Genomic DNA, 71,511 nt, shown 5'->3' on the forward strand with positions numbered 1-71,511 from the left:
TTATGCATAAACCCAAAGTCATCATTCTCACAGAAACATGGCTAACCCCTAAAACTCTCAATGCAAATATCACCATTCAGGGATACTCCATTTCTAGGAAAGATAGGTTAAAGAGAGGAGGAGGGGTGTTATTTTATATTGCAGACACCTTACAATTTACGCTGTTAAATTGCCCCCCAAACCCACCCTTTTTTGAAATCCTAGTTGGCAAAACCTATCTCCCCTTTTTTAAGCCCGTCCTAATTGCTGGCAACTACTGCCCCCCTAAGACCCCTCTACAGTCCCTGACTGATATAACCCAGTTTCTTGGCTCCATTTCCTCTCTGAATGAGAAGAGTGAGCTGCTAGTTCTTGGAGATTTCAACTACAATTGGCTCAACCCTAAAAACAACACAATCCAGATTCAACTCAAGTCACTTAACCTAACTCAACTCATTTCCCAACCCACACAGACAAACCTGAAATCTCACAACCGTTCCTTGCTAGACTGGATTCTCTCTTCTAATCCCAGCAGAATCAAATCCTCTGGCATCCTTCCTTATATTTTCATTGACCATGCAATAGTGTACTGTGTAAGGAAAATGAAACCACCCCAATCAAGCCCTAACGTTCTCCTCATTAGAACATTTAGAAACTTTAACCCACAACAGTTTTTGGCTGACGTTACCAGCTGCCCTTGGTACAGACTGATAATTGACTGGTAATTGACTTAATTCCTGGCCCTGATTCTGCACTCGCCTATTTCCAATCCGAGTTCTTAAAACTCTGTGATACTCATGCTCCACTACGCGGAATAATATACGGAGGGCCCACATTCTGTGGGTTACAACTGACCTTATAGCGCTCTACCATTTCAGGGATGCCTTGTGGAAAAGCTACAAAGTAACTGGCACTACCAAGGATCTTAATAATTACAGATGCCTGCGGAATATGTGCACAAGGCAACTAAGACATGCAAAAGCACAATATTACTCTGACAATCTTCGCCAGAATACATAAAACCCAGCTAACTTCTGGAAGGTTATCAACGATATATTCCAGTCTTCTAGCTTTCAATAACCAAGTAATATTACTAAAGAGGATATTACTCTGACAAATCCCACTGACATTGCAAATGCATTCAATGAATACTTTTTGGGGTGTGCTATTGACCTATAAGCGAAACGCAACCCAAACCACAAACATGAACCACATTCTGAGAGTACCCCTATAGCCCCACCCTCTCCCAACACTGCCCACAATTTTCAATTTGTCCTAGTATCTGACGAGGAGATTACACAAGTGCTCCTCAAATTAAAACTAAGCAACAATGTGGACCTGATTTACTGCAATCTAAGTTCCTAAGACTTGATGCCCCAGCCATTGCCAAACCGATCCCAACATGTGTCCATCTCAGGCTCTAACTCCAAGCCCTTGGATATCACCTGCGGTGTCCTGAAAGGCTCTGTTCTGGGGCCCCTACTCTTCTCAGTGTTAATAAATGATCAACCTGTGTCTTGTAAGGGAGCTTCAATACACATGTATGCAGATGACACAATCTAATATGCACACAGCCATAGCCTCTCCGACCTTGAACACATACTTCAATCTGACGTTTTGAAAATTGAAAATTGGATTTCCCAAAACAAACTATTTTTAAACACTGACAAGACTGTAATAATGGTATTTAGGACCAAGGACAAATATCTAAAGCTTCCAATGACTGAGCTCCAGATCAAAACCAACGCTAATACCATCTTAGCCTTTGTTACTAGTTTTAAATACTTGGGCATATGGTTTGACTCCCATTTAACATTTGGGATGCACATTGATACCCTAACATCCAAAACCTATGCCAAACTAGGTGTACTTTATAGGAACCAATCCTCCCTAAGTCTGCTGGTCAGAAAGCGTATCTTACAGCAGATGCTAATGCCAAGTATAGACTATGGGGACATAGTATACGGCTCATCACCCTGAACCCACCATAGCAAACTTGATACCCTCTACAATTCAATATGCTGTTTTGTACTCCGATGCAACTACAACACACCACTATGACATGCTCAAAGAACTAGATTGGCCATCACTTGAGTCTAGGCGCAAAGTTAATCTTTCCTGTCTTGCCTTCACATACTTTCTGGGCAAGTTACCCGTCTACCTGAACAAGCTCCTCACCCCTACCACATGCAGCATTTATCATCTGATATCTGACTCCAAAAGACTGTTCATGCTCCCAAGGCTCAACAAAGTATCCGGCCGCTCCTCTTTCTCTTACCGTGCACCCCAAAACTGGAACATAAGTGAGGGAGAGAAGAGAGGGGACCACAGTAAGGGACCAATACAGTGATTTTACACAGCTCTTCGTTTGATTGGGGAGGGAGGGAGGGGGGGGAGTAGGGATGTTGGGGGATCAATAGAGATTGAACGATACTGCTACATAAAGGAGACACACTTACATCAAAAATATCTAATATCTTGAATTCTTCTACTCTTCTCCTTATATAGCTGCGTGTTGTTGAGGGTGAGGAAGAACCTTCTGGTATCCTCCTTAGCAAAAAATAAAGGGAAAAAATAGTGCAATACAGTTTATTAACAATGGAAAAAAAAGAGATTGAACACTTACAAGCGGCCGATAATTTCAGGCATAGAGAGGAGATGCTGCCAGACTCCACAACGGATCCCTTCCTGGGTTGGGCTGCTTTGTCCTGGCTGTTTCCCTGTTGGCAGATGGTTGCTGTGTTGATCTTCACTTCGGGTGGCTGGGATTGAGAGTTTCCAAAAGCCCGTGCACAGGCTATGTCCTCCTCAAAAACGGCCTGTCCCTCAGCATACACAGCATACAGATTTCAGCTCCCTGCTCCGGTGCGCATGCGCATGCGCAGACGGCGGGATCGCCGAGCCAGATAGTACAGGGGAGTCAAGTCCTCACTACGGTGGCTTGTAATGGCCAAAAAACGTCAAACGCGTTTCGCCAATGCTTCCTCAGTGACGTGTATAGGCAAAGGGTAGCAGCAGTCTTATATACACTGTAGAATCGTCAGTTTAACTCCAAGGGTGCTGGTTTGACTCATAACATAGGTGTAGGTCCTTAAACTCAATTGCTCTTACTTTGTTGACTTAGTGTCGTGATACAATTTATACATGGTGATTAAATAATTAAATACAGCATGATTAAGAACAAATGGCATGCCTAAAAAACTTTAATGGTGGCAAGCCTTTTGTGTGGATACTATTTAATTAAAAACAAGGTAGATAAGATGGATAATTAGGAAGGGGAGATAGTTTACTTATTGGCTAGATATTCTTAAATTGTAATTAAAATATAAGTTAATGTTGCTTTAAAATATTTGGATAAAACCTAAATTTGGCATTTAAAAAGATGTTGATCTAAAATATGGGTATTACCAATGAATCCAATGCTATGACTCATGGAGAAGAAAGAGATCTTAGAGATGCCATTTGTTTATCAGGAACATAGATTTTCAGCAGTTTTCAGTCCTAAAATAGGGATACTTGTAATCTTAAGTTTTTCTATTGAGGTGAATATTAACTTAGTTGTTAAAAAACGGTAATAGATTAAGTAGGTCACTTGATGTTATGGTAGAAAGGCTGTAACCTCCATGTCTATATTTAACCCCTTAGGTGCCAGTGTTTGGAGGGTGAAAATCCAAAAGGATTCTCTTTTATTAATTTTCTTTATGTAATCTCCTCCCCTCCAATCGGGTTTTACTAGTTCAATTCCAAAGAATTTCAAACAAGAAGGATTCTGATCGTGTTTAATTTTATAATGGTTTGAGACGCTATGAGTCTCTAAACCATTACATATATTTCTTATGTGTTCTCCCACTCTTGTTTTCAATTTTCGAATTGTCCTACCTACATACTGCAGGTTGCAACTACACTGTAGTACATAGATCACACCTTTGCTATCACAAGTAATGTGTGACTTGATAACATAATCTAGGTTAGATATAGTGCAATTGAAGGAAGTTGTTCTAATATCTGGTATTCTATTGTTTCCACATGCCTTGCAGTTTACACATCTTTTAAAACCCTTTGTTAATTGGTCTAGCCAGCAGCTCTTAGTTTTTGGGGGTAAAAAGCTCGGTACGAGTTTTTGTTTAATGTTTGGAGCTTTGGAATAAATAACCGCTGGTTTATTTCCGATTATTTCTTTTAAAAGGTCGTCTTGTTTTAAAATGTGCCAATGCTTGTTTAAAACACCTTCTATTTGCTTAAAATTTGTGCTATACGGTGTAATAAAAGGAATAAAAGCTTCGTCTCTATTTTTAGGCTTCGTTTCTTTATAGACTAACATGTCCTGTCTGTCTACCTCTCCTACCTTTTTGAGTGCTTTGTCGATTATATGTATGTTATATTTTTTCTCCAGAAATTTATTCTTCATTGGTATTATTTGTTGTTCAAAGTCACTATGTTGCGTACAATTTCGCTTTAAACGTCTAAACTCGCCGTAGGGGATATTTTCTAGCCAGTTCTTCTTATGGCAGCTATTGGCTTTGATAAAATTGTTGCAATTCACTGTTTTAAAATGTGTCTTAGTGTTAATAATACCTTTATCAATAAAAACCTCCAAATCTAGAAATATCACCTCAGTCAAACTCACACTATAGGTAAAAATTAAATTCAAATTGTTAATATTGATTGTGGTAAAAAAATTATGTAGAGATTCAGGGTCGCCTTTCCATATGATGATGATATCATCTATATAGCGCCTGTAGAGTACCAGGTTTGCCTCCCACATCTTATTTGGCCAAATTGTTTGATCCTCCCACCATCCAAGGAAGAGGTTGGCATAGCTGGGGGCAAACCTGGTACCCATTGCGGTCCCTCTTTTTTGCAGGAAGTAGTTGCCCTCGAACCAAAAGGTATTGTGATTCAAGATAAAACCAATTCCATCAATTAAAAACTTTTTCTGTGTTTCTTCTAAGTTCAAATACTTTTCCAGACAATACAATGTAGCCTCACAACCCTGGGCATGGTCTATACATGTGTACAGGGATGTGATGTCACATGTAGCAAGTATATAATCTGATTGCCATTCTATCCTGTCCAGTGATTGTATCACTTGGGTTGTGTCTTTTAGGTAGGAAGGCAACTTCTTAACCGCAGGTTGGAGTAAGGTATCAATGTAAGCTGAAAAGTTTTGGGTTAGTGAGCCAATCCCAGATATTATGGGTCTTCCGGGGGGGTTAATTAAAGATTTATGTAATTTTGGCAGATAATAGAAGACCGGTATTCTAGGATTCTTCGTTGCAATAAATTCATACTCTTTTTTGAGGAGAATACCTTTCTCCAGGCCTTCATCTAACAATTTTGTTAGTTCTTTGGTGTAGAGTGCAATTGGGTTGGATTTTAACTTTACATAAGTAGTAGTATCCCCCAATAGGCGTTCTGCCTCTTTTATGTAATCTTCAGTGTTTAAAATTACTACTCCACCTCCCTTGTCTGCTGGTTTAATTACCAACTCTTTGTTCTCTGACAATTCATCCAGAACTGCTCTTTCCTTTTTTGTGAAATTGGGTCTTATTTTAGATTTTTTATCCCCTATTGTTTTCAAATCTTCTTCCACTAGTTTCTGGAAGGTCTCTAAATAGGGACCCTTACAGAAACTTGGGTAGAAGGATGAAGGGTTTTTTAAGGACGTGTGTGTATAGGGATTGGATGTATTTTCTATATTTGTTGGGACTTTGTCTCTATAATCATTTTTAGTTTTTTCAAAGTACCTTTTTAAGGTTAATCTCCGTATGTATTTCTGAGCATCCATAAATGTTTGGAATGCAGATGCCCTATTTGTGGGAGCAAAGTTGAGGCCTCTATTTAGTATGCCTTCTTCTTCTTTGCTTAAAACATGCTTGCTGAGATTAAATATTCCTGACTTAATAATTGGTTTGTCTATTTTTATTAGTCTCTTCTTCCCCCCTCTACAGCCTCTCTTCTTCCTCCGTCTCTTCCTTCCCTGGATGTTATCCCCGAGTTTGCTCTCCACATCCGTGGGTAATAACCCTCTGGTTCTCTGTCTCGCTCCCATCCTCTCCTTTGTTCTAGAAAAGGGGGTTCCCTCTTTTGGTATTGGTTGCCATTCCTCCATGGTGATCTATATCTCTCACCATCCCTTCTCTCATTCCGCATGTCCCCCTCATAATCTCTATCTTTCCTATAGTGATTTTCTTTTGGGGTTGTGTCCCTTTTTTCCCTAGGGGGGTATTCTTTTTCTTTATAATTCTTAGAATTTCCTCCATATCTTTTATTGTTGTTGGATAATTTCCAATCTGTGTATCTACTATGTTTTCTGTTCTCCCTAAAATGGTCTTTGTTATCCTTACGGTTATTTGTTTCTATATATCTATGTCTATCTCTCCCTTTCTCCCGTTCTTTATCTATATGGTAAGGTTTCTGTTTTCTTACTGATTTGCTTCTCTCTCTTTTTTCTCTTGTTTCTGGTGTTCTTGAGTGGCTTCTTTCTTTGTGTTGTGCTGCTACCCTGTTGCTCTTATCTTTGGTCTTATAATCTCTGTATTTATTTTCTGTGTAATCTTGCTTATCCCTTAAAAATTTGGCCCTCTTATTATCTTTCGTTGTTTCTTCTATCTTATCTAATCTATCTTTAATTTCTATCTCACAATGATTGAATTCTTCATGGTGATCATATATCTCCAAATTTCTTTGGGTCTCAATAATTTCTTTGTCAATCCTTTTTAGTGTCTCCCCCCTAGTTATTGTGATGAACCGCATCAGTTCAAATGAACAATTATCTAGTATCCTGTTCCACTCTGTGATGAATGTGGGGTTATCTTGTTCTAATGTAGGATTTTTGTATAAACGTAACCCCCTGGGTATCCTGGCTTTCGCTATATATTTTTCTATTGCGGCCAGTTCCCAGCATACTTTTATTTCTTCTGTCAGAAGTTTTTCTAGGTGCTGGAATTCAAAGAACATTTTATCCTCATCTATGCCAGGACTATCTAGAATTTCGTCAGTTGTAATCATCTCCTCTCCCTGTGAGGTATCAAATACATCTTCCAGGATGGAAACTCTATGTGACCTGGTATAGAATAATGATGCTTTCTCCATATTGTAGGATATTTGAGGCTGCAAACTTAAATGAATACACAGATAATGATAAAAAGAGAGAAAAGTTGCGCCAAAAAAGAATTAGCCTACTGTTCAATATATGGCTCCTGTCCTTGGCACAAAGCAGTTCCGCAGCCTGAGTCTCTCAGAGGTGATTCACCAACCTCTGTGTGGATACTGGTAGAAAAAAGGGGGGTCCTCCGGCGCGTTGCTCTGCTTGTGGCTCCACGGCGTTTAAGGCATATAAGTGAGGGAGAGAAGAGAGGGGACCACAGTAAGGGACCAAAACTGCTGAAAATCTATGTTCCTGATAAACAAATGGCATCTCTAAGATCTCTTTCTTCTCCATGAGTCATAGCATTGGATTCATTGGTAATACCCATATTTTAGATCAACATCTTTTTAAATGCCAAATTTAGGTTTTATCCAAATATTTTAAAGCAACATTAACTTATATTTTAATTACAATTTAAGAATATCTAGCCAATAAGTAAACTATCTCCCCTTCCTAATTATCCATCTTATCTACCTTGTTTTTAATTAAATAGAATCCACACAAAAGGCTTGCCACCATTAAAGTTTTTTAGGCATGCCATTTGTTCTTAATCATGCTGTATTTAATTATTTAATCACCATGTATAAATTGTATCACGACACTAAGTCAACAAAGTAAGAGCAATTGAGTTTAAGGACCTACACCTATGTTATGAGTCAAACCAGCACCCTTGGAGTTAAACTGACGATTCTACAGTGTATATAAGACTGCTGCTACCCTTTGCCTATACACGTCACTGAGGAAGCATTGGCGAAACGCGTTTGACGTTTTTTGGCCATTACAAGCCACCGTAGTGAGGACTTGACTCCCCTGTACTATCTGGCTCGGCGATCCCGCCGTCTGCGCATGCGCATGCGCACCGGAGCAGGGAGCTGAAATCTGTATGCTGTGTATGCTGAGGGACAGGCCGTTTTTGAGGAGGACATAGCCTGTGCACGGGCTTTTGGAAACTCTCAATCCCAGCCACCCGAAGTGAAGATCAACACAGCAACCATCTGCCAACAGGGAAACAGCCAGGACAAAGCAGCCCAACCCAGGAAGGGATCCGTTGTGGAGTCTGGCAGCATCTCCTCTCTATGCCTGAAATTATCGGCCGCTTGTAAGTGTTCAATCTCTTTTTTTCCATTGTTAATAAACTGTATTGCACTATTTTTTCCCTTTATTTTTTGCTAAGGAGGATACCAGAAGGTTTTTCCTCACCCTCAACAACACGCAGCTATATAAGGAGAAGAGTAGAAGAATTCAAGATATTAGATATTTTTGATGTAAGTGTGTCTCCTTTATGTAGCAGTATCGTTCAATCTCTATTGATCCCCCAACATCCCTACTCCCCCCCCTCCCTCCCTCCCCAATCAAACGAAGAGCTGTGTAAAATCACTGTATTGGTCCCTTACTGTGGTCCCCTCTCTTCTCTCCCTCACTTATATGCCTTAAACGCCGTGGAGCCACAAGCAGAGCAACGCGCCGGAGGACCCCCCTTTTTTCTACCAGTATCCACACAGAGGTTGGTGAATCACCTCTGAGAGACTCAGGCTGCGGAACTGCTTTGTGCCAAGGACAGGAGCCATATATTGAACAGTAGGCTAATTCTTTTTTGGCGCAACTTTTCTCTCTTTTTACCAAAACTGGAACAGCCTACCGGAGACTCTCACATCCACCACCAGTTTAAGTTCTTTCAAAACTAAGGCTGTCTCACATTTTACTGAGAAACAAGGAAAGAATCCCACAAGATGCACTCACTGGGGGTAGAGCACAAAATAAATAAATTTTATTAATGATAACAAGAAAAACAATCTAATTAAAACCTGGTATCTGAGCGCATGTTAGGCACAGCGGAGTATGGCATGCTTAATGTAAGTCTATGCCTGGGTATAAACACTATGGGGCCTATGCAGAGAGCAGCGATTTTTAAAATTGGAGAGGGGAATAAAAAGGAGGTTAAATGGAGAGTTTTATTCTCCATATGCAGAAATGGGCGAAATCCGCTATTTTTAGCATTACTGCATGTGGAGAATTGTAAAGGAGGAGATGCGCGCAGCTGAAAGGGGAAAAAAAAAAATCGCGCATTTTTTTTTCCCTATAGCCGGCGAGCTCCTGCTTCTTGCCAACTTTAGTTGGCGGAGAAAATTGACGAAAATCGCGCCAAAAACAGCCGCTAGATGGCGAGCGCGCCTTTCTGAATTCGGATATTTTTCAGACTGGCGAGATGTAGTTTCTCGCCAGCCGCGCGGCGAAATTTTGAAATAGAAAAAAAAAATTCCCTAGCTCGCCATTTTCAGCTGTTTTTAGCGCGATTTTCTCCGGAAAATGGCGAGATTTCAAATAGCGCTGCTCTCTGCATGAGGCCCTATATGAGTGATCCAGGATAAGGACTAATGGCTAGTTCATAGCCTGGTGGTGTTAATGATAATATAGAAGGTGACCAGTTGGTGATATATATAACTCCAACAATAGTCACAGTAACATAAGGTCAGATATGGGGTAAAAGTTCCAGGCACAATGTTTATGTACTGCTATCCCTAATTACCCTGCAGTGTTGGTGTACAAATAGTAATGGATGCTAAACAAACTGTAGTGATCGCTTAGGCAGCCTTCTGGAGTCAGAGGCAGTGATTCATTTACTCCCCATAGCTCTGGAGAGCGTTTAGCTAATAATGATGTGGGCCAGTTGTGGATCCCACTAGCTAGGACTGCTTTCATGTTAATTTGACTAGAAATCCCTGCACTTGGCGATTCAGGTACTCCTCCGACATACATTCTGCAGCCTGGGGGCTGAATGATTTACAGCCTCTGACTTGGGAAAGCTGCTAAACAATCACTACTGCCTGTCTGGTATCTATGGCCAAGTAGGTTAACTGTTTAAACCCCTGGCACTATTTGATACACACTCTGGGCTATGGGGAGTAAATGAATCACTGCCTCTGACTCCAGAAGGCTGCCTAAGGCTAAGGCCCCGGTATCTCCGCTGCAACACGTGCCTGCGAGATTGGCGGCGCGTGCAGCTGATTACCTGGTCTGCAGCTCACTGCAGGAAGAGAGACCGGGGGAAGGGGGCGTGGCGGGGGAGTGACGGGGCGCGGCCATGACGTCACCCGGCAGGTTCGCCCTCATTGGCTGAACCGCCAGGGGGCGTGCCGTATCGCTCGACGCGAGTCCTGCTCTCAATTCTATTGAGAGCAGGAGCAGCTCTCGCCCCAGCGCTGCGGCCCCCCCTCGCAGTGGGCCCGGCGCCATTGAGGGGAGGGCTCTCGTCCGTGCAGCGTCCGCCACAGCGGACGCTGCAATAGGCAGCAGGGTCAAGGCCTAAGCGATCATTAGTTTGTTTAGCATCCATTATTTAGTGGGACACTCGATTAACCCCTTGTATACCCACATGCAGCAGAGCACAAAGCCGTTTCATGAGCAAACACTTGTCATTACCTGTATAGCAACACCATAACTACAGTGTAATCAGGGATAATAATATATGAACATTGTGCTTGGTGTTTGATATTAATGGTCAAATGGGACAGTTGTTTAACCCTTGGCACTATTTGTTATGCACCCTGAGTTATGGGGAGTGAATGACTCACTACCTGACTTTGAAAGGTTGCTAAACGACTATTACTGTTTGTTTAAACATTTATGACCAACTGGGACAATCGTTTAGCCCGTCTATGCCCACATGCAGCAGAGCAGAATACCCTTCTATGAGCAGACACTTGGTACTATTTGTACACCAACACTGCAGGGTAATTAGGGATAGCAGTACATTAACATTGTGCCTGGTACATTTACTCCATATATGACCTTATGTTACTGTGACTATTGTTGGAGGTTTATATATTACCAACTGGTCACCTTCTATATTATCATTAACACCACCAGGCTATGAACTAGCCATTAGTCCTTATCCTGAATCACTCATATAGTGTTTATACCCAGGCATAGGGCATAAACTTACATTAAGCATTCCATACTCCGCTGTGCCTAACATGCGCTCAGATACCAGGTTTTAATTAGATTGTTTTTCTTGTTATCATTAATAAAATGTATTTATTTTGAGCTCTACCCCCAGTGAGTGCATCTTGTGGGATTCTTTCCTTGTTTCTCAGTACATATCTTTATCCCTGATAGCACCCTTTCCAGTCTCTACCCTCATATCCCAGTGGCTGAGCGGGGTTACTCCACATCTTCCCCCCCCCCCCTCCCTTATTACTGTCTCACATTTTAATCTGGTCTGTAACTGTTACATATGCCTATAATATATATTATCGCTAACTGTGCATGCAATGTCTTGTATGTAATGTATATACCCTGTTCACTTATGTAACTATGTATTTGTTACCATGTATTATTTGTCATCATAACTCTATGCCCAGGACATACTTGAAAATGAGAGGTAACTCTCAATGTATTACTTCCTGGTAAAACATTTTTATAAATAAATAAATAAATGTAAGTGAATAGTTTTTAACAATCAGCAATGTTATTGTACTGACAAGTAAATCAGTATTTTACAGTTATGAAGCAGTAGTGTGTTACTTTGTTTCATGTATACAATTATTATGCACACAACAGACACACACAGTGGTGTCTTTGTAGGAAAAAGGGATCCATCAGCAATAAAAAAGTTAATTTGTACATAAAGTTACAATAATTAAATCATCTTCCAATAACAAATCCGATCGAAAAATACTGTATCTCCTGTACCACAAACTGGTATTGCAGCAGAATTTCAAATAATTCCTAATGTTATGTTTACTATATCATATGGAGTTTCTTGTTCATCTGTAAAAATAAGATCTCAAGTTTAATTTGTTTAACACGCCATTGATTTAGATGTATGCCCGTTAACGTTTTTTTAATTCACGTTCTTTCTGAAAAGAAAGCTTTACTTGTTCCTCACTGCACTTTGGAAGGGCCCATGTGAGCTTTTTTTTCCTTTTACAATAGACTAACTGCTAAACCTTCATATTAGCCGCTTTTCATTGTAATTTGTATTTTGCCCTCTGTGGTAGTAATCTGATTAAAACTGTCACACGGCTGCAGACACGCTGAAGTTGTATTGTATGAGAGCACACCATTCATGTACTCATTTAAACCACATTACAATACTGTATTGCACCACAGTCCCCACGTAGCTGCACCCCTTGTCACTGACAGCAGCAAGACTGGACTGCCATTTTATTTCAGTCATTGTCCGCGTCATGTCTGTCACATCCCACAGATACAGCTGTAATAGGGAGAGGTTTTTTTTATTTTCCCGCCACAAAATGTCGCAGCCAAGTGACGGGCGGGCCTCTCGCCTTCTTCCACGCGCCACCCCTGCGCACGTGTGGCGCCCCTCCCTCTCGGCCTTTGGGAAGGGGTCGCGTGCCGCGGCCAGGACTGCGCGTGCCCGCGAGGCGTGCTAGTCAACGGTCGCAAGAGGTGACCGGGGTTTTTTTTCCCGCCAGGACAGCGAGAGAGGCGGGTCCGGGATTCCGGGTCTGCAGGTGACGTGGACGCAATGTAGTTATGTTTTCGCCACTTCCCCCGGCCTGTCCCTGAGTTGGCAGTGCTCTGCTTGGAGGTGTACACTGAAGGTGTTGAATGGCTGAGCGCTCAGCGCTCATTGGGCCTGTCCGGGCTCTGCCTCTCATTGGCAGACTCACTAATCACGGGCAGATGCAGACAGTAGTTTGTCATTGTCACTAGGAGGCGCTCTCACTAGAGCAGTCTGCATCACTCATTGCAGGCAGTCTCACGGTATGACAGTCTACATCACTCATTGCAGGCAGTCTCACGGTATGACAGTCTACATCACTCATTGCACGGCAGTCTCACGGTATGACAGTCTACATCACTCATTGCACGGCAGTCTCACGGTATGACAGTCTACACCACTCATTGGGTGGCAGTCTAACTCATGAGGTGGTCTCACTTATTGCATGACAATTTGGCACTTGTTGGGTGGCTTATGGCAGTTTCGTTATATGGAAGCCTTATTGAGTGACGCAAGTTTCATTCAATTACATGACAGTCCCTTACTGGAAGGTGCATGGCAGCCTCACTCATTGGATGAGAATGTACTATTAGATGACAGTCTTACTCACTGGCATGCAGTCTCATTGCATGACAGTTTACCCAAGTTCACTCCTTGGGTGCCAGTCTCACTCATTAGGTGACAGATTGGAACTCATTTGGTGAGACATGGCAGCCTCATTAAATGGCACTCACTACATGGAAGTCTAATTGGATGACATGACTGTCTATTATTGGATGGCATATTGCAGACCTTACTCATTGAATCAGCATCTACTATTACATGACAGTCTCACTAACTGTCAGATAGTCTTAACTCTTTGGAGGCCATTGTCACTCAATGGCAGACAGTCTGTGTAGTTGACTGTCTCACTGTGTGTCATGCAGTGTTTTTCCGTAAGTCATCATAAAGTGTCTTCCGGATCCGAAAGGTATCTTATGGAATTGCATCGCTTAGTAAATATGGGCCACCGGTTTTTACATTGGTAAACCATCCTATATACTAGCAGACGGTCGTGTGTGCTTGAGGGTTAGCCACCTGCTAGTATTAGTCCAATAGTGACTGAATTGATGTCTGCATTTTCCCATCAATGGGTTGACCTCTCGCTATCTGGGTTTCTTCACGGACATGTGTCTTGGTATCTTACTCACTGGTAATCATATTGGGGGAGAAGGGGTGGTTCGGTTCATTAAGCTTCAACAAAGGGTATCAAATACCTGGAAGATAAATACGATATCTAACTGTAGTACCCCTTATCAGAGTTTAGTGAACCCCAGCTTTAGTGTATTAGTCATGGGAAGCCATCTTAGGCTGCGCTTCTACTAATGGTGACGTGCTTGCAACCGCTGACGTGACATGCCGCTGTCGCTATAGCAAAAGTTTCGAGTGGTGAGATTTCGCTGGCGGCAATGAGTGGTGACATCAGCAAAGGGGAAGCCACAAAAGTCAAGATGGAGCTGTGATTCGCTTGCCACCAGTCACGTGATGCGGTCGTCGCCGTGTACCACAAAAACCATTGACTATAGCGATTTTGGTCTCCCTGACGCTATGCAGCGAGGTCGCACCCACTATGACCACCCGCGACGGACTACATGTGCTGGTTTTGCCGCTGCGCGCCATCATTAGTATAAGCGCAGCCTTAATATCCTGATCTCTGGCCTATGTTTCGGTTTCCCAGTCAATGTCAGATGTTTGGGTAGATTCGTTTGAAACCTGGCCAAATGTCACCATTTCTTACTTACTGGTCAGATCTGTTGGTATCCGATTTTAGATGTGAGTCAAATGACACAAATTCCCATTATGTGTTAAGCACTCAAGTTCCAATTTTTAACAGTCCCTATAATCTTAACCACTTGAAACAAATTGTAGTATGGTAATTAATTTCTTAAACATCAGATGGAAAGGTAACGGTGGTTAGCGAGGTTACTTCTTAGAAATTAGACTATGGGGCATGTTATCACTGCCAAATCGAACGGTTTGGCATGATCTTATCTCATGGTCTGACATTTGTGTTATCACGGTATTCAGAAAGAGTTATCACAAGTCAGAAACCGTGAGGTAGGAAAATGCCAAACCGCTCGGGATAGCAGTGTACTTAACTCTGTCTTTTTCTAAGTTCTGCCACTGTGATCTGCCGCAGTCCCAGTCTACACTGTAAGGCCTCGGATATAGTAAGCGCTTAGGTGCTGCTGCTCGCTCTCGCTTGCTGACGCTCGTGCTACCAGGAGCTTTTTGCTGTCCTGAGAGGAGACAGCAAGCGCGCTTGGGAGGCGGGTATCACTGTGTGTGTGTGTGTCACTTGGTAGCTGTCAGTGTGTGTGTGTGTGTCACTTTGAAGTGTTCTGTGTGTTTGTGTCACTGGGGAACGTGTGTGTGTATATTATATAATATTTTAAAAATTAAAAAAAAAAAGACGTGAGAATAAATTATTTATTAACATTGTGCAACTTTGATAAATATATGCACGCACGCAAACACACACATACACATGCATACACATACACACACACATGTATACAGGTATACCCCGCTTTAAGGACACTCACTTTAAGTACACTCGCGAGTAAGTACATATCGCTTAATAGGCAAACGGCAGCTCACGCATGCGCCTGTCAGCACGTCCTGAACAGCAATACCGGCTCCCTACCTGTACCGAAGCTGTGCACAAGCGGGGAGACTATAGAGCCTGTTACAAATGCGTTATTTACATCGGTTATGCACGTATATGACGATTGCAGTACAGTACATGCATCGATAAGTAGAAAAAAGGTAGTGCTTCACTTTAAGTACATTTTCGCTTTACATACATGCTCCGGTCCCATTGCGTACGTTAATGCGGGGTATGCCTGTATATATATATATATATATATACACACACAATAATCTACTGTAACTGCTCCGCCATCTGTATATACACACACACACACACACACACACACACACACACACACACACACACACACACACACACACACACACACACACACACACACACATACACACACACACACACACACACAATGCACACACACACACATGCACACACAGATGCACATATATATATATACACACACATACAATGCACACACACACATGCACATATATATATATATACACACACACACACAATACACACACACACAATGCACACACACACAAATACACATTATATATATACACACACACAATGCACACTCACACACACACATGCACACACATTATATATACACATATATATATATATATATATATATATATATATATATATATATATATACACACACACACACAAATACACATTATATATACACGCACACACATGCACATGCACACATACACATGCATACACATACACACACATACACACACACACATGCATACACATACACAATGCACACACACATGCACACACAGACACACATACACACACACCACACACACAGGAGACAGGGACCGGAGCAGAAGGGGGGCAGGGACCGGAGCAGAAGGGGGGCAGGGACCGGAGCAGAAGGGGGGCAGGGACCGGAGCAGAAGGGGGCCAGGGAACGGAGCAGAAGGGGGGCAGGGACCGGAGCAGAAGGGGGACAGGGACCTGGGCAGAAGGGACAGGGACCGGGGCAGAAGGGAGACAGCGATCGGGGCATTACCCTCCCCCCCCTCCTACACACACACAGACACACAACACACACACTGCCTGGTCGCGGTGCTCTGTTGTACAATGGCGGCTCTGTAGGGAACCGGCTGCAGCCCCATTGGATGGGAGCGGTCATGTGACCGCTCCTCCGCTTCCCCGAGCAGCAAATTTCAGTTTGGCGCTCTCGGAAGAGTTTCTCCTCCTCAGCGCGCATCAGCGCGCATGCGGAGGGAGAAACTATAGCCGCGCTGATAACAGATGCAGGGGCTTTCTGCATCTGTTCAGCGCGGCTCAGCCCGCCTCAGCGACGCTGAGTGCTCTATGGCCTGGGCCTAACACAAGTGTCGGGCGGGGTGGCGGCGCGTAAACGGCACGTGCACAGCGCTTCACTGCGATCTGTGTTAAAATGAAGGAGATTGCGATGGAGGGGGGGAGGGCGTGGCAGGGGTTTTGCAGGAGCGTGGCAATTACCTCTTAAAGGGCAATTACCATCTTAAAGGGCAGGAAGCCAGCCAATTAGGTAGCACCGTGGTGCGCATACTGCAGGGCGCGGGATTTTGTTGGGGGGGTGCGGCAGTTTCAGAGGCCCCACGCTCTTCCCGAGGCATTTAAGTTAAATGCCGGGGGTCCGCACGAGGCCTCTGCCACCTAAATTTACCGGGATTCAGTAGTCTTCTGGACGCGTCGCCATGGTAACGCACGTCAAATGACGCTGCGGGGCGATGTGACCTCACTTGACCCGCAGCGTTATTTGACGCTTGGTCACAGAAAAGGGGGGGGGGGGCGCAAGTGCTGGGGCTGGCACACAAGGGGGGGCGCAGCACAAAAAACTTTGTACACCCCTGAGGTAGCATATGCCGTCATCCCTTTAAGATGACATCAGTTCAGAATTGTTTTTAAAAAAGGGGAGGGTGTTGATGAGGACGAGGGCGGGTTTCATCTTAGCAGGGGTAAGTAAAACTTTAATTGACTTTATGCTGGCTGGATAATGTTTTATTTTTAATGGGCAAATGTAACTATGTGTTAGGGGGGTTGTTGGGGGTAGAGAGGGTGGATAGTAGGGTGCCCCCTCATTGCCATTGAGGTTATCTTTGCTCCCCTTGAGGGCACAAGGTTACTACACTGGCAATGGGTGTATTGGTGTATATATTGTATTTTAATGTTTATTGTTGGTAGAGGGGTGGGTGAAGGTGGTATTTGGCCCGTGGTTGGTAGCGGGAGGAGTTAACCCCTTCATTACCTTAGCGGTAGTAACCTTAACTCACCACCTCTGCCCACAATAAACTGGGCACTGGTATTTAAGCCCTTCATTAATGAAGCTGCGTGTAAATGTATTTTTATTACATAGGATGGAAGTAGGATGTCTCCGGAGCTGATATTAATGGGTCAACTCCGGAGATACCCAACTTCAATCCGATGCAGTAATTAAAACAATTTCTTCAGAAACACATTGCGAATCCCACCGAGGGAGGTGGCGAGATCAACACCTGAGAGTTGCAGTCGTGAGGTAAATCTCAAAGCTACTAGAATAGCTCGATTTTGTAAAAAATACGAGTTTGAGCATTTTTTGAGCTCCCACGGTTTGTCTGAGAGGGAAAGCGACCGATCGGGAAGAAGTACTTCTCAAGCGAGTTTGGCAAGTTCTCGAAGCTTTCAGAATAGCTACACTTGCAAACTCGTTCAAGAAGTGTCCAAAATTATTGATAAGTCACTTATCTAAGCCACTAGAATAGGCCCCTATTTCTTTAAAGCATCAATCCCTCCCATTTTGTTTCTTACTGGAATTAAGTATTATCCGGGTCAGTGGCGTAACTAGACATGCGCGGGCCCCAGGGCAAAAAATTTTTTCAGGGCCCCATTAATATTAATGCTGACTGCAATTTTTTTCTCCCCCATTCCCTCCCTGATTCTCTCACCATCCCTCATCATCTCTCTTCCTCATCATCATCATCATCATCTCTCCTCCCCCTCATAATCATCTCTCCCTCTCTTCATCATCCTCACCATCTCTCCCCCACCATCATCATCACCATCATTACCTCATCTCCCCACCATCATCATCATCATTACCTCACCTCCCCATCATCATCATTATCTCTTCTCCCCCACCATCATCACCTCATCTCCTTCACCATCATCATCACCTCTTCGCCCCCACCACCATCATCACCTCTTCTCCCCCACCATCATTATCATATCTCCCCCAACATCATCATCATCATCATCACCACCATATCTCCCCCAACATCATCATCACCTCATCTCCCCAACCATCATCATCATCACCTCATCTCCCCCACCATCATCATCATATCTCCCCCACCATCATCATCACCTCATCTCCCCACAGGCCCCACCATCATCAGCACCTATCTCCCCCACCATCATCATCACCTCTCACCCCCCTCCTCCCCCATGCCACCCTTTGGGTGGTGTGCATATATAAGCCGGCAGAGGAATCAGCAGCATTACACCGGCAGAGCAGGAAAGCAGGGGAGGAGCGCGCTCTAGTGATCTGACCCAGAAGTCTTTCTTACTTCTGGTGTCAGCTCTGTAACAGCTGCTTGATTCATCTGCCGGCTTCTGTTTAAGCTGACAGGGGGGTGGGGCAGAGAGAGAGCGGGGCCCCCTAGAGCGCCCCTCCCCGGGCTATAGATACTCCCCTGATCTGGAGTCAATCTGCAGTTCCTGAAATATTTGCGTGTTTTTTTTTTGTTCTGTCGAAGACTGAGCCACTGATTGAGCCACCTGTACTGAAGCAGGAATATCCTTAAAACCTGACATGTTGGTGGCCCTTGAGGACTGGAGTTGGCCACCCCTGTTCTAGTTGTTTTAATATACACAGCTAGCAATGTTATAGTTATCAATAAGGGGGTGATTCTATGTAGCGGGAACGGCTGCTTCAGACAATAATTGTGCCTTTTCAGCCACTAGTTGCCCTTGTGTCTTAACATAAATTGTATGCGTAGAACTGCAATACAGGAGCATTTTGCGTGTAATTAAATGTTTCATTTTGCATTCCGTTAGGTAACAATGGCAAGTAACGAACTGAAATCTGATGAAAGTAAAAGTTTCAAACGCAAAAAGGAAACGGAGGTGAGAATAATATGTCCAGTGAAGAGATCATGTGCAATGGTGTGGCAGTGTGAAAGCTTATATTATGCTCTGACATGAAAATTTATTTATGTTTGCGTTGAATTCTCAGCCCATGCAGTTTTGTACAAACGAAACTAATAGTACATTAAGATACTAAGTTGCTATATTGTTTTTTTTGCTAATCAAAAACTGCTAATAGTAACTGTGACAAATATATTGAGTGGACGCATTTTATTGAAATAATGACTCTGAAACATGGGTTGCCAACCTTTTCTACACTGCACTCACTACTAGAAAATATTTGTTCCACAAATCCATAGTTAATAAATCTTAGTGCCAACTCAGACTATTGCTAACACAACTGTTGGTGTCCTGAGCTCCGGTGGGGTAGAATACGTTTATTTTGTAACTTATTTTTTTATTGGTATTTTAGGAAAACATAGAAGGGATACAGAAAATAGAAAAGGGAGGGGGGGGGGGGAAGTACCACATTTTTAACAAAAATATCGTAAAATATATCATCAAACTGCAACAGTGTCACGCTGTGCTCACCACGGACAAGGAGGGACCCCGAAACTGAGGTGAGAAGGGTAACACCTGCACCCACAGCTACGGGGACACGCCTGGAAAGTGGATGGTAGGCGTCCGGAACTGCGCGGGAGTATAAGGTGAAGTTTAGATACTCGCCGGATGTATAGGGAAGTTCCAGAAGAATAGTCGGTACCGAGAGCCTGAGGTCCAGAGCCAGGAAGTAGGTCAGAATCCGTAAGCCGAGGTAAAGGGTCAGGGAGTTCGGGAGGTCAGAGGGTAAGCCAAGGGTCGAAGTCCAGAGCGGGTCACAGCCAAGCCGGTTCGGTACACAGGAGATCACTAGGGAAGACAAAGAGACAAGAACTAAGGCAGGCACGACCGTGGGTAACACAGGTCACACAAAGCTATGCTCAGCCAAAGAAGGAATGGCTGAGCAGGGTATAAATAGGAGGAAGGACTAATAGGAAGAGGGGGAGTGACGGGGGAGCGGCCCCAAGGAAGATAGGGATTGGTAAAGGAAAGATTGCCACAGCTGATAGCTTGACGCGAGGCTTGTGGGCGGTGCACGCGCATCAGGTGTGTGCGCCGCGCGGGAGAGGTACGCGCGACCTGAGCTGGGGGCGGGGGCTCCTCTTGCGGGAGGACGTAAAAGTCCGTGGTGGTGCGCGTGCATGTGCGTGTTCTGCAACCACCGCGGGGATCAGAGAAGAGGAAGGAGGATGCTGCTCTTGGCGGTGAGACAGCAGAGCCGGAGCGTGTCGGGTAAGCAAAGTCGTGGGAGGAACCCCCTTAGAGAGAGGTGTTCCCCCGGACCTTACAGTACCCCCCCCCCCTTGAGGAGCGGCCTCAGGACGACTCCAATATGGCTTTTGGGGAGACTTAGAGTGAAAGAGTCTCAGCAGTCTGGGAGCATGTATTTGGAGGTAGGGTACCCAAGATCTTTCCTCTGGACCAAAGCCCTTCCAGTGAACCAGGTACTGCACCGAACCCCTTGTCCTCCTGGAATCCAGAATAGACTGAACCTCAAACTCCTCCTGCCCCTGAACTATGACCGGCTTAGGGCCAATCGGTGTCCTGTGGAACCGCGGACTCCAGGACACAGGTTTTAGCAGTGACACGTGGAACACGGAGGGTATTCTCATGGATGGAGGAAGTTCCAGACGATATGCCACAGGATTGATCTGTTCCACTACTGAGAATGGGCCCAAGTATCTGGGGGCCAGTTTGTGGCTAGGAGTCTTCAGTCTAATGTTCTTGGAGGAGAGCCAGACCTTATCCCCTGACTTGAAGACTGGTGCCTGTCGGCGGTGAATATCTGCCTGTGCCTTTTGTCTGCGGGTTGCCTCTCCGAAAGCCTCTTGGATCTTTTTCCTGGATTCCTGTAGGTCCTTGATTCGGTAATCTGCCGCTGGAACTCCGGAAGGAACTGAGGTGATGGGAAGCTGACCCGGATGGAAACCATAATTAATGAAAAAAGGGGACTTCCGCGTGGAGCTGTTCTTTAAAGAATTATGGGAGAACTCTGCCCATTGAAGTTAATCTACGCAATTGTCCTGGCTGTCCGCGATGAAGCATCAGAGGTATTGCTCCAATGTCTGGTTCGTTCTCTCGGTTTGCCCATTAGTTTGGGGGTGATACCCGGAAGGAAAATGGAGGGTGATATCCATTCTGCGAGCGAAGGCCCGCCAAAATTTTGAGACAAATTGCGTACCTCGATCGGATACGATGGAAAGAGGAACTCCGTGAATGCGGAATATTTCCCTAACAAAAACGACTGCCAGAGTGGCGGAATTGGGCAGCCCTTTGAGAGGGATGAAATGGGCCTGCTTGGAAAAACGATCCACGATAACTAAAATGGTGTTCATCCCCTTAGAGGTTGGAAGTTCCACCACAAAGTCCATGGACAGATGACTCCAGGGGCGTTCTGGTATAGGCAGGGGTTGTAGAAGTCCGTAAGGCTTTTTACAAACGGTCTTAACCTGGGCGCAGATTGGACAGGTTCTTACGTACTCCGAAATGTCCTGCAACATGGTTGGCCACCAAAAGGTACGACCAATAAGGTCAGAAGTTCTGCTAATGCCTGGATGACCGGCTGACCTAGAAGAATGACCCCACTCAAGAATCTTCTTTAGGAAGCGTGGAGCTGCATACAGACGGCCGACCGGCACCTTAAGGCCAATCGGGAGGTTAGACTGTGCTGCTACGACCTGATCCAGGATATCGAAAGAGTTGGCCGAAATTATATATTTGGAGGGTAAGATTGTTTCGGAGATAACCTCGGAATTGTCCTCGAACAGGAATTGATGTGAGAGTGCGTCTGCCTTTTGATTTTTAGAGCCGGGAATGTAAGATATGAGATAATTGAATCTCAAAAAGAAAAGGGACCATCGAGCCTGACGTGCCCCAAGGCGACATGCACTCTCAATGTAAAGTAAATTTTTATGATCAGTGAAGATTGAAATGGGGGTCTCCGTTCCCTCCAGAAGATGTCTCCATTCCTGAAGGGCGAGTTTAATAGCCAGGAGTTCTCTGTTTCCGACGTCATAGATCCGTTCTGCCGAATAAATTTTTTTTGAAAAAAACCCCGCAGGGGTGAAGTTTGGCCTGTGGGGACTGTCTCTGAGATAGAATGGCGCCAGCACCGACGTCGGATGCGTCTACCTCCAAGGTAAAGGGAAGCCCGGGATCAGGATGACGCAAAATATGAGCGGAAGCAAACGACTTCTTGAGGGAGTCGACAGCTTGGAGAGCTGCAGGAGACCAAGCTGCTGTGTTAGCTCCCTTTTTGGTAAGGGCAGTAATGGGAGCCACGGTCGATTAAAAATTCTTGATGAATTTACGATAGTAGTTTGCAAATCCCAAGAACCGCTGTATGGCTTTCAGGGAAGTGGGTTGTGGCCATTCTAAGACAGCTTTGAGTTTGGTTGGATCCATAGAGAAGCCAGTGCTAGAAATGATGTATCCAAGAAAGGGAATGGAAGAAAGATGAAAAGAACATTTCTCCAGGTTAGCGTAGAGATGGTTCTCTCGAAGGCGGGACAGGACTAATTTGCTTAATGTGGTCAGAGAGGGACTTAGAAAAAATGAGGATATCATCAAGGTATACGATGACGAAGCTGTCGAGGAGATCGCAGAAGATCTCATTGACAAACTCCTGAAAGACCGCCGGGGCATTGCACAGGCCGAAAGGCATGACTGGTATTCATAATGCCCATCCCGGGTGTTGAAGGCGGTCTTCCACTCATCGCCCTGACGAATGCGGACAAGATTATAGTTTCCACGGAGATCAAGTTTGGAAAAAATTGTTGCCCCCTGTAGACGATCGAAGAGTTCGGATATGAGTGGTAGGGGATAACGGTTCTTGATCGTAATTTTGTTGAGGCCTCTGTAGTCAATACAAGGGCGCAAGGAGCCATCCTTTTTCTTGACAAAGAAGAATCCGGCTCCAGCTGGAGATGATGAATTCCGGATGAACCCCTTCTTCAAGTTATCTTGGATATACTCGGCCATGGCTTTGGTCTCGGGTATGGACAGAGGGTAAGAACGGCTCTTGGGTAGGGTGGCACCGGGAAGAAGGTCAATAGGACAGTCAAAGTCTCTATGGGGGGGTAACACTTCAGAACGCACCTTATCGAAAACGTCCGCAAGGTCCCAGTAGACCGTTGGGAGGGAAGTTTTGTACTCCGTGGGTAAATCCACTCAGGCTATCATCTGTTTGGTATGAAGACAGGTCTTGAGGCACTGGGAGCTCCATCGTATGGGTTCTTTATTAACCCAATCCAGTTGTGGGTTGTGCAGTTGCAACCAGGGGAGTCCCAGAATCACCTCTACCGATGGTGTGGATCACGTCCAAGGTAATCTTCTCTTGGTGACCGTCCTATGTGGAGAGGGATAGAGAACAAGTCTCCAGGGAAATAAAAGCTGGTTGGAGTGGATGCCCATCTATGGCCTCCAGACCAACTGGAACAGCTTTAGATTGGAAGGGGATCTTGTTCCTATAGGCAAAGCTCTGATCAATAAAGTTTCCCTGAGACCCGGAATCTATGTATGCGGAGTCGGGCATCTGGGAGTTATTCCAGGCCAGAGAGATGGACAGCATTATCCGAGTGGGAAGTTTCTTAGGAGAAGGAAAAGAGGAAGAGATTACACTCAACGAGACCCTCTCATACCTTATTGGGTTTTGGCGTTTCCCGGCCGCAGAGGACAGCTTGCCAGCAGATGACCGGGATGACCGCAGTAATGACACAGTCCACCATCTCGTCGGCGCTGTCTCTCAGACGCGGATAGCTGATGACTTCCGAGCGGGCATAGGTTCGGGCTCATCCATAGGTTGGGGAACGTAAGGGACAAGACTGCGGCTGGTAGACCGAGGGGAGGTGGTACGAGGAAGGGCGCGTTTAAGTCTTCTCTCTTGTAGCCGCTGGTCCACGCGGATGCAGACCGCGATGAGATCCTCCAATCTGGTAGGTCTCTCCAGAGTGGCCAGCTGGTCCTTGATGGCGTCAGACAGATCCTGCCAAAAGGCTGCGGAGAGTGAGTCATCGTTCCAGGAGGTCTCAGCCGCGATGGTCCGGAAGTCCAGAGCATACTCGGCGACAGGACAAGTACCGTGGGAGATATGAAACACAGAGGAATCTGCCGTGATCTTGCGACCAGGCGTATCAAATACCTGCTTAAATTCTCGAAGAAAGCGAGGATAGTCACGCGTCATGGCAGCCTCCCGTTCCCAGATGGGGGATGCACAGGCCAGGGCCTTTCCGTTCAGGAGAGATATGATGTAAGCCACCCTGGAGCGTGCAGTAGGAAAGCGCGATGGGGATAACTCGAATTGAATCTCGCACTGATTGAGAAACCCTCTGCACTCGTGGGGATCCCCTGCATAGTGGTTGGGAGCCAGGAGACAAGGATCCAAAGCCACGGGGAGACCTGGAGAGGAAAACGCCGCAGCTGCCATGGCAGAGGAGCCTGGGGAATGCTTCCACAAGGAGATTCTTGACAGCTCCTGCGTTATGGAGGCAAGCTGCGCCTCTACATGGAGAAGTCGCTCCATGGGGCTTGGTTGCTCAACCTCTTCGGGGTCCATGTCCGTGGAGCTGAGCATAATGTCACGCTGTGCTCACTACGGACAAGGAGGGACCCCGAAACTGAGGTGAGAAGGGTAACACCTGCACCCACAGCTACGGGGACACGCCTGGAAAGTGGATGGTAGGCGTCCGGAACTGCGCGGGAGTATAAGGTGAAGTTTAGATACTCGCTGGATGTATAGGGAAGTTCCAGAAGAATAGTCGGTACCGAGAGCCTGGGGTCCAGAGCCGGGAAGTAGGTCGGAATCCGTAAGCCGAGGTAAAGGGTCGGAGAGTTCGGGAGGTCAGAGGGTATGTTAAGGGTCGAAGTCCAGAGTGGGTCCACAGCCAAGCCGGTTTGCTACACAGGAGATCACTAGGGAAGACAAAGAGACAAGAACTAAGGCAGGCACGACCGTGGGTAACATAGGTCACACAAAGCTATGTTCAGCCAAAGAAGGAATGGCTGAGCAGGGTATAAATAGGAGGAAGGACCAATAGGAAGAGGGGGAGTGACGGGGGAGCGGCCCCAAGGAAGATAGGGATTGGTGAAGGAAAGATTGCCACAGCTGATAGCTTGACGCGAGGCTTGTGGGCGGTGCACGCGCATCAGACGTGTGCGCCGCGCGGGAGAGGTATGCGCGACCTGAGCTGGGGGCGGGGGCTCCTCCTGCGGGAGGACGTAAAAGTCCGTGGTGCACATGTGCGCGTTCTGCAACCACCGCGGGGATCAGAGAAGAGGAAGGAGGATGCTGCTCGTGGCGGCGAGACAGCAGAGCCGGAGCGTGTCGGGTAAGCAAAGTCGCGGGAGGAACCCCCTTAGAGAGAGGTGTTCCCCCGGACCTTACAAACAGCAACAACAACAACAACAACGTACATTATTACCAAAAATCTTGGTATTTTCGGGCAAAACACGAGATCTGGGCCATATCACCTACACCGCCACATCCTCTCCAACAATGGTTCCTGGCCCCTGGGAAGATCTGCCTCAACCTTTGAGGTGTAAGGTACCATCTAAAAATAATGTTATAAATATAATTTTTTAGATATTGTGCATATAGATGGTGGGTGCAGAAGACAATAGTATCCAGTGAAATAAGAGCTTGATATATAGTCGAGGTAAGCCCCCTTTGATAGTTTCCATTGTCCATAACTCTTCAAATACAGAGCTATCCGGGAAAATCCCACCTGGGGACAGCTGCCTTACATAATGACAAACTTGTAAAAATCTAAACACCTCAGATTCCATGATTACTGCCATGGATGAAAAGCAGAGCCAATCTGATAGAATGATTGCTAATCTGAAACAGAAGTATGAGGAGGCACTGAAAGAGATTAGTCTCTCTCAGCAAGAGGTTCACAATTGCGAATGCGTTGATGCACACTCAGAGCAAGCTCCAGAAACAAGAATCTCTCGCTGAGGAGCTAAACATCTTAAAATGGGAGAAAAGCAGCAGAGTAATTCAGAAGTACTACAAAGTTCTTGGCCAAGCAAGGTTGTAAAGAGAAATATATCTGCGCAAACGCTCTGCAGCGCTCACCATACAGGCTGCCTACAGAGGAATGAAAATTCGACGGTTAAATAGCCAGAATAAAGCAGCCTGCCTTCTCCAATCCAAACGGAGAATGCTACATCAAAGAAAGAATTATGAACATTTGAAGCAGTGTGTAATCTTACTCCAGTCAAATGTTAGGAAGTGTCTGCAGCAAAGATACTACAAAAAATGAAGGAAGCTGCTGGTGTGATTCAATCCAGATATAGATTCTACATCACAACCAAGCAAGTTGCGTGTTGCTATAAGCGCACCCACAGTGTATTCTCAGTCCTACGATCGGCTTTCCACACCAATCAGGAAAGAAGAACCGAATTAAGACTGAGAAGTGCAATACCAATACAGTCATGCTACTGTGGCCCCATGGCCCAGGCCATATTCCTCACAATGAAGATAGCCACTAGAAAGATACAGTCTTTGACTAGATTGATACAAATACAAAAAATGTCCCCGGCGCAAAGTGTGGTGATGATAATTACAGTACCATATCGAAAGACAGTCCTGTTTGAAAAGTCAGTCCTGGTAGTAGAATGATTCATCAACAATGTGAGGTAGATTTTCCTCTAGGCGTGTTCCCTTATGTTGTCTGCAATAACAGATAAAGAAAACACACCATTGCGCAGTATACAGACTCAATTGCCCCAACCTGAAGAGGAAAATCCCTACTTACAGTATCCTCTTCAGGTTGGGGCAATTGAGTCTGTATACTGCGCAATGGTGTGTTTTCTTTATCTGTTATTGCAGACAACATAAGGGAACACGCCTAGAGGAAAATCTACCTCACATTGTTGATGAATCATTCTACTACCAGGACTGACTTTTCAAACAGGACTGTCTTTCGATATGGTACTGTAATTATCATCACCACACTTTGCGCCGGGGACATTTTTTGTATTTGTATCTGTATGGTATTGGATTTGAACAATCCATTGTTTATTGCCCCCTTGGCTGCATATGTAATCACATTGTAATCACTCAATTGTTGTTATCACACCAATTAGTCTATCACTTGGATCAATCGCTGGTAGAGAGTTTTTTTTTTTAGTTAGTTTTGTATTCACGTTTGACTAGATTGAGACAGAACTGTTTCGGTGTTCACACCTCTACAGGTACAACACTAGACAACTACCAAACTGGGACGCCACTGGAGTCAATTAGTATGGATAAAAACTCTGCCCAGCTTGAGCCACCGGGAATATGGCTACAGAACCAGATTCAGGTGGTCACCCTAAACTCAGGGAAGAAAGGATCGCCTGACGCAGGGGAAAATACGGTCAGAAGAAAGACTGTGCTTGGGAAAAGTTCTCCTCGAGCGACTGAAGAGTGCTGAGCTCGAGCACCTTCTTGAGGAGACATTACTGACCAGGAAAAAGGGCTCCAATCCCAGCAGGACTGAGGGTTCTCGTTTTCCATCCACTCTCATTCGAACCACAGGGATATATCTATTGAGAGTGGAAGGATGGGTTTTGGCCGTGGTAAGTGTTACGCCAGTGCTGCCCGCAGACCAGACTCGGCCCTTATACTGAGGTGGGGACGTATATGTGCACGCACCCGCAGCAGAAGCAGCGCGTCGGAGTGTGGTGTTTTGGCGTTGCCAGGCCAGGTGTGTATAGGTGTAGCAATACGTGCCGGTACCAGTACTGAAGAGGCGAAGTCGTTGCAGTTTAGCCAAGGTCGGGGACGGCGAGAGATCCGGAAGGTCAAGGTCCAAGCTGTGGCCGAGGGATGATAGAAGCTGCAAGGTCAAGAGGGAGCCGGGATCCAGAGCCAGATAGAAATGTCCGCCAAGCCGGGTCGCAACCTGAATACACGAAGACAAAGGGAAAGCCAGAATAGACGTCTGTGGCAGAGACTATGTCGAGCGATGTGAGAGAGGTAGGACAGGGATTAAGTACTGTGGCTGACCAATGGGAAGCAGAGGCAGGCCTGTAGGAGCCCTAGAAGCTGTCCAGGATTGGTCCCCATAATAGGCCGCCAGGAGGTAAGGTTTAGGGTTAACTAGTAACCAGCATGTGGGCGGGGGGCGTGGCTTCACTGCAAGAGCAGTGAATAAATTAGCTGGTGCCGCCACACGCTCCGTAACGGGAGGGGATGCGCGCACAGGGGCAATGGCAGGCGCCCGAGCATCAGCCACACGGGGAGCGGCGGCACCCCGACAGAGAGGACGGGGAAGCCCCTTCACCAAGGGGGCCGGGAGAGAGCGAGGAGGCGGAGCCGCACGGCAGCGGGAGTGGAAAGAGGTAAGGGGAGGTCACGCTGCGACCGCCGTGACCCCCGAGTCCTCACAATACCCCCCTTCAGGGTCGGCCTCAGGACGATCCTTCCATGGCTTGGATGGAAACCTTTTCCGGAAGCGTTTAAGAAGTCCTGGTGCATGAATGTCGTTTAGAGGTACCCAAGACCTTTCCTCAGGTCCGAAGCCCTTCCAATGAACCAAGAAATGGACTTTACCTCTGGAGACACGGGAATCTAGTATGGTTACTAGGACTAGAGATGAACGGTTTGAGATGAGACGTATGAAAAACATTAGGAATTCTCATGCTTGAGGGTAGTTGAAGGCGGAAGGCCACCGGGTTAACCTGCTCCAGGATAGGAAATGGCCCCAGAAACTTAGGAGCCAATTTGGGGGATGGGGTTTTGAGGCGGATATTTCTAGTAGACAACCAAACCATGTCCCCTGGTTTGTAGTTGGGTGCGTGACGGCGGTCAGCCTGGACTTTAGAAGACAGGGAGGCCCTTTGAAGTGCAGATTGAATTCTAGCCCAAGAGTCGTGTAGGAGGGAGATGTGTTCATCCACAGCTGGAACTCCAGAGGAGATATTGGAAATAGGTAGGCAAGCCGGATGATAGTCGTAATTAATAAAGAAAGGTGTCTCACCATTGGATTCATTCCTGGAGGAATTAAAGGCATACTCAGCCCAGGAAAGTAACTCCGCCCAGTCATCCTGGGAATCAGAGACGAAGCACCTTAAATACTTCTCGAGAGATTGATTGACCCTCTCAGTCTGTCCATTAGATTGAGGGTGATACCCCGAAGAGGAGGAAGCAATGCCCAGTCTTCTGGTGAAAGTCCTCCAAAATCTGGAAATAAATTGAGAGCCATGATCCGATACTATGGACGTGGGTATGCCATGGATCCGGAAAACCTCTTTGGAGAAAATATCGGCTAGGGCGGGTGAGGAGGGTAATCCTTTAAGAGAAATAAAATGTGCCATCTGGGAAAACCGATCCACCACTACTAGAATGGTGTTCATGCCATTTGACCTAGGCAATTCGACAATAAAGTCCATGGATATGTGGGACCAGGGGCGCTCCGGGATGGATAAAGGCAAAAGAAGACCCTGGGGTCTCTGGCGAGGAATCTTATTGCGTGCACATACCGGGCAGGCCCGGGTAAATTCAAGTATGGATTTGGCCATATTGGGCCACCAAAAGGTGCGACGGATGAGATCCAAAGTGTTATTGTAGCCAGGGTGTCCTGCCGAACGGGAAGCATGCCCCCATTCCAGAATCTCCGGAATAAAGGTGTCCTTCGGGATGTCAAGATCGCTAGGAAGATGACTTTGAGACTTGATGATCTTCTCAAGATTCTTGAATGTAGCGACCGCGAGGATGTTTTGTTTGGGAAGGATAGACTCTGTAGTCTTCTCCGGTCTCTCATCAGAAGAATTTTGTCTATCCGCCTTGATGTTCTTAGAGCCGGGAATGTAAGACAAAATAAAATTAAACCTGGAGAAAAATAACGACCAGCGGGCTTGGCGGGGACCTAAACGACGGGCATTCTCGAAGTATAAAAGATTTTTGTGGTCCGTGAGAATAGTGAACGGCTCTTTTGACACCTCCAACAGATGCCTCCATTCCTGAAGAGCCAACTTGATGGCCAAAAGTTCTCTATTGCCCACATCTTAGTTCCTCTCAGCTGGGGATAACTTCTTTGAGAAAAACCCGCAAGGGTGAAGTTTATCCTGGGGAGAAAATCTTTGGGATAGGACAGCGCCGGCCCCGCAGTCCGAGGCGTCTACCTCTAGGGTGAAAGAAAAATTGATGTCCGGGTGTCGAAGGATGGGAGCTGAGACAAATGCTTGTTTCAGTGTTTCAAAAGCTGTGACTGCCTCAGGAGACCAAGACGAAGGATCAGCTCCTTTCTGGGTCAGTGCTGTGATCGGGGCGATGATGGTGGAGAAGTTGCGAATAAACTTCCGTTAATAATTGGAAAAACCCAGGAACCGCTGAATAGACTTGAGGGAGTCGGGTAGTGGCCAATCCATTACGGCTTTAAGTTTCACAGGATCCATGGCCAATCCTGTGTTGGAAATAATATATCCAAGAAAAGAGGTGGTAGACTGGTGAAAGAGACATTTCACCATCTTGGCAAACAAACGGTTCTCTCGAAGGCGGGAGAGTACAAACTTGGTATGGATGATATGGTCCTGTAGATTCTTGGAAAAGATAAGGATGTCATCCAGATAAACAATTACAAAACGATTAAGGACATCCCGAAAGATGTTGTTGATAAAGTCCTGAAAAACCGCCGGAGCGTTGCATAAGCCGAAAGGCATCATGAGATACTCGTAGTGACCGCTACGGGTGTTGAAGGCGGTCTTCCAATCATCGCCCTCCCAGATGCGAATAAGATTATACGCCCGCGAAAGTCAAGCTTGGAGAAGACGTTAGCACCTTGAAGTCTGTCGAATAGTTCAGAGATGAGAGGAAGTGGGTAACGGTTCTTCACTGTGATGCGGTTCAGTCCCCGGTAGTCTATACACGGTCTGAGAGTACCGTCTTTTTTCTTGACGAAAAAGAATCCAGCTCCTGCGGGTGAATTGGAGTGCCGTATAAAGCCCCGTTTTAGGTTCACACGGATATGTTCGTCCATGGCTTCCGTCTCAGGAAGAGAGAGGGGGTAGGATTTGGATTTGGGCAATGTGTATCCAGGTACCAAATCTATCGGGCAATCGTAAGATCTGTGGGGAGGTAGTAGTTCGGATTGGGTTTTGCAGAAGACATCCAGAAAAGCAGCATACGGAGCGGGTAAACCTCCCTTAGGGTTGGATGTATTGGCCAGCAGCCGAGGCGGAAGTACGGCTGCTGGAGATGGCTCCTCTGACCTTGACCTCCAAGTAATAGGATCTTGGGATGACCAGTTGATGAGAGGATTGTGCTTCTGCAACCAAGGTAAGCCGAGAGTGACTGGGGTTCCGGGAGAGTGGATTACATCAAAGGCCAAGGTCTCCTTGTGGGAATGAGAGGAAAGGGTGATGGGGCAAGTCTCCAAGGAAATGTATGCCGGGGTGAGCGGACGCTCGTTGACCCCGACCAAGGCAATGGGAGACTTCTTCCTAATGAGTGGAATCTGATTCTGTACAGAGAAGGTTTGGTCCATGAAATTTCCTCCCGAGCCGGAATCGATAAATGCCGCAGTAGAGGTGTGGAAGGTAGGACCCGAGAGAGAGACTGGAATTGTCAATTTCTTGGGATGTTCCTTCCTGGAAAGGGGACAAGGAGATTTAGCACCCAGGGAGAGCCCCTTCGTACTCACTGGGTTTGGTTGTTTCCCGGGCGTAGTGGACATTCACGGACCAGATGCTCGGAGGATCCGCAGTAAAAACATAATCCACCGGCTTGGCGAGCTTGCTGTATCAGTGTCCGGGAACGCTGGACTCCAAGTTGCATCGGCTCCGGAGCCTCCAAAGCGGGTAACGGGGAGACGGCAGGTCATGTGGTTGGAGAGAATCTGGGAAAAGGAGCACGGAAGGGCATAAATCGGGGAAGCTGGCGCTGGGCGCGGCATACCTGAAGGTGCTGATCCACTCGATTGGCTTGGGAGATGAGTTCCTCCAGAAGCCCTGGCTTGGGTTGTGAGGCAAGCTCGTCCTTCACGGAATCCGTCAAGCCTCGCCAGAAGACTGAGACTAAAGCCTCCTGATCCCACCGTGTCTCAGCGGCTATGGTCCTGAACTCCAAGGCGTACTGGGCCACAACGACGTCCCTGAGAAAGCTCAAGCAAAGAGTCAGAGGCAGTTTGGCGTGCGGGGGTATCGAAGACCTGTCGAAAGTCTCGTCTAAAGGCCGCGTAGTCGCGGGTGATATCGGGACGTAGTTCCCAAATCGGAGAGGCCCATGCCAGCGCTTTCCCTGAAAGTAGGCTGTACACATATGCCACTTTCTTGCGACCAGTGGAGTTCTTCTGCTGAGCCATATCAAAATGGATCTCACATTGATTGAGAAAACCGCGACAGGTGTGCGGATCCCCCGCATACGGTTTAGGTGCCGGGATCTTCGGGCCTGGGGTCGCAGCGGATACTGGTTCTGGCGACAGTGGCGGTGCGTCCCCCAGTGGTGCCTGAAATGAAATGTCCTGTACCTGTTGAGTGAGGAGAGCCATTTGGTCAGTTAGAGCCTGGACTTGTTGATACATGGCCGTCATCATGGAGGCCATGTCAGTCTGGTCTGCGTCTTGTGGGCTCGACATAATGTTACGCCGTTGCTGCCCGCAGACCAGACTCGTCCCTTATACTGAGGTGGGGACATATATATGTGCACGCACCCGCAGCAGAAGGAGCGCGTCCGGAGTGTGGTATTTTGGCGTTGCCAGGCCAGGTGTGTATAGATGTAGCAATACTTGCCGGTACCGGTACTGAAGAGGTGAAGTCGTTGCCGTTTAGCCAAGGTCTAAGGCAATGGCAGGCGCCCGAGCATCAGCCGCATGCGGAGCTGCGGAAGCCCGACGGAGAGGACGGGGAAGCCCCTTCACCACGGGGGCCGGGAGGGAGCTAAGAGGAGGGAGCCGCACGGCAGCGGGAGTGGAAAGAGGTAAGGGGAGGTCACGCTGCGACCGCCGTGACCCCCAAGTCCTCACAGTAAGCCAGAGCTTCCTACAAACAGGGGAAGTATGTAACAGGGACTTATCACTGTTTGAGAGAAACTGCCTCTAAATCTAGCAGTGTGCTAGTTAATTGCACACAGGCAATCAACCAGACTCCACCTGGCTGATTAGGATTCTTAGAAAAGCCTTATGTGAGAAACAGGAGAGAAATTCCTTAGCTCATATTTGGGCTGACATAAGGAGAAGGAAGACTGCAGAGAATTTCCTTAGCCCACAAGTGGGCTGACCTGAGGAAAAGATGATGTCTTGATGCACACAGAAGGACTGTATGCTGACAGCAAGACAAGGGGACACAACCTCTATACCTGGACACTGACATTTCCATATCACACAAGGGTGCTGACCCAGGAGAGCAGAGAGGAGAGTTCCCCTACAACTACAACAACAGAAACATATGAGAATTTCTTGTTGAACTGTTTTGTGTGTGTGTGTGTGTGTGTATATATATATATATATATATGTGTGTGTGTGTGTGTGGGGGGGGGGGGTGGTAATCAGCTTAGCTACCCACCCAGTTAGAGAGGGCTGAATTAAAGGTTTAGATAATCTCCAAAGCGGAGTATGTCTTTATTTTGTTTATTTTGAATGTTTTGCCTTGTTAAATGAACAGGCGCAATAAAGCCGGGTCCATTAAATGTACCACGGCACACATCTCTTACAAGGGGTCATTACAATTAGAATGTAGTTGCAGCCCTTTGGTCAGCTGTGGTGTCATAAGTGAGTTAAAATGCACATACAGTATATATATATGTTTATACCAGCCTCAGTATGTCTCTAACTCTATTCATATATCTCCATCTCTCCTTTCTTCACCACTTCTCAGTTCACATGAACTCCTTTCTTACCTGCGTCCTCTGACACCACACAGCTATATCCCCTACACTAAAACACACCCCTACAAATCATCCTCACACATCCTCTTCCTATCCATGCTTCTCCTCCTTGCTTCTGGGGATATCTCTCCCAATCCTGGTCCCTGTCTTATTTCAACTTGCTCTCGTCCTCGCCTCCCACATGCAACTTCTACTCCTTCTGGTGTCAACCCCTCCAACCTCATACCCATCCCCTGCCACCCTCCCTCCTCTCTCCCTTTCTCCTGTGCCCTTTGGAACGCACGCTCTCTTTCTAACAAGTTCCTCTCTGTACATGACTTCTTTCTCTCTCACTCCCTGTTTCTCTTTGCTATAACTGAGACCTGGCTCACTCAGTCTGACTCTGCTCTTGAAGCTGCCCTCTCCTATGGTGGCCTTTCCTTCTCCCACACTCCGCGCCCTGATGGCAGGGGTGGAGGCGTGGGGCTCCTGCTCTCCTCTGTCTGCCATTACCGAACCCTTCCTATTCCCCCCTCTCTTGCTTTTCCCTCCTTTGAGGCTCACACTGTCCAGATATTCTCTCCTCTCCCTGTTCATGTGGCGGTCATCTATCGCCCACCTACCTCTACTCATCCCCCTTCTGCCTTTCTCTCTCACTTTGAATCCTGGCTCTCTTTCTTCCTCTCCTCAGACTCCCCTGTTCTTCTCCTTGGTGACTTCAATTGCCACATTGATGACCCCTCTCTCTCTTGGGCTTCCCGCTTTCTTTCTCTTACCTCTTCTTTTGGCCTTCAACAGTGGACTGCAGCCAGCACCCACAAGGATGGCCACTACTTAGACCTGGTTTTCACTAAAAACTTCTCTCCCTCTGATTTCTCCATTTCCCCTTTTCCTCTCTCTGACCATCATCTCATCTCATTCTCTTTATCTCGCTTCTCCCCTTCTCCACCTCCATCTACCCCCCGGTTCTGCAGAAACCTGCACTCTATTCACTTACCTGACTTTGAGTCCACTTTACACTCCTCCCTCTCCTCTCTCAGCTCTGCTACAGACCCTGACAACCTGGTCAGAAAGTACAACTCTGTCTTGTCCTCGTCTCTTGATCTACATGCCCCGCTTTCTCTCTGCCGCCCTCGCCCTTCTAACCCTAGACCCTGGCTAAATTCCCACACGCGCATGCTGCGTTCCTCCACTCGTTCCTCTGAACGCCTCTGGAGGAAGTCTCACACTCTCGCAGACTTCCTTCACTATAAATTTATGCTATCCTGTTTCAACTCTGCCCTCTCGCAAGCTAAACAAGCCTACTTTTCTGCACTAATCAACATGCACAAGTTTAACCCACGCCGACTGTTCTCTGTCTTTGATACTCTACTCAAACCACCCTCAGCTGCCTCTCCTTCCTCCATCTCCGCTCAGGACTTTGCTGACTATTTTAAGGAAAAGGTGGAATCCATACGGCAGAACATCCCCTCTGTTTCTTCCCCCCATCCTACACCTCTTCCTAACTCTCCTCCTGCCTTCCTTGAGTCTTTTTCCACTGTCTCAGAGGAGGATGTGTCGCTGTTGATCTCCTCTTCTCCCTCTACCACTTGCCCTCTTGACCCCATTCCCTCCCATCTCCTAAAACCTCTAGCTCCTACTATAATCCCTACGCTTACACACATTTTTAACTCCTCCCTCTGCTCTGGAACCTTTCCATCCTCCTTCAAACATGCAGCAGTTATACCATTACTCAAAAACAGCAAGCTTGACCCTACCTGTCTTTCTAACTATCGACCTGTCTCCCTCCTGCCTTTTGCCTCTAAACTACTTGAACGTCTTGTATTCTCTCGCTTGCTCCATTTTCTCAACACCTATTCTCTCCTAGACCCTCTACAATCTGGCTTCCGCACTGCTCACTCCACCGAAACAGCCCTCACTAAAATAACTGACGACCTCAATGCTGCCAAAGACAGAGGTCATTACACTCTGCTCATATTACTCGACCTCTCTGCAGCATTTGACACCGTGGACCACCCTCTTCTCCACATTCTCCATACGCTAGGTATTCGGAACAAAGCTCTATCCTGGATCTCATCCTACCTCTCCCATCGTACTTTCAGTGTCTCTTCTGCTAACACCTCCTCCTCTATTGATCTCTCTGTGGGGGTACCCCAGGGCTCTGTCCTGGGACCTCTTCTCTTTTCTCTGTACACACTCTCTCTAGGTGACCTAATAACATCTTTTGGGTTTAATTATCACCTCTATGCCGACGACACACAAATATACTTTTCAACACCTGACCTTACACCTGCTGTACAAACCAAAGTTTCTGAATGTCTCTCTGCTATATCATCCTGGATGGCCCTCCGACGCCTTAAACTCAACATGGCTAAAACAGAGCTCCTCATACTTCCTCCCAAACCTGGCCCTACTACCTCCTTCCACATTACTGTTGGAACTACAATCATTCACCCAGTAGCCCAAGCACGCTGCCTAGGGGTCACATTCGACTCCTCTCTCACATTCGCCCCTCACATTCAAAACATTTCTAAAACTTGTCGCTTTTTCCTCCGCAATATAACTAAGATACGCCCTTTCCTCTGTTGTTCGACTGCTAAAACTCTGACTCAGGCCCTCATTCTCTCCCGTCTTGATTACTGTAACCTCCTGCTGTCCGGCCTTCCTGCCTCTCACCTGTCTCCCCTACAATCTATCCTAAATGCTGCTGCCAGAATCACTCTACTCTTTCCTAGATCTGTCTCAGCATCTCCCCTCATGAAATCCCTCTCCTGGCTTCCGATCAAATCCCGCATCTCACACTCCATTCTTCTCCTCACTTTTAAAGCTTTACATTCTTCTGCCCCTCCTTACATCTCATCCCTAATTTCTCGGTATGCACCATCCAGACTCTTGCGTTCTTCTCAAGGATGTCTTCTTTCTACCCCCTTTGTATCTAAAGCCCTCTCCCGCCTTAAACCTTTTTCACTGACTGCCCCACACCTCTGGAATGCCCTTCCCCTCAGTACCCGACTAGCGCCCTCTCTATCCACCTTTAAGACCCACCTTAAGACACACTTGCTTAAAGAAGCATATGAATAGCACTGTGGATATTCTAAACACGATACATAATGCTTGGCCCCCTGCAGACGCACTTACCAGAACTCCCTCCTACTGTCTCTGTACGTTCTCCCTACCTACCAATTAGACTGTAAGCTCCTCGGGGCAGGGACTCCTCTTCCGAAATGTTACTTTTATGTCTAAAGCACTTATTCCCATGATCTGTTATTTATATTATCTGTTATTTATTTTATTACCACATGTATTACTACTGTGAAGCGCTATGTACACTAATGGCGCTATATAAATAAAGACATACAATACAATACAATGTACCACATCCTAATACATATTACACTGCATGCTGAATCAATGCACTCCTATCCACAACAAATAGCCCTTTTTGAACTTTAAAGGGGGCATTATCAGGGGTATGAGACAGAGTTGAGAAGCGACGGTCAGGGTTCAGTTCAATATCTCCTGCTATAGAGAGTAACAATAGAAATATCAGTTTGAATAATTGTTTCCTGCAAATTTGCAATGTTTGCCATTGAATGCTAGGTGTGCTGGTTTTCAGAGCTCTCCACCAACATTGCGTAGCTAATGCAAGGCTTTTGAGTAGTTCAGGGTGCGGGATTACATTGGGTTTGGGCTAGGAGGGAGAAATAGGAGGGTCGCGAGAAGTGAACAGTTCATCTATGCATGCTGTGCTCATTGCTTCACCTGAGGTACGTGAAGGAGTAAGAAATAGTCGAGCGTCAAGTGCATGGCTATATGAAATACAAGTATTCTTCCAAATCCAGGGGGAGCATGGGAGAGATTCAACCAAAAAAACAGATATAAGTGCAGATGTAATAAATTGGTGAGTTTATAGAAAAAGTTGGCTCCTATGTGTTGCCTACTCAGTGTGGCAGGTTTATATGGGCATATCCAAAACCTTGGTAATTAGTTCTTTATATGTTGGAATCAAGTATTTGGTACCTCAATATAGAAAAGAGATAGGGACCATAGCACAGATCAAAAAGGTATGAACTTTATATAAAAAAAAGGTAGATAGGATTTGGTCAGAGATGACCAACAGAAAGCGATCCCATAGGTTTGCACTCAACTAATATATAACTCTGAGTGTAGATATATATATATATTTTAAACCATATGGTACCAGGAGGTTAAAATGCAAAACAAAAAATTATTTATTAATACCTAATAAGTACACATCTAGTCAAAAATAAACTGTAATAGCAAAGGAGTCATATATACCATTACATGTACATGCAATAAAATGTATGTAGGAAAAACCTTCCGCCAACTGAAAGTTAGAATCCTCGAACACCTGGGGTCCATACGCAACAAACATGACACACCTCTGGCCAGACATATGAATGGGGTACATGATGGTATTTCTATGAATCTGCGCTTTGCAGGGATAGAATTGGTACCTCTAGGACCGCGTAAGGGCGACTGGAATAGGTTACTCCTACAAAAAGAGTGCAAATGGATATATACTTTAAAAACTCTCAGCCCTATAGGTCTAAATGAGGGGTTTATATACTCACCTTTCATCTAACCACTCCATACAGTCGGGGCATAGATTTTAACTAACACTCGGCCAGCCTTTTTGGACCAGTTCTGGACGGACTGAACATTTAGTTTTTAGTTATTACTCTTACACCCTTAACATATCCATCTACTGCACTGAACTGTGCAATCATAATTATTTACATACTCATCTCATTACCAATACATGGGAACATAATGGTATCATATACTTACCTCTTTGTGAACACGCCAAGTGTTTTTACCAACATATACTTATTAGGGATATACTCAGGCCCACAATAGGGCCACTGATATTATTAACAACATAGTCAGCTTAAAGATATTTAATAAGTAGTAAGACCGCATTGACCCTTTTGGGCGGTCTAAACAGCTAATGGTCACTCCTACACGGCTAACATACAGATATGCAATGTTAGGTTCAACACATTTTTATTTTGATTTTTGTGGAAAAAAGGCATTAATAATACTATCCGCATCTCACCCTAAAAGGGAATAAGCTGATATGATATGGTCTACATCAGGCCTGCACAACTCGTAAAGTGCGAAGGGCCGAACTGCTCCAAGGAAAAATAAATTGGGCCGCACGGGTAAAATCATCATCATCATCATCATCATCATCATCATCTCTCCTCCAGCACCCATCATCATCCTCATATCTCCCCCAGAACCCAACACTATCAACCATTGCGATACTCCCCATCTATCTCTCATACCCCCATCTCTCCCCCTCACCAACACACAATACACCCCTCCACATCAAACACACAATACCCCCCTCCACATCAAACACACAATACCCCCCTACACCCCACACACATCCCACCACCCCCTGCAGCTCACATCCCTCCCCCCTGCAGCTCACATCCCTCCCCCCTGCAGCTCACATCCCTCTGCCCCCTTGCACCTCACATCCCTCTCCCCCTTGCACCTCACATCCCTCTCCCCCCTTGAACCTCACATCCCTCTCCCCCCCTGAACCTCACATCCCTCTCCCCCCTTGCACCTCACATCCCTCTCCCCCCCCTTGCACCTCACATCCCTCTCCCCCCCTTGCACCTCACATCCCTCTCCCCCCCTTGCACCTCACATCCCTCTCCCCCCCTTGCACCTCACATCCCTCTCCCCCCCTTGCACCTCACATCCCTCTCCCCCCCTTGCACCTCACATCACTCTCCCCCTTGGGTGGGTGACAGTGACTGGGTGACAGTGACTGGGTGGGTGACAGTGACTGGGTGGGTGACAGTGACTGGGTGGGTGACAGTGACGGGGTGGGACACAGTGACTGGGTGGGAAGAGTGACAGGGTGGGACACAGTGACAGGGTGGGACAGTGACTGGGTGGGTGGGTGACACTGACACTGACAGTGGGTGGGTGGGTGACAGTGACTGGGTGACAGTGACTGGGTGACAGGGTGACAGTGACTGGGTGGGTGACAGTGACTGGGTGGGTGACAGTGACTGGGTGGGTGGGTGACAGTGACTTGACAGTGACTGGGTGACAGTGACTGGGTGGGTGACAGTGACTTGACAGTGACTGGGTGGGTGGGTGACAGTGGGTGGGTGGGTGACAGTGACTTGGGTGACAGTGACTAACAGTGACTTACCTTGACCCGGGTGGGTGCAGGTTGCCGCTGGACGCTTGCTCCTCCTGCCCCCGATATCCCTGCGGCAGCTGCCTGGGACGGGAGGTGGGCTTGGGGGCGCGGGTTGGGGGAAGGGGGGGGAGGAGGGCACGGGAGGTGAGCTCGTGGGGGACGCGAGAAGCTGGCCGCGGAGGGAAGCGGTGAGAAGCAGGCCGCTGGAGGAGCTGAATTATTTAATTATTACTTCCCCCTCCAGCCCACGTTGGGAGCAGGGGGGGGAGCGGGCCCGCAGAGGAGCTGCATGTTGCTTCCCCTTCCGCCCCGCGTTGGGAGCAGGGAAGGGGGAGGGGAGCGGGCCCGCAGAGGAGCTGTGTGTTGCTTCCCCCTCCGGCCCACGTTGGGAGCAGGGGGGGGGAGCGGGCCCGCAGAGGAGCTGCATGTTGCTTCCCCTTCCGCCCCGCGTTGGGAGCAGGGAAGGGGGGGGGGGACGGAGCGGGCCTAGCGCATGCGCGCCGGGACCGCAGGGAATTGGCGCCATTTTTTTTTCAAAGTTTTTTTTTTTTCAAAGTGTTTTTTTTTTTTCAAAAAAAAATTTTTTTCAAAGTTTTTTTTTTTTTTTTAAATCTCATCGAGGGCCACACAGAGAGGCCAGGCGGGCCGCATGCGGCCCGCGGGCCGCGTGTTGTGCAGCCCTGGTCTACATTATAATATATGCTCACGCAAATCACTTTCCAATACGTCACTCATAAAGGGATCTACATACATTACCTAAGCAATTGACTCCAATACTATGCATCACTAATCATTATATTTGGCTAACTAATAGCCAACCAATCAGTCTAAATTAACTGAGGCGGACGACCTAATTGGGTCTTCACGTTTATACTAAAACGCCCATTGTACCGCCCCCAGGAGGTATAAATACATACCATAGAGGAGATACGTTACACTCCTCCCCCCTAGAAGAAGCGCCAAGAGGCGTGAAACGATCGTCGGGTGTCAGGCGACGCACAGACTGATGACGTCAGCCGGCTCTTTTTGTGTAGCGTGAGACGGAGCTTGAGGCATCCCCGGTGATCTAAGAGTTACAACTTGGATATGGGTGATATACGGCGCGCTACTGTTATACAGCATACTCATTAGAGTACTATCCCTCCATTATGAGGAGTATATAAAAGAGGGATATCTAGCTGTTATTTATTTATTTACTCAGTGACGCCCATCTGATAGTCCCAGTGATACAGAGGCTTGTGTGCACATAGGCTAATATAGCTAGCACACCGCCGAATTACACTATACAGACCGACACCATAGAGTCTATAGGCAGTGTCACTTACATATGGGACCCCCGTGATTGTGCTGTATATACCCCTAATGCTATATACCTATACACCCCACCGTGTTTGCCGATCCACTCCGTTATCACTTTCTTTAGAGATTTTAGATTACTTTTAAATTAGCTGTTTGTTTTTGACTAGATGTGTACTTATTAGGTATTAATAAATAATTTTTTGTTTTGCATTTTAACCTGGTACCCATATGGTTTAAAATATATATATATATATCTACACTCAGAGTTATATATTAGTTGAGTGCAAACCTATGGGATCGCTTTCTGTTGGTCATCTCTGACCAAATCCTATCTACTTGTTAATAATCCCATGCACCGCTTTTTACCTTGGCATTTGATTATTAAGGTGAGCAGTGTTTATACAATCCTTATCTCGCATTTGTTTTGGGATTTCTTGATCCCTCTTCCATAACACTTTGCTCCCTAGTGCTTGCATAATAAGGAGACACATTTCCCTGATCATTTATTTCACGATTACTAGTTTTAGATTGACCCTTTGTGTTGAGTGAGTATGTCGAGTATTCTGTCACACCAACCTGATTTCAATGTTTGGAGTACTGAAGCAAAAGATGTTTTTTCTAGCACTAGACTAGCCACAGACACGACAGATTTGCCAGATATTAAAAAATATTTTGCAGAACTGGACAAACTGTTTATAACACAAACAAAAACTTGGTGGGAGATTACAAGCCTTGAGAAATATTTGGCTGCAAAATTAGTCCCAAGAGGGCTTCGTGTCTTTATACCACCATCCCATCTTATTGTGGAGGAGGATTTCCATAAAGGCTGGTCAAAAATTTTGCTGGACTGTTCAGCGAAATTAATGACATTCCTGATAGAATATGAACAGAAAAAACTAGAAAAAACCAACACAAACATCAAAACACTATTAGAAACTGCACATACCTGGAAAGATCACTCAGATTTTGACATTTTGGACAAAAAGCTTAAAACCAATATAAGCAAAATCAAAGCAGATATAACTGAAAGAAAACAAAAAAAGTTTTTGCGAGATGTGAAAGATTTTGAAGAGGGCAAAATTTTCAGGAAAAAGACGCGCCTTTTCCCCCCACCCTCTGGTAAATATCCCTATACAGGGGAGTCCTCCACGGAGTGGGAGAATAGCGACACAGATTTAGACACAAGTCACGCACCCACCCCATCTGGTTTTTTAGAACATCTTGCCCCCTCAAATCCAATCAGAGACGGAAGAGAACAAGGAGAGGGGGCTCAAAATTCAAATCAAAATCAATTGAGAGACAGGGACCGGTGGGGATACAGGCCCCAATACAGGGGGAGAGGGTCCAGGAAAAGGAGGTTTCACAGATAATTAATTTATCTCACAAAATTCTGACCCCTGCACATATGTCGGTGCTATCCAAAGGATTGTCTTACTGCCCTACGAATCAGATTGATAAATTCGAGTGTATCAAGGATTTAAATCTCTTCTCGCGTAAACTACTACTTCATAAATTCCATACTAGACGCGAGAAGAGACTTAATCTTAACACACCCATGGAAGGATATGATCATATGGATCGCATGAACATACGCCTCCTTGGAGACTTACTTAGGGAAAGCGAAAAACCACCAGGGGAAGGCCCTTTCACTAATGTAAGAAACAAATCTAAATTTATGCCTGCTATGGAGACATGCTCCAATATAGAGGTTTTTACTAATCTGATTACTAAAGAAATTGAAGAACTACATACGCTAACTAGGAAAAAATCTAATAACATATCCATTAGTGAAATACATGCTCTGAAGGATCTGGAAACAGATAAAAACATTATCATTAAACCTTCTGACAAAGGGGGCAATATAGTTATTTTGGATAAATCTAACTATATCCAGGAATGTGCTAATCTACTTAAAGACCCAAACTGTTACAAGATACTCGATGTAGACCCTACTGACTCCTTTAAAACTAAACTTACTGAGGGGCGTGTCTATGACGGCATCCAGGACGGTCGGGTAGAGGAAGAGCTCCTGAGACCCTTCAGCATAAACTTACTTTTTAAAGAGTTTTAGCCCGACCAAAAACTTATAAAAAGCCCCTAAAAGGTTCCTAAACCCGGCAGGATGGCAAATAAGGGGAAAAATCCCCCGACTCATGGAGTTAACAACTTCTTTACCCCTGCAAAGAGGCCTACAGAGGCAGGTGGAAAGCGGCAAGATGGCCCCCAGACTCCAGGCCCACGAGGCACACAAGGCCCCTCGGACCCAGCACACCCCGCCGAGTCCCCCCCACCCGCAGAGGGTGGAATTACGAAGGCATACTTGGAGGAACTACATGCCAAAGTACAGCGCTCACTCCAAACAAATATTAAGGAGGCGGTGGCCGAAATCCGGCAGGATATTAATGGACTCCAGGAGCGCACCACCACGTTAGAATCCAGACTCGACGAGGCCCTAAACCATCAGTCAGAGGCGGACGACGAAATCATCCGCTTGGGCCACGAAATCAATACCCTGCGGGATGGCCTGGAGGACCAGGAAAACAGGGATCGCCGCCAGAACCTTCGCATCCGCGGCATCCCCGAGGCGGTCCTACCGGCGCACCTGCGGGCCTACCTGGTGGATTTTTTCCTTCTCCTGTGCCCAGACCTCGAGCCAAGAGACCTGGAAATCGACAGAGCGCATAGAGCTCTGGGTCCGCGCTCCGAGGATCCCAATCGCCGGCGGGACGCGGTCGTGCGACTGCACAGCTATTCTACCAAAGATAAGCTGATCGGTGTCAGCAGGGAGAGAAACACGATCGCGTTCCGAGGCGAGCAACTACAGGTCTATAACGACCTTTCTAAACTAACTGTGGACAGACGCAAGGCTCTTCGCCCTTTAACACTGCTCCTGAGAGAAAAAGGGATAACATACAAATGGGGATTCCCCTTCAAATTGGTGGTCCCCCACAAGGGCAAATACCTAACTATTAGGCACCCCGAGGACATGGCACCCTTTGCCAAAGCCCTGGGCCTCCCAGACGATTCCTTCCAGCCTACCCACTCTGCCGGTAACCGGACCCGGGAGAGAGACGACGTACCTGTGAGAGCCTCTGAGAGAATCGCGGGTCAGAGGCAATCCCGGGAAAAATAAGGGGGCGCACAGAACCAATCACCAATACCTCCATCCTCCCCACAAAACATTAAAAAACATAAAAACAGCCCTCAAAATGGCGTCGGACACATCCCTACCTTTCCACGCGGTCCTCCCCCTCGACCCAGGCCTCACCGGTCCTCTAACCCAGCAACAGACTTGCAGCCAGCCCCTGAGATCTCTCCAGGGATACACCAGCCATAAAACGGCGAACAGCTGACTCCGGAGCCCCGCAGTGGTCCACGATCCTCACCTGGCTGACCGCCGACGTCAGCTCCGCAGTTCCCCCAAGATGGCGGCCGGAGTGCCCATGCTTCTCCTCGTGGTCCTTCACCGATCAGCGGTCGCTCAGCTGCCTTGCTTACCAAGATGGCGTCCATGGAGGCCCCACACCACCGAGACGAACCCCGCCGAATCCAGACGAGCTCCGACTGACGTCACCGCGCTGCGTGACGGGCTCACGTCAGCGACGCCTGCATTACCTGCATATGGCGGTGGCGGCGGCGTCGGGGCGTGATGACGTCATCCGGCACAGAATGCTGGACTTCCCCGGCGGCACCCCCTAGAAGATCTCCCCCACTACCTCTCCCGGCCAGGATTGACTCAGCGCTCCCCCCCCCGGCCGGGGGGGGGTGGCGCCATGTTGTATACCCCGGCTCAAGTCGCCCGATCACCCTTCCCCTCCCCCCCCCCCCCCACAACTGCAAAAACCCACGCAACGCGAAACAGAACCCCAGCGGCCAAACACCGACAGACAGGGCTGGTACAAATGTCCCACAACATGTCCCGTCCACCTCCCCTCGCAAGCCCCAAGGTCAGTACTGTCCCCCCCCCCCTGTCCTACGGTTGCGCTTCCCCACAACAGCATTCACATCAAGTGGAGCCCCCGACTCCCCGCCACCACCCCGAACCCCCAAGGATAAGCCCATCCGTTGGAATCCCCTCTATCCCCCTCCCCCCCCCTCTCTCCCTCTACCCCTACCTCCCCTGTCCACATCACCCCCCCCTCCCTCTTCCCCTACCTCCCCTGACCACATCACCCCCCCCTCCTCCCTCCCCATCCCCTCCCACTCTCTCCCCCCTCCACCTTCTCAGCCCCCCCCCCACACCCCCCCCCCCGCACCCCCACCGCCAACAACTTACCCCGCCCCCCCGCACATCCCGATCCCAACTACTCAGAGTAGGGAGGAGTGAACGGCAGCCCTAGCCGCACGGAGCAGCGAGAGGGCGGGAGTTTCAAACTCTGACGAACCCCTAATGACTAATCAACTGCACTCTGCACAATCTACACAGGCCCAATAGAATGGAGCTCAATTCACTAATACCCCGCCCCAGATCTTCCCCCCCCACCACCGAGGTCCTCACCCCCCCCCCACCCCTTCACCCACCAACCCTCCCCCCCCTCACCCCTCCCTCCCCCCCCGCACAAACAGAAATTACCCCTGCAACAATGTCCCCTAGTACTGACAGAAAGAGAGATGGTTGGCCTCCCTTTGCGCCCTTAGCTTACTCAGGCCCCCCCCTCCCTCACAAAGCGGAAAACCTCTCAAAAGCAACATGCTCCACTCTCACACTAACAGGGGGCTAGTCCCCATACCCGCGTGCGGGCGCTGCAAATGTCTAACCTGTATTTAATCTGTTCTGTGTTATATATCCTAAATGTATTATAAGTTTTCTGTTGTCCCACCAAAACACTAAGTGGGAAGGTTTTGCGAAACCACTCCCTCCCCCTCCCCCCCATTGACCCCCATTCCCCCCCCCCCCAAGGTTCATCTCCAGGTTGAGAAACCCCTGACCCCCACCACTCCGAAGGAACCCAAGAGACTACAGTTTTCTGTCAATGTGCCTATTCCTAACCTGCCTGTTTCTGTACATGTACTGAATAACTGCTATGCCTCATTTTGACTGATATGATAATCTCGCAGGTCGAGATGGTGATCTACTCCCCCTTCCTCCCACCCCCAAATTCCCCCCCCCCTCCCAACCCTCCTCTGCCCTCCTCTTCCTTCCCCCCCCCCTCCTTAGTTCCCTCCTCCAGTTAGCACTCACCCCCAGTTCTGTACCATCCCTCACCTACTCCCCCTCCTCCCATATAACCCCCCCACCACACCCACACCCCACTGAAAGGGGAATCAAAGGACGATCCCTACTCCTGAGCATGTTCGCGCACAATGGGAAAGAGAGGCCGAGGCCCAACGGACCCTACTAGCCGTGCCGGCGCTGGATACCCCACGAACCTCCCCAGGTACGATGCATCAGAGTAAGTAAATTCGAGCATATCCTCACATAACTAAGGGTCTCCCCTTGGCCCGCCTTTGCTGGAGACTGTTGTCAGACCCGCCCCCAAGGGTCTTAAACCACTCCAACCGGCCTTTAGGTCAGACCGGTTACACACCTTTTAGACCCCATCCGGGTCTACCCTCCTCCCCTTTTCCACCCGCTGTCTCTAACCCAGCGGTTCCCTACCCACCCCAACCCTCCTGCCCATTTGACAACCCACCCCTACCCTTAGCTCACAGTCCACACGTAACGAAAGTGAACAATACCCATAATGTCCCACCAAACAGCATTAAAGTTTGTATCCCTAAATGTTAAGGGCCTCCATAATACTAGAAAGAGGCGCCTGGCCCTACAGGAGATCAAGAGATCAGGGGGAGATGTTGTTTTCCTCCAGGAGACGTACTTCACGTCTCAGGAGCCGCCTAAAACATTCCAACGTGCGTATCCGTGGAGCTATTTCTCTTCATATAGTAGTAAGCGCAGAGGGGTTGCCATTCTGATCCGTCAGGGCACCCCATTCAATTTAACAAAAGTCCAGGCAGACCCAGAGGGAAGATTTATTGTAGTCTATGGCTCACTTTCAGGTTCGACAATCGCCCTTATTAACCTATATGCCCCAAATGAGAACCAGACAGAATTCCTAAAAAAAGTTCTGGAAGAAATTGACCCACAATACTTATCCTCGCTGCTTATAGCAGGCGACTTAAATATGGCTCTCAACCCCAGAGAAGACAAATCGAGCCTACCAGGACAACAACACTCCACCCAGTCACAAAGACTGGGGAAAAAATTCAAGGACATTATGGGGGACTTTTCTCTTATAGACATTTGGAGAACACAGCATCAGGGGCAAAGGGATTACACCTTTTACTCGGCCCCTCACCAGACCTATTCCCGTATAGATTACTTCCTTGCTACCAGGAACATACTAGAAGCCGCCACAGAATCAGATATCGGCCCAATCACGTGGTCAGATCATGCTCCCATCACCATGACCCTATCCATCCCATTCGTAAAAATGATCTCATACTGCTGGAAACTTAATGACTCCTTATTGAATCACTCTGAGACAGTAAGGGAGCTCAAAAAATCCCTTAAGGAATATTTTCGTATAAACTCAGGCTCAGTCTCATCCCCAGCAGTCCTATGGGAAGCCCATAAGGCGACAATCAGAGGACATTTCATCTCGATTGCCTCCCATCGGAAAAAAATTAAACTCAAGCAAACCAAAGAGCTAACAGACAAAATAATCAGCTTAGAACAGCAACACAAAACTAACCCCTCCCGGAAAATTTATAAACAGCTGACTTCTGCTAGAAATGACTTAAAAATAATACAATTGGAAAACGTAGAAATAGCTCTTAAATGGACGGGTCAGAGGTATTATGATAAAGGGAACAAGGCTGATAGACTTCTTGCTAGCAAGCTACGAGGCATACAAAAAAGGTCACAAATAACGGCGATCCGGAGTAGTGCTGGTGAACTCTTATTTAACGAAACAAAAATTGCAGAGGAATTTACTAAATTCTACACTAAATTATACAACCTACGAGCCCACTCTGCAACCCCAGGCTCGAAGGAGCAAACGGCTGCTTTTGACTACCTAGCCGACTGCGACCTCCCCTCGCTAACAGAGGAGGAAAACCTTATATTAAATGCCACAATAACGGCGGAAGAATTAGAAACGGCCGTCAAGGCCTCAAAACTCTCAAAAGCACCGGGCCCTGATGGCTTCACAAATGCATATTACAAGAAATTTCTCCCCATCTTGTCCACCCACCTATTACACTTGTTCAACTCTTTTCTAGAAGGTAATCCTATCCCATCTTCAATGTCGTCCGCCAATCTGGCCCTAATACTCAAAGACGGGAAGGACTCCACCCAGTGTGGAAGTTATAGACCAATCTCACTGTTGAACAATGACCTAAAACTGTATAGTAAAATACTGGCGAACAGACTTAATCCAATACTCCCGAGATTAGTGCACATAGACCAGGTCGGGTTTGTCCTGGGTCGTCAGGCTTCGGATAATACCCGTAAAATCATAAATTTAGTGGATTATGCCCACCTCTCAGACTCAAAAGCAATGTTACTAAGCCTCGACGCAGAGAAGGCATTTGACAGAATTGACTGGCTATTTCTAGACAATACATTGAAAAAATTCGGGTTCAGTGACTCATTCCTGAGAGGGGTTCAGGCGCTCTATCAGAATCCGTCTGTCTCTGTAAGACTAACAGGAGGAGGACCCGAGCGGATCCACATTAGAAATGGAACCCGTCAGGGGTGCCCCCTCTCCCCTCTCCTCTTCGCTCTCACGATTGAACCACTGGCGACTAGAATCAGACAAAACCCAAACATCCAAGGTATCCCCATTGCCAACGAACACTACAAAATCTCCCTATTCGCTGATGATATCATCCTGACCTTGACCAGGCCCCTCACTTCCCTCCCCAACCTCCAGAGGGAACTGACGGAATTTGGGAAGGTATCAGGTTATAAAATAAACAGCGACAAATCAGAGGCCCTCAATCTTAACCTCCCTGACCCCGTAGTTAAGCTCCTTAAACTAAATTTCTCCTATCGATGGTGCCCTTCGTGCATTAAATATCTGGGAATTAATGTATCAAGGCACTATCGGGACCTATATCGGGATAACTACCCGACACTGTGGGAACAGATCAAAAAAGATCTAGATCGGTGGGAAGGTTATCAGATCTCATGGATCGGGAGGATGATCTCTACCAAGATGAATATACTCCCAAGAATGTTGTACCTTTTTCAGACACTCCCGATCCAGGTTCCGGCCACTGATCTCAAATATATACAGAATAGATTACTCCACTTCATTTGGCAGGGTAAGAGGCCCAGAGTCGCCAGATCGGTCCTGATGACCACTAGATCCAGAGGAGGGATGGGGGTACCCGATCTTTATAAATACTATCTAGCTGCACAGCTTAAGCAGGTGGTAATGTGGAACTCAGACCCGACTCGCTGTTGCTGGGTTAAAATGGAGACTCAATGTGCCAAACAGCCTTCTCTGCAAGCCTGCCTCTGGAGCCTGGACAGAGGAGATGGCCATTTACACAATCTTGAATTACAGACCTCACGATTTACGTGGGACATCTGGTCCAGGTGTAAATATAAATATAACCTCTCCTCTAATAATTCCCAACTCACCCCACTCGTTAATAACCCCAAATTCCCTCCGGGATGTGGATCTAAACTGTTCGCCCACTTTAACACACGGGGTATAGAGGCGATTGTCGATCTACTGAGCCTGGGGAAGCTCCTGAGCTACCAAGAACTGAGGACCAAATTTAAACTCAAAGAATTGGACACTTTCAAATACCTCCAAATTAGAAACTTTGTGCGAACTACCTGCCCTCTTCCAGAATACCCCACTCTCACTACGTTTGAAAACCTGTGTCAGGCCAAGACCTACCAGAAGGGTCTAATCTCAGATATATATAACGTGCTTATGCACACAACGACTCCCACACAGCATGATTACATGCTCAGATGGGCAGCTGACCTGAACATTAATATAGAAAGAGAGACTTGGGAGGAAATCTGGCAGGCAGCCTCAGAAACTTCCCTATGCACTACAATTAAGGAGAACATTTATAAGATCATGTTAGGCTGGCATCTTACCCCAGCACGATTAAACCAGATCTACCCTCTGGCTTCAGACCAATGTTGGAGAGGCTGTGGTAATAGAGGGGACATGGTCCACATCTGGTGGACCTGTCCAGAAATTGTGAAATACTGGACCAAGGTCCAAATTCTGATAAGAGGTCACCGACCTAGAAGTTCCTATTGAACCACTGACCTTCCTGTTGGCCGCACCCATGCCGAATATTGTTCGGCCCACCAGGAAATTAATATCCTTCATTCTTACCGCGGCGAGATGCTGTATTGCGGCCTCCTGGAGGAAAACAACAGTCCCGGCACTGAACACGATTAAAAAGCGAATTAGCGAGGTAATGATCATGGAAAGGCTTACCGCCACCGTGAGGCATAAAATCCCCGCTTACGAAGCTATCTGGGAACCTTGGTTCCTCCTCTCCAGAGACCGCCACCCAAACCCAACAAGATATAGGCCTACTCTCCCCCCCCCCATATGGGACTCAGTGACGACCCCACTCAGAGTTCTACCTACCAGTCAAATGGGCTGCCCCTCTCACCCTACTCCCCCCCCCCTCTCTCTCTCCCACCCACTTCCCCACACCCCTCCCCCCTAGGTCTTCACTCTCGGAAGACACCACCTTTCCCCCTTTTTTCCCTCCCGACAACTGAGGTTGCCACCCTGTTCCCCCCCCCCCCCCCCCAAAAAAAAAAAAAAAAATGTTACCTGGAAAAATGTTAGGCGATGTTAAAATGTCTGATAAACTGTATTATCTAAATGCCTAATAAAAAAATATGGAAAAAAAAAAAAAAAAACTAAACTTACTACCATCCTAAAGGAAGGTTTAGAGACCAAAGTGATCACCAAGACCGAATATGAATTTATCCTTATACCTCACCCTAGGATAGCCACATTCTATCATTTACCGAAGGTACACAAAGGATTATCCCCTCCTCCTGGAAGACCAATTGTGTCAGGGATAGGAAATGTCACCTCAAATGCAAGCATATACCTCGACAAATTTTTACGTCCATTCATGAGCTCACTTCCATCACATTTGAAAGACACTAAAGATGTTTTGCTTAGAATAAACAATGTACATATCGATGACGATACTTTTTTAGTGGGCCTAGATGTAGTGAACCTATACACAAGCATCCCACATATAAATGGCCTAGGGGCGGTTAGCTTCTCTCTGAGATCTAGAGATATGGAGGCTAAAACACACAACGCCTTCGTCATCAAGCTCCTAGAATTTGTACTTACAAGCAACTTCTTCATTTTTAATGGGAAGTATTATCATCAAATCCAGGGCACGGCCATGGGAACCACGTGTGCCCCCACCTACGCCAATCTATACCTAGGCTGGTGGGAGGAAACCATGGTTTTCGGCTGTAACCTGGACATGTATGCGGACAACATTATTATGTGGGTCCGCTACATTGATGATATTCTCATGCTGTGGAAGGGCTCACTAGCTCTCTTACAAGAATTCGTTGCCAAATTGAATAATAACCAATTCAATTTAAAACTCACTATGCAAACGGATAAACATACACTAGACTTTCTGGACATAACCATCTACAAGGACACTGAAGGGTATCTACAAACTACACTATTTAGAAAACCCACAGCTACCAATAGCATTCTACGGGCAGATAGCCACCACCCCAATCATCTTGTCCAAAACATACCTACGGGACAATTTCTCCGCCTTCGACGCAACTGCTCTACTATGGCAGAATTTGCGAGTAAGGCAGGAGAAATGAGCCAGAGGTTCTATGATAGGGGATATAGTAAGAATGCAGTCCAGAAAGCACTTAAGAGAGCTAAACACACAAAGAGAGATATGCTTCTTACGAAAAACAAAATGAGACCAGACACCAAAGAAGTCATACGTTTTATTGGCACGTTTAACACTCAGTGGCACGATCTGAGACGTATCTTCACAAAGCATTGGCACCTACTCACTGAGGATGAGGATCTGATAGAAGTGTTGAACCCGTTACCAACACTTACATGTAGACGATCACGCAACCTAAAAGATAGGATGATACAGAGTCACTACCAACCTATACCCAATAGAACATGGTTAGACCACAAACCGCAGGGATCATTCCCTTGCGGGAAATGCAAAGCATGCATACATATGCCACCCACTAAATCATTTACAGACAACACAAAAGCAAAAACATTCAAAATCACCGACTTCATAAACTGTAATAGCAAAGGAGTCATATATACCATTACATGTACATGCAATAAAATGTATGTAGGAAAAACCTTCCGCCAACTGAAAGTAAGAATCCTCGAACACCTGGGGTCCATACGCAACAAACATGACACACCTCTGGCCAGACATATGAATGGGGTACATGATGGTATTTCTATGAATCTGCGCTTTGCAGGGATAGAATTGGTACCTCTAGGACCGCGTAAGGGCGACTGGAATAGGTTACTCCTACAAAAAGAGTGCAAATGGATATATACTTTAAAAACTCTCAGCCCTATAGGTCTAAATGAGGGGTTTATATACTCACCCTTCATCTAACCACTCCATACAGTCAGGGCATAGATTTTAACTAACACTCGGCCAGCCTTTTTGGACCAGTTCTGGACGGACTGAACATTTAGTTTTTAGTTATTACTCTTACACCCTTAACATATCAATCTACTGCACTGAACTGTGCAATCATAATTATTTACATACTCATCTCATTACCAATACATGGGAACATAATGGTATCATATACTTACCTCTTTGTGAACACGCCAAGTGTTTTTACCAACATATACTTATTAGGGATATACTCAGGCCCACAATAGGGCCACTGATATTATTAACAACATAGTCAGCTTAAAGATATTTAATAAGTAGTAAGACCGCATTGACCCTTTTGGGCGGTCTAAACAGCTAATGGTCACTCCTACATGGCTAACATACAGATTTGCAATGTTAGGTTCAACACATTTTTATTTTGATTTTTGTGGAAAAAGGGCATTAATAATACTATCCGCATCTCACCCTAAAAGGGAATAAGCTGATATGATATGGTCTACATTATAATATATGCTCACGCAAATCACTTTCCAATACGTCACTCATAAAGGGATCTACATACATTACCTAAGCAATTGACTCCAATACTATGCATCACTAATCATTATATTTGGCTAACTAATAGCCAACCAATCAGTCTAAATTAACTGAGGGGGACGACCTAATTGGGTCTTCACGTTTATACTAAAACGCCCATTGTACCGCCTCCAGGAGGTATAAATACATACCATAGAGGAGATACGTTACACTCCTCCCCCCTAGAAGAAGCGCCAAGAGGCGTGAAACGATCGTCGGGTGTCAGGCGACGCACAGACTGATGACGTCAGCCGGCTGTTTTTGTGGAGCGTGAGACGGAGCTTGAAGCATCCCCGGTGATCTAAGAGTTACAACTTGGATATGGGTGATATACGGCGCGCTACTGTTATACAGCATATTCATTAGGGTACTATCCCTCCATTATGAGGAGTATATAAAAGAGGGATATCTAGCTGTTATTTATTTATTTACTCAGTGACGCCCATCTGATAGTCCCAGTGATACAGAGGCTTGTGTGCACATAGGCTAATATAGCTAGCACACCGCCGAATTACACTATACAGACCGACACCATAGAGTCTATAGGCAGTGTCACTTACATATGGGACCCCCGTGATTGTGCTGTATATACCCCTAATGCTATATACCTATACACCCCACCGTGTTTGCCGATCCACTCCGTTATCACTTTCTTTAGAGATTTTAGATTACTTTTAAATTAGCTGTTTATTTTTGACTAGATGTGTACTTATTAGGTATTAATAAATAATTTTTTGTTTTGCATTTTAACCTCCTGGTACCCATATGGTTTAAAATATATATATATATCTACACTCAGAGTTATATATTAGTTGAGTGCAAACCTATGGGATCGCTTTCTGTTGGTCATCTCTGACCAAATCCTATCTACTTGTTAATAATCCCATGCACCGCTTTTTACCTTGGCATTTGATTATTAAGGTGAGCAGTGTTTATACAATCCTTACCCCCCTATAAAAAAAAGGTATAAGTGTCACACTCACAATGTGTGCAATAATAAAAAGCATTTAACATATAAAAATGTATGGTACTCGACGATGTGAATTTTCCGCCACCGTTCCCCCTGGTATCGCCGATGTTCTTGGAGTGGCGTCTCAGCCCTGCCGGCATCTTTCTCGAGCTCTGTGATTCCTGGGAACGTCCCTACTAATGCTATCAACTGTTCAGAGCGGTGTCTCAGCCCTACCGGCGGCTCTGGGCTCCGTGACGTCACTTCCAGTACCTCCGGCATCACTTCCGGTTTCGGCTTTTCGGCTGGGTATTGTGTCTACGGGTGCAGAGTCTCTCAAGAGGACTTTCGCTTCCAGTAAGCTTCGTCAGGAGTGTGACACTTGGTTGTGTAGGGAGCGCCTAAATTCTTTTCACCTTATTGTCTGTATATGAAATACAAGTCTTTGCTTAAGTCTATAAATAATTTATCAAATTCCTGGGTGTAAAGTTACATTAACCCTTTTACTGCCAGAGAGGCCAGTAAAGCAATGTTTTGCTAGCCACCCATGTCACAAAAGGGTTAACAAATATACCTGGCAGGTTTTCTTTCCTATAACAGTCATCACATTACAATGGGAAATGCAAGATTGTCAGTTCTCACAAGCAGGGCCCATTACCTTTCATATGGTTTGTGCTTGTTTGGTATGTAACTCAGTTTATGTCATTTACATCTCTCTGTAACCCCATTGCGAAATATGTTACCACTACAAATAAACGATGATAATAATGTTTTGCCCCAGCTGAAAGAGTTGGGGACATGTGCGTGCAAACAGTGGGCTGTCCCTGTCCTCTGTTTCACTTTATGTATTCACTATTAGTAGAGAAAAGGGTGAGGCACATTCCACCTCTTGCCCGTTGGCGAATCTGTGTCAGTGTGTATCTGTGACAAGCTGACACACACACACACACACACACACACACAGCCACAGTGTGATATCCTGGTGTGTCCTGAATCGCTTCTGCCCCCAGGATTTTTCCACCCCTGCCATGGGATATCTTTCTTGCATAAATATGGTTATTCTTTTCATCTAGGATACCTTGATATCAAGTCACTAATATCGTGTTAAAGGTTGTTTTTTTACTGAGTCGTGCACTATAGATTGACTGTTTTAACCCCTTACAGCTTTCCTGGGCAGTGAAGTAATAATCCATACTACTAAAATGTCTTGTTTCTATTGTGATATTGCACTTAAAGTAGCAATCCTGGCAACATGTGAAATAATGTTTTTTGTACATAATTGGAACTATGGGGTGCCCTGGACCTATTTTCAGCACTGGGACCTTTCAGTTCCCTAGATAATTGCTGTTTTCCATGCTTGTGCACTTCCTAGAGAATTCAAGATGGCCGCCGCTGTCGACCAATAGAATGCTACACCCAATGACATTGCTGCCTTTTATTGGCCAGTGGGTCCTGCGTGATTGTGTGGACATATTGTTTACCCGGGAGAGGGCACAGGAGCTAGTCAGAACACACCGGAAAATATCTATATAATGGGTGTCCCTTGAGCTGAAAATAGCTCAGCTCAAGGGGATCCAATTCTGGTTCCAATTATCATTTTTTCCTATTTTGGCAGAAATGCTGCTTTAACTTTTTCAGTGTCAGAGGTTCTTGCCACCTCTGTAGCCACAGGAACTGCCACAGCACAATCACATGATCGCTTCCTTCTTCCGGTGATGTAAACCCAAGAGTGTTGTCCCGTACGTCCCGTTTGCACTCCTGTGGTGTGGTGATCTTGAACACCCTTTAGAAATAGAGCAAAAAACAATGATGTTCAGCATACGTTATAAAGGCTGCCAGGGTTCCGCACTACGCTGCATATCTATCAGACACTTAAGAATATTTATTTGGCTTAGTGGTGCAACCTTTTGATAATCTTGCTCTTTCCTAGAAGAGTTTTCTATCGATCACTTGGGCATTTAGATTTAATGTGATATACTATGAGCTCCTTGGTATGAATATGAAAATGAAATAAGCATTTATACTTAAGATTTTCAGTTTTTAATTTGATATATTTAACTTAAGTGGTTTGTTTTTTCCTGTTAATATAAAATATCCACTTTCTTAATGTTGATAGATGCAAGATTTAGAAAGTCCACAGTGTTCCTCACTAACAAGGCAACAGCCTTCAGCTCCTTCTGACAGCTCTCAAGTTGGAGATGTGGAAAAGGTTACACAAGGTAGATTTTTGAGAACTTTTATGGCTAAGAAATCAATATACAGTACTTACTGTACATTATTTTGCACAAAACTAATATTATATTCCTGTTAACAGATCTTAGCAGGGAAATTACCCTCCTCCTCGCTAAATATGCAAAGATATTAAGGTTAGTGTTATTATACTACACTTAGGGGTGGACAAAAATCTAAAATACTTAGGAATTTTTTTAGGAGACAGCATTTTATCTGGCTGTCCCCGCTGCATCCTGTCAGCGGCTGTGTCAGTGTGAATTGTGTCAGTCGAAATTTCAGAATTGTCATAAACATGTAGCCTCTTGAAGTTAAGATGCAACCTTTTTGTATTTATCTTAGGTATTGGTAACTTTAGTCATTAACAATCTCATCTTTCAATGCACAGAGCATTTGGACATCAACAAGAACTAAATACTGTGTATACGTCTCAGAAAAATGTATGTGTCTCCTATTTAATATGCTGGGGAATTGTCTTCTTGTTAGGGAAGTTTTAAATGTTGATTAAATGTTACCCAACAAGGAGAAGACAGGTTCACAGCATATTAAAGAGGGGCAGAGTGAAGTATTCAGGAATTCAGCTAGGAACACTAGTATTTGGGATATCATATCTTATACTTTTTAAGTCTATTATTGCTGGCTCTGACTTCTGACATAAGGCCTCTCTGATTGTACATCTCATATTGATGTCTTGAGCCATCAACTCATACTAGCAGCATTTTTCACATATTTTCAAATTTTTTGTAATAGTCTATATAAACTGTTTACCCTAATTAGAAGTGGCACCATTAGTTTTGAGCGCACCTATATCCCTTTTTTTTAAAGGCCAAATGAGAAGTACCTCACAAAAAACAATAATAATAATTGTTTTTCCATGGGAAATATAATAAAATATATAGCAACATAAATAAATAGAAAAACGTTCTAGATTATATTACTTAGTTTTAACTACAGAAAGTTCATCTGCTGTAGCAAACATAATCCCCTTCCATTCCAAATGTAACGAATTACTGTAGTATCAGAATAATATCAGTTGTTGGTATAACAGTCTGTTTAGAGCAGCAATCGCCCCAAAAGCCTATACAGTTGTGTGAAAAAGAAAGTACATCCTCTTTGAATTCTGTGGTTTTAAATATCAGGACATAATAACAATCATCTGTTCTTTAGAAGGTCTAAAAATTAGGTAAATACAACCTCGGATGAACAACAACACATGACATATTACACCGTGTCATGATTTATTTAACAAAAATAAAGCAAAAATGGAGAAGCCATGTGTGAAAAACTAAGTACACCCTTACTGCTTCCATAGGAATTAAGATGCTAAGTTGCAGACAGTGCTGTTAATCAAATGCCCTTGATTAATTGATCGTCAGCAAGTGTGACCACCTCTATAAAAGCCAAAGTTTTAGCAGTTTACCGGTCTGAAGCATTCAGGTGTGTGTTAACACAATGCCAAGGAGGAAATACATCAGCAATGATCTTAGAGAAGCAATTGTTGCTGCCCATGAATCTGGGAAGGGTTATAAGGCCATTTCCAAACAATTTAAAGTCCATCATTCTACAGTGAGAAAGATTATTCAAAAGTGGAAAACATTCAAGACAGTTGCCAATCTTCCCAGGAGTGGACGTCCCAGCAAATTCACCCCAAGGTCAGACCGTGCAATGTTCAGAGAAATTGCAAAAAAACCAAAAGTTACATCTCAGACTCTACAGGCCTCAGTTAGCATGTTAAATGTTAAGTTCATGACAGTACAATTAGAAATAGACTGAACAAGTATGGTTTGTTTGGGAGGGTTGCCAGGAGAAAGCCTCTTCTCTCTAAAAAGAACATGGCAGCACGGCTTAGGTTTGCAAAGTTGCATCTGAACAAACCACAAGACTTCTGGAACAATGTCCTTTGAACAGACGAGACCAAAGTGGAGATGTTTGGCCATAATGCACCGTGCCACGTTTGGCGAAAACCAAACACAGCATATCAGCACAAACACTTCATACCAACTGTCAAGCACGACGGTGGAGGGGTGATGATTTGGGCTTGTTTTGCAGCCACAGGACATGGGAACCTTTCAGTCATTGAGTCGACCATGAACTCCTCTGTATACCAAAGTATTCCAGAGTCAAATGTGAGGCCATCTGTCCGACAGAGCTTGGCCGAAATTGGGTCATGCAACAGGACAATGATCCCAAGCACACCAGCAAATCTGCAACAGAATGACTGAAAAAGAAAAGAATCAAGCTGTTGCAATGGCCCAGTCAAAGTCCAGACCTCAACCCGATTGAAATGCTGTGGCTGGACCTTAAGAGAGCTGTGCATAAACAAATGCCCACAAACCTTAATGAACTGAAGCAACTTTGTAAAGAAGAGTGGGCCAAAATTCCTCCACAACGATGTGAGAGACTGTTAAAGTCATACAGAAAACGGTTACTTCAAGTTATTTCTGCTAAAGGTGGTTCTACAAGCTATTGAATCATAAGGTGTACTTAGTTTTTCACACATGGTTTCTTCATTTTGGCTTTATTTTTGTTAAATAAATCATGACACAGTGTAATATTTCATGTATTGTTGTTCATCTGAGGTTGTATTTACCTAATTTTAAGACCTGCTAAGGAACAGCTGATTGTTATTATGTCCTGATATGTAAAACCATAGAATTCAAAGAGGGTGTACTTTCTTTTTCACACAACTGTATTTCTTAAGAAATCACATGTAAAAATAAATGGTGAAGAGAGGCTACCCACTTCCAGAAAAACTTTACCGTTTGTATACTGTGTACATTATTTCAACTTTTTACGTAACCCCAGATGTTCTTTTTATTAAGGGAAAGATCATCAGTGGATGCCTCATACGTGCAGGAGTTTGATGAGATCCTAAAAGAAGCCAGAGCTGTTGAAATCCAGTTAAAACAGAAGAGGGAAAGCCTGAAGAACCGTCTCACTATGATCGCAAATACTTTGCAAAGATAAAATAAGTGCAAACTTACAGAAATCACCCATTGTTTAGAGACATTGCCATATAATATAACGTTTTCCCTAACCTACTGTAATGCATCTTAGTGAAACTTGAACCTTGAAGATGTGTAGTACTGTATACACCTTTCAATGTTTGCTGCAATTCAGTGCCAAATGGATTCAAGTCTAATCATTTAAACATTTATGATATATTTGCAATATCCAAATAATATACAGTATGAATGGTTTTTTTTTTTTTTTTAAATATATACCCTGTACAGGTTGATCCCAAAATATCTGTGTGTGTGTGTGTTTTAGTAAATGTAATACTAGTTAGATTTACATAAATGTTTTATTATAATTATTAAACTAATATTATTAATGGGAAAATGTAAAGCCGATAAAATGCTTGAAACAAAGCTAAAGAAATGAAACAACTTTTATGTTTTTAGAAATAAACATATATTAAGTCACAAAATGAATGCAATCGCTTTTAGTGTGATATTAAAGCCCCACATATTTTTTTCCGTCTCCCTTATCTGAAGTGAACATGCAGCTTTTAATAGTGGTTCTTGGTATACTGTAGAAAAGCCACCTCCACCAACAGTTTATTAATGGCGGAGAGCCATCATCCACGCCATATAATAGACAACATTGCCGTAGGCCAATTTCTCAGATTGAGAAGGAACTATTCAACCACCAGAGAATTCAAATTACAAGCTACCAATCTGACCAATCAGTTCCGCAAATGAGGACATAGCCAAAAGAATGTTCAAAAAGCATATCGCTGTGCCCTAGCTACTCCAAGACAACAACCACTAATTGACAACAGTAGGTCTACTGTTACGATTGTGCTCGCCACAAACCGGGACCGGACCGCGGGGCTGAGGTGGGGTTATATAATCACAGACCTTAGTCCGCGCAGACTGATCCGGAGTGCGCAGTTCATAGTCGTACATAGCAGGGTTAGGATTGGAGAAGGCAGGATCGTCGTTATTTAAGCAGGAGTTCGGCAACAGGTAGTCAGGAGTTCCCCGCTTCAGCTTAGGAGCGTGAGCGCGGGATTGACCTCTGCGTGAGGAGCGAGCTCGGCCCATGACGCCGGTCTCAGCAGGGGGAGACAGCAGGCTGGCCGAAGTACACCGCAGGGCAGCATCGGGAAACCAACGCTTCAGCACAGAAGTCCAAGGCAGGCCTCTGTATGGAGATTAGCAGCAGACCTCAGGAAACGAAGGGTAACCACTGCTAGGGGAGAATGCAGCAGGTACCAGTGCTGGCTATACAACATTTCAGCACAGGAGACAGGAACAGGCCTCTGGATGCTCAGTAACTAGAGATGAGAACAAGAGAGGATAGTACACAAGGAGACAAGCCTGGGCGGCTTGTGGCAGAGACAGTAACGTACAGAGAAGGATTTATGCTCGGCCTAGATTCAGAGCCAAAGCCCAACATATAAAGGCGGAGATCCAATCACAGGGGAAGGGTGTGTGAGCATTCCTCCAATGATGGAGCACAGGGCAGGAACTGCAATGAGAGGCAGCACATGTGCCATTGATTGCCAGAGGAAACTTTTGTAACTGCAGAGGTCTGCAAGGTTCTAATCAAAGCCAGGAGCGGATTCCTTACAGTACCCCCTCCCCCCTTCAGATGAGACCTCCGGACGAACAGGGTCATTCACAGATCTGGGGGACATGGAGTTGTTCTGAAACCTCCTTAGGCGAGAGTTGGAGTTGAAAGCCCACGGTTTGTTGAGGTTCCTTACAGTACCCCCACCACTGGGTGAGAAGCCTGGGTGGACAGGACCATTCATAGGTTTGGGAGACATTGAGTTGTTCCTGAAGTGTCCCAGGTGAGAATTAGGTCCAAAATCCAGGTGTACATTGGCGAGTGCCACAAAGGACAGCGGTGGCACTGCGGTTCTTGGTACATGGGCAACGGGACCAGGGGACTCTGGAATAGGGACATAAAAAGGGCAGCAGTCAGGTGTCCGGTGCATAGTAATAGTCCAAGAGTACGGGACACAGATTGTCGGACATAAATGGCAGATGGACCTTCAGAGAAGGCAATGGCTTTGGTGGAATCAGCACGTAGGAAGTTGCGAGAGTCTTTAGCTTCCAAGGAATTCCGGGTGGTGATTAGCAAGGGAATGGGACGGGAGGGTTCACTGCAAACTATTGACGCAGTGCTTTTGATACAAAGCAGGGTTGCTATCCCAAGCAATTCAAGAGAGTCTGTAGCAGTGTATACGCAATTCTTGGTCATGGTACTGGCAGTTGAAGAAGGGTCCGTCTCCTTTGGTCTGGGATCTTTAGAGAGAATCAAATCCGAAGTTCTGGCCTTGGCGAAGGGCATAGTAAGCATCAAGGAGACAGTAGGGGACAGCATGTCCACACCCATAGTGGATCCATAGAGAACAGGGACGGACGCTTCAGGTAAAGCGACGAGGTCCAGTAAGGGTGTCTTCGTTTTAGAGAAAGGCCAAATGCCATCCAGAAAGGGCACTTTAGGCACCACACAGAGACCTGCGAGTAAGGAGTCTGTTTGAAAGGTGAGAAAACAGATCTTATCCAAAAAAACAGGAAGCCGGGTAAGCGGTGCATTAGCCTTAGGAATAGAAGTCTTTCCAATAGAAACAATGGACATCTTGCTTGTCACTAAAGTGGGTGATTGAGAACCAGCAGGAACTGAACTAGCTACTGTAATAAAATCAGAGAACATTGTGCTTGTTTCAGAATTGGATCCCTGAGAATCCCTAGTGAGGGCATCAGACTCCATGGGAGACTCAGTGACAGGGGTCTTGGAACCAATTAAAGGAATTGCAGGTATCACAGACTTAATAGGAGAAATACTTTGCAAAACAGGAATTTTAGTAAAGGTGATAGGCATCTCACAGACTACCGCAGAGGTGGAGAGCAGGCAGTCAGGCTCTAACTCAGGAGTCTGAGAGAAGCCAAGGGTTAACACAGGAAGTGCTGGGGAGACCCTAGAAGCCGTAAGGGGAGACTCAGAGCGTAGTAAGGGATCAGAGGCAGATAAGCTGAACTCTGAAGTGATAGCCTGAGGGGCCGTAGAAGGGAGGCTAATAGCTGTCACCGGTTCCAAGGAGACAGATTTAGAGTCAAGGACAGGAATAGCAACACTCTGAGACAGAGGAGGAAAATCATTGGGAACAGGCATAACAGATAGGACAAATGAAAGTGAGCTAGGGAAGGTTGCTTCTACAACAGAAGATTTAGTAGCGGCAGAGTTTAACTCAGCGACTGATGGAGAACTTTTAACTACAGTGAGAAGGGATTGCAGGTTTACAAAATCGGGTAAAGGGAGTTTTAAATTTGAAAACCTGATCCTTCAAAAAGGAGGGGCCTGACTAATTGTACTAAGGGAGCAACAGCAGATACGCTGATCACAGAAGGGGTCACTTGGGAAGGGGCATAATGTACACTGTTCACTTTTAACCCTGGGATTTCAGAAGAGGAGAACACAGACAGTACAAGGGGAGCAACCACTACTGTGCTGGTCTCTGAAGTGGATATTTGGGAAAGAGTGTCTGGGACATCAGAAACGACTACAGATTCCATGAAAAGGGGTCTACGCTCAGAAGCAGGGATTTCAAATCTCTGAGTGACAGACAGGGTCAGCGAAATACCTAGGAGTGGGGATTCTGCGAACAGGCTTTGGGAAACAAACGGTTCCAGAATACTTTTAACTGGAGCCAGTATTATTGCTGAAAGTTCAGGAGGCGTGGGCCCGAGAATTTTAGCTGAGTCAGGGGACTTATAGTAAGGAGTATCCAAAGGTTCAGCAACTTGAGCGTTAGGGAAGTTATTCAGTGTAACCCCTGCTGTGAGGCATGAGAGTTCATTCTCTGATTCAAAGAAAGACACATTAGCCTGAGAGCAGCAAGGATTTACAGGGGTTAAGGCTGATAGTACCTGAGAACCAGAAGGGAGATTTGTCTCCGAAATTGGGGACATGAGGGGTTCATCCTCAAGCTATGGAGGTGTCCTTAACTGGCGGACTACAGGGATTTACCAAGGGAGGCTCATAGGGCTGACTTGTAGGGGTTAACACAGGAAAAACCTCAAGGGTTAAGTTAGGCTGTACCTGAGAATCAGAGAAAGAGAAGCTACAGTAGCCTCCGTGAGTGGGGTCATAGGGGGTTCAGCCTCTTGCTCCAGGGACCTAACGTTAGTCTGCGGCATACAAGGATTAACAATGGGGACCTCACAGAGCATTCTAGCAGGGGTTAAAACAGAAATAACCTCGGGAACAGAGCATAGAAATTCTGGGTTAGAAAGAGAGGGCAAATGGGATTCATTCTCTGGTGCTAGGGAAGACACACTGACCTTGGGAGTGCAGGGATTTACAATGGGGCCTGACTAGCAGGAATAACCTGAAGGGCAGGAGTTAGGGATTCCGAGTTAGAAATTGAGGGTAGAAGGGGTGCATTCTCAGACACTAGAGCCATAGCTTTGGTTTGGGAAATACACGTATACTGCACGGGAACCTCACAGGGCTGATTGGCAGGGGTTAACAACGACATATCCTTGGGGTCTAAGTAACGGGAGGTGCAATCACGGCCAGAGACCGTGGCAGCTTCTACCGTTGGGGGCAGGGATAGTGGGACGGTCTGGTAATTTTTTGGAGAGGAAGGTACCCCCACAGGTTTAACAATGGAACTGACAGAAAAGGGTTTGTGATAGTCTGTGCGTAGGCGGCAAGTAGAGGTTCACGCTCACTTATGTTCCTGTCAAATTCCAGGAATAATTTAAGGGTGGTGTCTATGGCATGAGCCAGTACCCTAAAATCCACAGTTTCCAGACCTGGAGTAGACATAAGAAGGAGTAGTTGGGAGTACTGGGCTTGTAACATCTTATTTACCTCTCTACATTCCTGAGACCTTGTAAGTATTTCTTTACGAGTTAGTCTTTCTGCAGGGGTTAACCCTTCATACATACAAGCAAGATTAGGCGGAGGCAGTCTTTCAAACAGATACTGTTTTTCAAACAGGGACTGGTCCGCAGCCTGGGACATAGGTACAGTTAAACATTTACCAACCCCTGCCACGGTGCGGACCGGTTTTGTGGGGCTGAGCATACCGTTACGATTGTGCTCGCCATAAACCGGGACCGGACCGCTGAGCTGAGGTGGGGTTATATAATCACCGACCTTAGTCCGCGCAGACTGATCCGGAGTGCGCAGTTCGTAGTCGTACATAGCAGGGTCAGGATTGGAGAAGGCAGGATCGTCGTTATTCAAGCAGGAGTTCGGCAACAGGTAGTCAGGAGATCCCCGCTTCAGCTTAGGAGCGTAAGCGTGGGATTGGCCTCTGCGCGAGGAGCGGGCTCGGCCCATGACGCCGGTCTCAGCAGGGGGAGACAGCAGGCTGGCCGAAGTACACCGCTGGGCAGCGTCGGGAAACCAACGCTTCAGCACAGAAGTCCAAGGCAGGCCTCTGCATGGAGATTAGCAGCAGGCCTCAGGAAACGAAGGGTAACCACTGCTAGGGGAGAATGCAGCAGGTACCAGTGCTGGCTATACAACGCTTCAGCACAGGAGACAGGAACAGGCCTCTGGATGCTCAGTAACTAGAGATGAGAACAAGAGAGGACAGTACACAAGGAGACAAGCCTGGGTGGCTTGTGGCAGAGACAGTAACGTCCAGAGAAGGATTTATGCTCAGCTCTGATTCAGAGTTGAAAGCCCAACATATAAAGGGCCGAGATCCAATCACAGGGTAAGGGTGTGTGAGCATTGCTCCAATGATGGAGCACAGGGCAGGAACTGCAATGAGAGGCAGCACATGTGCCATTGATTGCCAGAGGAAGCTTTTGTAACTGCAGAGATCTGCAAGGTTCTAATCAAAGCCAGGAGCGGATTCCTTACATCTACTAAATCAGATGAGAAAACAATCCGATTCAATGGAACATATAATAGCCAATGGAGCACTTTTCGTTACATTCTAAAAAAACACTGGCATAAAGTGAAGGATGACTATGACCTAAAACAGGTTTAACATCAAAGCCTAGCATGACATGCCGAAGGAATCGCAATCTAAAAGATTGCCTTGTTCATAGCCATTTTAGGGCTACCCCAACTAAGACCTGGCTAGGACCGCAACCCATGGGATGCTACCCGTGCGGGTCGATGTAAACATTGTAGTACAGTAAACCACCAAAGAATTTACGAACTCAACAGGTTTGATAAAATATCAAATCAGAGGTTTTATCAACTGCCGGACAACAGGGGTTATACACCTAATCATAATACCAGTACCATTATATATATATATATATATATATAAATGAGGGTAGTATTCAGAGCTCGACGTGACACAAGCCAGTGCACTCTGCCTCCGCCGACGACCGTTTCACGCATGTGTGCTTTCTCAAGGCTGATAGGCCTATCATTGCACTGGCTTGTGTCATGTCGAGCTCTGAATACTACCCTCATTTATATATATATATATGTATATATATATATATATATATATATATATATTGGGAAAATGTAAAAGACAGCGCCTTTCTCAGCCAACACCCAAATTGCTGCAACCCTGATCCAGCAAAGCAAGATGACACACCCAGCACAGATGCCTAATGGCAATGGGAAGTATTAAATTACTAGTGGTTAGGAACAAGTGATTGTGTAATACCTCATGTATTAAGTAAAAAATGTACCAAAAAGAATGTAAAAAATGGTAAAAAAAAGTGTGTGTAACAAAAATAAAAAATGGTAGAACAGTTATGTGATCACATTATTGAATGTAATGTCATATGGGGCAAGAAAAAATGAAAAGTAAAAATGTAATAAAAAATATAAACAAATGAAAAAATAAACACCATAAAATAAATGAATAAATCAATACTTAAGTCCATATGCGTCCTTGTGTATGAAAAATAGAAGGTCCGGGCAGCTTCTTCTTGGGCTCACCAACCTCCCAACGATACCTAATAGAAAAGATAAAGAAAAAGCGCCCGATCCTTGTATAAAATCAGATATAAAAGGTTTAATATTCCATGGACAGACAAATGTACACTCACACTTTGTCAATAAAATTAAGGCATGTTATGGGACCAGCCCATGCACCAGATGGACGTGAGACTTCACAGCCGTCCTCCGTTTGAATGCGGTGGAAATCACTGCAAATGGATGTTGCTGCTGCTGTAGTCACCAAAAAGATCTTTTCCCTTCAAACCGGAACACCTCTGGTCAGTGCGGCCGCCATTAGCCTCTCACCAATCAGGAACCAGGGAAATCCTTCACTGCCGTCCTCACTCTGGTGTCTGGACTGCTCGACCACCGTAGTTCCTATGCCATGTGACCCTACGCGTTTCATCCGTCTCAGCGGATTTCATCAGGGGACAAACTCCAATTGAATTGACTTGTTATTTATAGTCCCATAGTCCAATAGATCATGCAATGCAAAAATAGGTTCAAATCAATTAGAGTCCTGAAGGTCATCTGTGCTAGATGTGGCTGATTGAATTAATGAATAAATAAATATTTAAGAATGAAAGAACAGTATTGGGATTAGCAGTAATTGTAAAATAAACACATAAAAAATATTTAAAAAGTTTATACGAATAAACAGAAAACGGTAAATCACATAATTAGCACTATAAATAAATGATGAATAAATAGAATCTCCTTGCATCTGTAAATACTTGATCACATACAGATAATTACAAAGCTATAACACCTGTGACTAGTAAAGTATAGTAGGTTTTAAACATAAGTGAACATGATAACTCTATTCAATATCAATGCTTCGTACACAAACATCATCAATGTTATCAATTTACTATATCAATGTATGTATAATAATGAATGCTATGGATCTAACTAAATAATACAATTACACTAATAAATCAAAATATCAAATATTTAGAATTAAAATTAAATTATTAAAAATAAATCAAATATAATTATGTAATAAGTATAACAAGCTTGAAATAATCACACAGAGTATAAAAATTAATTACACTCTGTGTGATTTGAAAGGAAGAGATGAGACTATGATCCAACATAGTATAATTTGAGAATCAAATCCTATGTTGGCCGACATTGCTAAATGGGGATAAAAATCTATGATGCAATATAATTACTTATATATACCATCTTGAATAAATTACACAGTTAAATAGTACCTCTTCTTCAAGATGGAAATGATGTAGAGACAGATAGAAAACATCATACTACTCATCGTAAATTGATGATGTGTATTAAGTGTAACATATACATCTAAATAAATGTAACAAAAAAGTGTAAATGAATAGGAAATAGAAAAAATTATAAAAAAAGCATAAAAATGATGTAAAGAAAAAATGAGTACCATGTGAGGATCTATCCCAAAAAATGAGAGTACCATGTGAGTACATATCCCAAAAAGATAGGATTAAACAATGTTTATAGTCCCATAGTCCAATGGATCATGCAATGCAAAAATAGGTTCAAATCAAAAGTGTGAGTGTACATTTGTCTGTCCATGGAATATTAAACCTTTTATATCTGATTTTATACGAGGATCGGGTGCTTTTTCTTTATCTTTTCTATTAGGTATCGTTGGGAGGTTGGTGAGCCCAAGAAGAAGCTGCCCGGACCTTCTATTTTTCATACACAAGGACGCATATGGACTTAAGTATTGATTTATTCATTTATTTTATGGTGTTTATTTTTTCATTTTTTTATATTTTTTATTACATTTTTACTTTTCATTTTTTCTTGCCCCATATGACATTACATTCAATAATGTGATCACATAACTGTTCTACCATTTTTTATTTTTGTTACACACACTTTTTGGTACATTTTTTACATTCTTTTTGGTACATTTTTTACTTAATACATGAGGTATTACACAATCACTTGTTCCTAACCACTAGTAATTTAATACTTCCCATTGCCATTAGGCATCTGTGCTGGGTGTGCCATCTTGCTTTGCTGGATCAGGGTTGCAGCAATTTGGGTGTTGGCTGAGAAAGGCGCTGTCTTTTACATTTTCCCAATATCCATTCATCTTAACCTGATAGCTGCCTATTTTTGTTTACACCCACCCTGCAATTGTTGCTCTGGTTATATTCAGCAAGATGATGAAAACTAGTAAGGAAAGGCTCATACGGAAACAACAATATGCTGAATCTGCAGAAATAGATATGTCAGAACTTAATGAGGACAGTATTGATTTAAAGACCAACTTTTTTAAGCTTGAGAGGTTGGCAAAGGAAGAGATGAAGCATTGGCTTGATCTTTTATCACTACAAAATTATTTAGATGCAAAAATAGTCCCTAGAGGATTGAGGTTTACAAAAAAAAACACATTTGACACAGATGTTGATTTTAAAACAAAATGGAATGATGCAATGGAATCTTGTTCATTCACTTTATTAAAACTACTAATCACCTATAGGGAAGATAAATTGAATGATATAGCAAAAGAAATAGAGGAAATACAACATATCATGATTCCATTTGTAGAGAGTGAAGAATTTTTAGAATTAGATAAATTGGTTGACTCTAGGGTACTCAAATATGAGAAAGATATTAGTGAACGTAAGAGCAATAAATATGTGAGAGATCAAACTGAATATGCTACAGACAAAGTTAGAGACTGGAGACGACATGATAGGAGAGACAGATCAAAACATTATACTCCTAACAAATACTACAAGAAAAACAAAACCGATAGATACAGAGATAATAGTAGAGATCAAGGAAACACTCATTTGACACCTAAAGAGAAGGACAAAAATACCAACAGAACTGAAAAGAAAACACATAAATCTCAGTTCTCTTGTCCTCCAGAAAACAAATTTGATGTCTTACAAGACAAGGGGGAACCATGTGAGGAGGTTTTGGTGGAAAAGAAAGAAATTGATAAAAGTAGTGGTACTATACCAAAAACCCAAAATAGAGACTCTCTTAAAAATAATTCAGATAGTAATGCTTCTACTACAAAATCTCATACTGCTTCTTTTTTAGAGCTAGTGACACAACAAGAAAATTGAGAGAGGGGGAAATCTTATCCTCTGTGGGATCGGAAACCAACGTATCATTCAAACACCCCTCAACGAAGAAAGAGAAGCAGCGAGGAACCCGGGGAGGGAGGCGCGAGCAAAGAAAGAAGGAGAGTAAATTAAGAGTCAGCAATCCAGAAGTGCACGGTATATTTAATCTATCCACATTCATTTTATCTAGTAATCACATATCGCTCCTGACCAGGGGGCTTTCATTTGCACCTAGTAGTCTTCCTAATAGATTTGATCTATTTGTAGATCTAAATAAGTACATTAGGAAGATTACTTTAATGAGACATTTCTCAATGCAGAATAGAGAATAACATGATGTATTCAATGCACGAGAAATTGCTTGTATCGATGCAATGACGGCATTACTTATGGAAAACACACAGGCGGATAATCTAACAGACTTACAAAATGTAAGTCAATTAACAACATATGAGTCTGACTGTCTAGTGCCATCCAATATGAATAATGACCATGATGCATCACAATTGGTGACAACTTCAAACCGAGCAACTGAACAAACTTTTCAGAGTCCATTTGATTTTGATCAAATTAACAATGAAAAAATAGTACATTACCCATTTACAGCTAAGTCCACATTTTTTCCATACCAATCAAAAGGAGCATTTATAGAAACATTTTATGCTATGGTACTTAAAGATTTTGAATCCATGTGTCAAAATACCACCACTATACAAAAAAGGAATCTATCAAAAGAGGAGAATATTGCACTCAAAGAACTAAGCAGTATGAATAATCTTGTCATCAGACAAGCAGATAAGGGAGGGGGCATAGTCCCGCAAGATAGAGCTGATTATCTCACTGAAGCCTATCGATTATTAGGCGATCATACCTCTTATCATGTTCTGGGTAAAGATCCTATGGAAGATTTCCAGGTTCAATATAAGGACTTTCTCACTAAGGCCCTTGTTATGAATATCATTAGCAAAGCAGAGTTTGGTTTTCTTTTCATACGTTCTCCCAGAACTCCAATATTTTACCATATCCCTAAACTGCATAAACACATTTCTACTCCTCCTGGTAGACCCATTGTTTCAGGGGGGGAGTCGATGACATCCAGCGTGTCCCAATATGTGGACTATTTTTTACAACCTCTAGTGAGCAAATTAAAATCTTATCTCAGGGACACGCTGCATGCCCTTGACTCCATCTCTGGAATTAAATGGAAGCCCACATACATTTGGGCCACATGTGACATAACATCCTTATACACAGTGTTCGACAATTATATACATTTACACGCCCGGGGCGTGTGGATTTAACCTCCGGGCGAGTAAATATTGGCCCAAGCAGCACACGTGTGTTTTTTAAATTTCCCCCGCTCGCGCTGCTGTTTTTCCCGCATTCGCGCTGGAGAAAAAAAAAAAACGGAGGCGGGTTCATGTTGTTTGGGGAGATTACCCCGCCTCCGGCTCTCTCAGCAACTTTCCCTCCTCAGCGCTTCCACTCATCCCCCTTC

At 45.3% G+C, this 71,511-nt stretch overlaps 1 protein-coding gene across 1 annotated transcript; it reads left to right on the forward strand.

The window, feature by feature from the left end:
* Window positions 1-12,906: 12,906 nt before the first annotated feature.
* On the forward strand, window positions 12,907-60,537 carry TEX12 (testis expressed 12). The gene is made up of 5 exons (XM_075604002.1): window positions 12,907-12,978; window positions 19,297-19,365; window positions 56,942-57,044; window positions 57,140-57,191; window positions 59,877-60,537. Exons 2-5 carry the CDS (start codon window positions 19,303-19,305, stop codon window positions 60,019-60,021), a joined length of 363 nt encoding a protein of 120 aa, XP_075460117.1. The 5' UTR covers window positions 12,907-12,978; window positions 19,297-19,302; the 3' UTR covers window positions 60,022-60,537.
* The last annotated feature ends 10,974 nt before the right edge of the window (window positions 60,538-71,511 follow it).

This window comes from Ascaphus truei, chromosome 6 (assembly GCF_040206685.1).
Source record: "Ascaphus truei isolate aAscTru1 chromosome 6, aAscTru1.hap1, whole genome shotgun sequence".
Taxonomy (NCBI): domain Eukaryota; kingdom Metazoa; phylum Chordata; class Amphibia; order Anura; family Ascaphidae; genus Ascaphus; species Ascaphus truei.

Coding starts and splice junctions, on each gene's coding strand:
- TEX12 (XM_075604002.1), top strand. CDS start 19,303: ATGGCAAGTAACGAACTGAAATCTGATGAAAGTAAAAGTTTCAAACGC. Junction 19,366..56,941: donor AACGCAAAAAGGAAACGGAG/GTGAGAATAATA, acceptor TAATGTTGATAG/ATGCAAGATTTAGAAAGTCC. Junction 57,045..57,139: donor TGTGGAAAAGGTTACACAAG/GTAGATTTTTGA, acceptor TCCTGTTAACAG/ATCTTAGCAGGGAAATTACC.